The 69,095-nt window shown below is 42.8% G+C and overlaps 1 protein-coding gene across 4 annotated transcripts; it reads right to left on the bottom strand.

Moving 5' to 3' along the window:
- Positions 1 to 9,036: 9,036 nt before the first annotated feature.
- On the bottom strand, positions 9,037 to 43,909 carry Kiaa0040 (KIAA0040 ortholog). 4 transcript variants are annotated; one of them, XM_090340381.1, is made up of 3 exons: positions 43,719 to 43,909; positions 12,997 to 13,054; positions 9,037 to 10,378 (listed from the first exon to the last, which is right to left on the bottom strand). In XM_090340381.1, exon 3 carries the CDS (start codon positions 10,267 to 10,269, stop codon positions 9,964 to 9,966), a length of 306 nt encoding a protein of 101 aa, XP_090196507.1. In that variant the 5' UTR covers positions 10,270 to 10,378; positions 12,997 to 13,054; positions 43,719 to 43,909; the 3' UTR covers positions 9,037 to 9,963. The 4 variants fall into 4 exon arrangements, with proteins under 4 accessions (XP_090196507.1, XP_090196509.1, XP_090196508.1 ...); XM_090340383.1 differs by lacking the exon at positions 43,719 to 43,909 and adding an exon at positions 43,514 to 43,543; XM_090340382.1 differs by lacking the exon at positions 43,719 to 43,909 and adding an exon at positions 24,983 to 25,088.
- Positions 43,910 to 69,095: the final 25,186 nt, after the last annotated feature.

Below are 69,095 nucleotides of genomic sequence, written 5' to 3'. Positions count from 1 at the left end.
TTAGCTTTCTCCAGGCTGGACTTCCAGGTGAATGCCAATCCAGACTCTGAAAAACAATGTTTAGCACCTTTTTGAGTTCTCAGTATCCCTGATCTCTCTACCTTTTCCTTCAGCCCTCTCCTGTCCAGCACATTGAGCAAATGCTGGGGCTCAGTCTTATCAAATGAGTGATTAAAAAGAAGTAGTAGTGGCATTGGGACTAGTTATTAAAAGCCAGTTTTGTGCCTGGTTGTGCTCTAAGCACTGAAGCTAACCATTTCTTCTCCATAGTCTAGTGTTTATATTCTAGCAGTGGAAACTGACAATAAATAAACTGTGCTTTCAGTCTAGTGGAGGAAATAACATTGACAGGAGACAGCAGATACATGTATAATTTCAATTAGCAATTGATGCTGAGTGGGCAGGATAACATAGGATTAAAAAAACGGAGGCTCTCATTGGTGGGATTGGGCCTAGGAAGACCCTCTGATGGGGGAGATTTACAGAGTTCTGGTGGATTTTAAAAAATAGTTGTGCTGATTCTGAGGCTTGAACTCAGGGCTTCTTGAGTAGCTAGGATTAAAGGCATAAAGACACCAGTGCCTGGCAATCCTTGCAGCTTTGTTCAGCATTGGGGCCAGAACCCGAGCAGATTCACTCAGGTGTCTTAAAGGTTCCTCTGTGTGGCTTGTCAATTCCAAGTCATCTTCCTCTAGTTCCATCTTGCTCTGCTCTGAGCTTGTTTATGAAGGGGCCTTGCCTCTGCACTTCAGAGTCCTTGTGCTAGTATCCCAGGAAGAGGTGGTGCCAAGTGTTTTAGCCAGGATCTGCCTCCTTGGCAAACTGGCTCAGATCCAGGAATGGTGAGTGATGAATAGCAGCTGTGGCCTTGCTTTGTAACAGAGTTTCTTATTATGATTTCTATTTTCTTTTCTAGTTCTTGGGCATAAACTCAGGGCCTTGAACTTTTACTTAGTTCTTTTTTTTCTTCACTGCAGGATGGCACTCTACTACTTGAGCCATACCACACGTATGGCTTTTTTTTTGCTGGTTAATTAGACTTAAGAACCTCTTGGATATGTCTGCCTGGACTGGGTGTGAGCTGCAATCCTTAGCCTCCTGAATAAGAATAAAGACTGTGAGCCAGCTGTGATCTTGATAAATTGCATTGTGGGGCCCCCGTTCTATGGCTGGGGCCCTCTGCAGGCTAGGTGTCCTCACCTTGAGTAGCTCTGATGTACAGGTGATACTGTCTCTGCTCTGAAGGAGTCTGTGATGACATAGTTGAAGATTGCACACCTCACATTCATTTACTCCAGCATGTCTCTGATGCTCCCCTGAAAGAGACTTGTGGGGCAAAATTAGGTTGCTTCTTGCATTTTCTTGCTTGCTGGATCGATGCTGCCCCGAAGGGCAAAGATAATTCTACTGTGTACAGGTGAGGAAGTCTGGGGAACTCATTTTTCCAAGCATGTTTATCTGCTTAGAAACAAACTATTCCAACCTGGAACCTCTGTGCTTAATATCTCCAAATGAGAACACGTGTCACTTCCATTCAGGTGGCTGAACAGGTGGCCCCTGGAATGTATTTTTGGATGAATCTGTTTTTCAGAGAAGGCCAAATGCTTTTCTTCAAGCTAGGTTACAAGCTTCCAGAAAGAAATCCTTCCCATGTAGGAAAAAGCAAAGCAAACAAGAGCTCAGTGAGTTGGGTTACACGACAAGCCAGGCCCCAGAGGAGGCAGGATAGAAATCATAGACAAACGTTTGGTAAAACATTTCTTTCAGAGCATTGTGTATTCTGTGTATGACATGTGCATACTCCATGCCAGACATGAGCAAGGCAGTGCTGAGCAAAACAAACCCCTCTGTCTCACAGGACTCTGGGGAGATAGTATGGAACCAGCAGGGCTGTACTAGCCAGCATTAAGTATAGAAGGAGATTTGAAAGGGTGGGTTGGGGTTCATCAGACCTACATAGGAATCAAGGCTTCTAGGAGTAAAGACAGGATAAAGTGATGTCTTCTGTGCTTGGGGGGGGATGGTGGTTTCTGGGGGGTAAGAGAACCTGGGGAGCCTGGCTACAGGCATAGTAGGTTTTTCTTTTGTCATAACAGTTGGGAAGCTCTCAGAGTCATGTGAGCTTTGATGTGTCCCTTTGCTTGATGCTGCTTCAATGGGTCATTGGTGAGGTCTGAGCATCTGAGCTTTTCAAAGCTTCCTAGGTGATGATAACACACAACCAGGAGTGAAAGTCCCAGCCCACATGAAAGTATTTGGACAATGGAAGACTGTCAGAGGGGTTATTTTTATTTTGGTGCCCATTCTAGGGTTTGAACTCAGGACCTGAGCATTGTTACTGAGTGTTTGTGCTCAGGCTAGTTCTACTACTTGAACCATAGCTTCACTTCTACCCTTTTGGTAGTTAGTCAGAGATAGGAATCTCATGGACTTTCCTGCCCCAGCTGGCTTTGAACCACACTTCTCAGATCTCAGCCTCCTGAGTAGCTAAGATTAGAAGGAGAAACCACTGACATTCGGTTTTCCAAGGTTTTTAAAACCTGGGAATAAAATGGATCTTGGAACTAATAGTCTAGTGGTAGTATTGTGAATATATTCTAAGGACTGTCTTTCATTTTTAATTGACACATTATAATTGCATATATTTATGGGGTACAGTACACATATTATGTATATACAGTGTGTGATGATCAGAGCAGGGTAACTGGCATATCCATCACCTCAGACATTTATCACATCTTTGTGTTTGGGAACATTCAAAATCCTCTCTCCTAGCTCCTTTAAAATACACAATTAATCCTTGTCAACCATGGTTACCCTACTGAGCGACAGAACATTAGAAATTATGACTTTTATTCAGCTGTGCCCTGCACCCACTAAACTATCATTTCTGAGCAGATTGGAGTGAGTTTGGAGATGCGCAGGTCACCTTAGGTGCATTTTAATAGTCAAGGAAAGATATAATGAGTTTCTTGGCTAGTGGCAGAGATGGTGGCTCAAGGGAAGAGGACAGGATAAGAACTCTTAAGTAAGAGTCACCAGGACCTGGGAGAGATGAGCCTTGAAGGTAAAAGTTCCCATCAGTCACTGCAGAGTAGAGCTTGGCGCTGGATGGGTTCGACAACAGTTCTTCTGGGCGTGGTCCCAGAGTTTGTCTATCAAATGAGGTAAAGGGCTCTGTTTCATAGCCTAGAATTCTCAGGAATTTAAGGATCACTAGAGCTAGAAAGTACTTGAAGAGCCTGGGAGAAAGACAGACTCTAATAAATGTGATCAAAGGGGGAAAGGGATCAGGGGTGGGCTTTAAACAGAGAGTGTAGGAAAGAAGCAAATGAAGGAGCAGAATGACCAAAGGAAAGTAAAATGTAAAGGGTGAAAAGCTACTAGAAAAATTTAATCAGACCTAGAAAAGGTCCTCCATTAGAAAAACTTCCAAGTCATCACCTTAAGCCCTTCACCAGAGCAGCAGAGAGAATCAGGAGGGAGTTGATGTCAATAGTTACTGATCAATAGCAGTCGGGGCCTGCCTGCCAGGTACAAGGGGCTTGCTATCCCAGACACGGCCAGGAGATGGCAGCGTGGTCTCATCAGGATCCTCTCACTTCAGCACCACTTTACTTTCTTCCCTAAAGGGAATTTCTGGGGGATGGGTCTTCCCACTTTTCTTCCTGGGGGATGGGTTTTCTCATTTTTTTCCCTTTGTATGTAACATTGTATGGACAGCCAATTGACAATCGTCCAGATCAGCTTCCAGCCAGCCAGAGCACTTGGTAGTTTTTCAAGCAACATTGCAGCTCACCATGAATCCAGTGTGTGAATTGGTGAGCAAGCACTACCTGAAAGAGATTGCATGCTCTGTTCCCAGGCACACTGGGTTGATGGGTGAGATAGAGGCTGGAGGGTGTCACCATGGTGACAGGGGCATCCCTGGAAAGAACTTCAAGTACATGCTAATTTTCAAATTCTTCTTAAAGTCCTCCCGTTGATTGGTTACTTCTAAGGGGAAATGTTTTGAGTTCAAATTCCAATGTTGCATGGAGAAGTTCCCAGGCTAGCCCATATAAGTCCATGCTACAAAAGAGATGCACAGCATGTAATTGTAAGGATAACATTAGCAAACAATAGTGTTGTAACAGTACTTTATATCAGAGAGAGAAATGCAGTGGGAATAGATTTTTGTGTTAGCGAGTAAAGGAAATGAAGCTTAATTAGAGGAGGCTAAGGTGGCACACAGGCTTCCTGTCTACCATCTGTAGGAGACAACTGGGCACTTTACCAGCCAGGGCCAGATCCCGGGCTGCATTTAATAACTCCCCTGCTCAAAGGAGGTGCTCCTGCACAAAGGGGAAGAATTGTGTACCTTTCAGGCCTCTGTGAGATAGGCTTCATTTTCCTGGGTCTTATTTTCTTCATATGTAAAGTGGGGATCAATTGTAAAGATAAAAGCATTTCTATGTATCATAAAGCCTTCTGGATCCAGTGGCCTGGATCTTAAATCTTTATAATCTCATTCAAAATGGTTTTCTTTCGTTATTGTTAATAGAATTATCTCTAGCCAACTTTAATGTTTATTTCCTACAAATAGTCAATCGGATTACTATGGTTCACAAATGGAAGAAAGAGAAAAAGTCAAGAAAAGTTCTTGTGTCATCATGGCTATCTGCATCTTTTGGGAGAAGGGGCAGCATTTGGGTTTAAATGCAGAACCTTTTATTTCATAGGCAAGAATGATACAACTTGAGCCACACCACTAGCTCTTGCTTCTTTTGTTGTTTTCATATACAGAAATCTCAGTCTCTGATCTTCCTGTTTGTCCCTCTCATGTAGCTGGGAATGTAAATGTGTTCTACTATACCCAAATCGTTTGTTGAGATGAGATTTCACTAACTTTTGCTTAGGCTAGCCTCAAACCATGATTCTTCTGATCCCCACCTCTCCAGGAGATGGGATCGCAGGCAGGTACCACCATGTCTGGCTGTGGACACCATTTGACTCTATAAACTGTTGCTTTCTTCTGGATTCTCTTCTAATTTCTAGGACACAATACTCATGACTTTTCTTCTATTCTTATTAACAGCACCTTCCACTTATTGAGCACTTTCTATCAGCTTCCTTGCTTGGTTTTATTTAATCTCATTCCTATGAGAACAGGGACCATCATTTGCTTTACTTGAAGATAAGCCTAACAGAAAGTTTAAGTCATGGGCGTAAATTGCATAACCAGTGAGGACTGGAATTAACATTAGGATCAAGACCACCCTAGTTCTGAGCCTGCAGGCTCCAGGGAGCCTTCATGGGTTCCAATGGCCTTTGACAGGTTTTCTCCTATGTTGGTCTTTAGGGATGCACTGTCCCATCATGCAAATGAGGCCTTTCTTTCTCAGCGTCTCTCTGTGCCCACGTAATCTCCCCATTGGCGCATCCCCATTCAATCTCAGGTATCCCTCTAATGAAGCAATGATCACACTACAGTGTACTGCTCTGTTGCCCCTCAGCGGGGCTGTGAACTCCCCCCCCCCCCAATCCAGGACTTAGAATTGAAGTATCTGGAGTGCTTGGTGCTTAGACATCAAAACTGGCAGTAGAAGAAATAGCCTCCATGGGGTATGTATGTACCACTTTTTTTGAAATCAGTGTCTTGGGCTTTCTAGGCAGGTGCTCTACCACTTGAGTCATACCCTCAATCCTTTGCTTTCCATTATTTTTTGAATAGGCCCAGCCTGGACCACTCTCCAGCTTTTTGTTGTTTGGTATGTGGGGATTTCAAGAACACTTTTATCCCTCAGGATGGCCTCAAATGATGATTCTTCTCATCCTCACTTCCTCTGTAGCTAGGATTATAGGCACGAGCTACAGTATCCAGCCATTGTGCTACCATTCTTATGTAAAATGGCACATCATGCAATTGCCTACACAGATACTTGAAAACATACTTGAAATCTGTGATAGAATGAGAAAACTGGTGAGGAATCCTTTGTTTGGCCTGGTGACTTTGAATCTGGGATAATATTTAGGTTCAAGGACAAGGGCCTAGTGTAGACATGTTCTGGTGAGTGTGTGCTGGGTCTGGGAAGTGGGGATGATGACAGTTGGCTCTGGCTTTTCTCAGGTGTGCAGTACCTGCTCCCTTCCCAGGTGTTTTCTGGCCTATATCCTTCCCTGATAGAAAGTTCTGGAATATTCTAGAAGAATAGATGCCCATGTTTCCTGGTTGCCCTGAGTATATGAAAATAGGAAGCAAGTCCAGGATCAATCAGCACTATAGAAATAGCCTGCCTTAGGAGAAGAAAGGGCCAAAATGAGAACTGGTGCCATAGGCCTTCCCTTCTCATCCCTCATAAAATAGCCAGCATAGTGCCTGACGGCTTTCCTCAGAAGGCTGTAGACCTGGGCTGGCCAGAATGGGAGCCGGGAGCAACATGGGGCTGCTGAGCACTTGAAATAGGATGGGTGTAATTGTGAAATTATTTCATTTTAGTGAATTTGAGCAGCCACATGTGGCTAATAGTATTATCTTGGACTAGGTGGATAGAGAACCTTTCTGTCCTTTTGGAGCTGTAATCAGGAGAGATATCACGAGTTATCTCAATCATTTCATTTCTAAACCAAGGCAAAGCTGTATCTGACTTTACCAAAGATACACATTTATACATATGTACACACACACACACACACACACACACACACACACACACACACACACCTTAACTCTGGGATTCATATAGGTTCTCGGTGCCTTCTTTTCTAGCATCCTCTGACTCCAGAAGTCTGATTTTTCACAGGAATTTTTCTCTTCCCTGTTTTCCATAAGAAGACCTTCATTGGACTCATTGGAGAGATTACTGCAGTGGGTACCTCTAAGGATTTGGGGCTCTGAGGTTGCTTTGCCAGATGGGGTGAGAAAACCATATTCTTGACCCTGCAGTGACTGGGCAGGGTTAGGCCTTCTGTGTTTGGGAGGGATAGTTGCTGCAGCCCTCATTACCAAGTGGTGATTGAACGAGTCACATCGAATGTGACTCTAAGAACTGATTCCAGGAAAATCAGGGGGCCAGGCACAGCCTTTCATGTTCAAAATGTTTATTTAAATACATCGTTCTTGTATGTACGCTTTTGAATTTTACAGAAAAACAATGACAAATACCATACAACTTGGATCACATATATTATTCTTGAAAAAGTAACTGCTCTTTCTGTCTTTTGTTTCTCCTCCCATCAAATAAAAAAGGCAAATCCACTAAGCAATGTAGAAAACAGTTCCTCTGACTGTGTTTGAATCTGACTGAGGCTGACCAGAAATCTATGCTGGGGCAACCTCTTCTCTGAGCCTCTCTGTGCTAGGAGACCCCTTCTTTATGAATCTTCTGTAGGAGCAGACCCTGAGGTTTCCCCAGATGCCAGCGAAAGTCCTGGGACAGAAACTAGGAAAGAAAGAGAGAAAATAGAGAGGAAGAAAGGAATGGCACCAATAAGGGAGAGGATGGATTATGTACAGAATGTAAGAAGAAGATGGAATCAAGTGGTAGGGAAAGAAGGAGACACCTTTCTTAAAATCTCTAAATGTGCTCCCATTACTCAGCTATAGGGTGAGGGGACCATCCCAAGACCCTACCCCGTCATCGAGTTCCACAAAAGCTGCTCAGGAGGCTGGGCTGAAAAACCAAAGTCCCATTGCACCTAGACCTCCTGAATCCCAGGCTCTGAGAGCAACTGAAGAGCTTCTGGGGATTTTATACCTGGAGCTGGTGCAAGTCCATTCAATTAGAGGACAGTAGGAACGCTAGGCCTGAAGACAGAGGCCTTGTCATGAGGATGACAACTGATTGCTGTCTTAATGCAAGCCAGCAGTCAGTTGCCATGGAAACCATGTCACTTGAATGGTCCCTGATCTGGAGGATCCACCCTTTCAGATGGTAATTGATGTTCTATCCTGTCCTCAGCCTCTACATCTTTCCACAGCTATCCATTCTGGGGTGGGGTGGGGAGAAACTCAGAGTTGCAGATAGGAAGGGAAAGCCATCCTGGCGAGAAATCCTATGGTGCAGGGAGATGGCTGCTCATCCTGTATCATGCAAGGGACAGCCAGATGCTCCACAAGAAGCACAGCAGCATCAATGCTTCTTTCTCTGGTGAAGGGGTTCATGGGAAGAGGGCCTGAGTACCAAGTGTTTAGGGCTATGTAGGGTGAGAATGTGGCTGGTTCTAAAATACATGTTGGCCTAAATTATGACTCTTATGGTGTCTGTTAGACCTTGGTACAAAAGTCATCACTAAATACTGCCCACTTCCCAAGGCCTAGAGAATCAGATGGCTGCCTGATTGGCAAGAAAAGTACATCTTATCATGAATTTAAGATTTTTGCTACTGTAAAATAGCCTAGTTTTAGCCATGTTATTAATTAATGATTTGTCTAGAGCAGCTTCCATGGGGAAATGTTTCAAGAGAGTACCCCAGTTGATCTGAAAGCAAACTGTTAGAAACAACTCACTTTGAAGGTGGGAATTATCTACCTTTATAACATGGTCACACTATGATCAAAACATTTGACAGTTCATTATGTCAGAGGACTGTGGCCATCCTCTGCCTGGTGTGGAAAAGCTCTCCTCAGCTCAGTGCATACCTGTTTACATGGCCTCACGCACGTCAGGGAACAGGTATCAACTTGACCCTGGTCTTAATAACTAGCTTCATTCGTCACAGCAATTGGTGGGAGTCTCTTTGAAGAGAAAGGTCACTTGGGAACCGGTGAGGTATGACACATTTACCCTTAATGTTATCCTATTTCCAATAGCAACCACAGTTATAAGTACCTACTGTGCATGACACTTGCCTGAGCTTTAAAATAGCAGTAAACTTTTTTTAAAAAATATCTTTCTCCTTCTACTTAAACTATTCCTTTTGCAGCCCACCTGCAACGTACCATGCACCACTGCCACCTTATGAGAGATATTCTCCCTGTGTCTTCTTTGAGACTGCCCTGCCGATTATCTTAATTCCTGCTTTCCTGAAAAGCCTTTGATCAGGAGTAGCCTCTCCTTGCCCTTTCTGTGTCTACACTGACGAGGTATGCCACTTTACCCCACTGGAATGGATGGATGGGTTTCCATAGATATATTTTTTAACAGTCACTGTTGATTGTTCATGCCTGGAAAAGGATATCTTGTTGAGTGGTTAGGAGATAGCATCCCAGAAAGATCTCAGATCCCATTAAACACCTGTCAGTGGTAATGAGAACCCTGTCAGGAGATGCAGGCAAAGAACTGTCAGTGAATTTCCATCTATCTTATTTTAAACTTCCAGAAACAGGTAAGAGGTCAGAAACACAGGAATTTGGTGGGTTCGTATCAGTATGTGCCAGAGTAGGACTCTATGGATCTGTGGAATGTCTAAATGTATTTCCAGTAAAAGGTTATGTAGGTAGGTATAGGATCAGAAAAGCGCACATGTGCAACTGGAGTGGCATTTAATATAGATTGTGCCTAGGGGCCTGGCCTGGCTGCAGAATTGTGTTTCTGTGTCTCGATCTAGTGGCCAGGCCTTCTCATTTGTGCATGTGTGTTCAACATAGTGCTTTGCTTAAAGTATGTATTCGATGGCCACTGGATGAATCTGACATGTGCCTGTTGTGTGAATTTACAAATATGTGATGGCTAGGTGTATATACTTGGCAGTCATATAAGTTGCATAGGTCTGTGTTCTTTGTGCTTTTGTGCATGGAGTAGGCAAGAGAAAAGTGCAACACATGCCTGGATTTTAGCAGAGCATTGCTATTGGATGTGTAGCTGCCAAGACAGTGCAAGAATTGATCATGGGCTTCTCTCCATTTGAACCCTCAAGTCTGAGCTTTGTTCTTTGGGTGAGTAGTCAGTGGTGGGAGTATGTCCCTTCTGGGGTTTCTTCTCCCTAGTCTCTGTGTGGTTGGAAGGAAGCTCTGCCCTCAGAGGGAGGACTCTTCCCCCTTCATTAGACAGGCAGGGATGGCCTCTTCTCCATCTGAAGAAGCTTGGGCTGAGCAGAGATCCAGAGGTCTTCCTCATCTTTCTTCTTTTTCTTCTTCTTCTTCTTCCTCCTCTTGTTTGGCTCTAGCTGTTGACTGCTCTTGCCTGGCCGGCTCCAGCAACAGTGACAACAGATGAAGATTAGGGTGAGGATCACCAGGAGTGGCAGTGCCAGCAGCACAGCCAGGCAGATGGTGTTGAAGAGTCCCTCTTGGTGTTTGGTCAGGATGGTGTCCCAGATAGCACTGAAGAAGGAACTGATTTTCTTCATGGTGCTTGTGGGGCTAGAGGATTCTCAGCTCTTTAGCAAGTCCTATTGCCTTGGCTGCTTATAATGTCTTCCTCTTTCTGGGTTGAGTTTGGCATGCCACCGATAGCACCTGAAGAGATTAAAACAGACTTCTGAAGAGCATTGCAGAGGGACTAGTCTATAATTTTCATAACACCACACGTGTTATGCTTAGGGGAAGGGATGGAAGATTTCCACAGAGTTCACTGAAATCATATTCCAGTTCAATCAACAAAATAAATGATAAATGAACGCATTTAATCAACAAGCATTAACTAGTTCTCACTATGTACATACAAAATATTGGGTTTAGGGCATACGAATTAATATTCTTTCAGGCCTGGCACATAGTAGGTGATGATGAGTTGTTAGATAAATGAGTGCAGCATTCAGGTTAGGAATTGGTTTCCTATACCCTGTATCCCCAACCATGGTGCTTCTCAATTTTTTTTCCACTGAAGCTTACCAGATAGATTTGGACCACACATTCCCCAGGGAAGAGATATATGAACATAGTTTTTTCAAAGCTAACGAATGCGTAAGTTGAGGGCCAGGTGAAAGGTCTCTGTCTCACAGCCTATGGCAGGGGACTGAGCCTTCCTAGGTTAAAGTAAGGGATTGTCAGTTTTCATGATGTCTCACCCTCTTCGTTACTGTCCTACTGGCTTCCTTTCCTCTTCCACCTCTTCTCGCTTTGATCCCACTTCTGTGCCTAATTTACTCTGCTTTCTCCTTCTCTCTCCTCTGTTCTCCTTATCTTTAGCAAATATTCCCAGTTCTTTCCCTTTCATCTCAGGGAAAAGAACCTTGAAACTATGTGGAAACTGACATGCCTGGGAATCTGGTCTGAGCTTAGTGAGCTGCTGGGGATAGTCTGTTGTTCTGGTACTAAGTGGTTCTGTATCACCCCTTGGCCTCTCCACACGGATTCCTCCACCCAAACATTAAAGAGTCAATGCTTGGCAGGCTGAAGACTTTAGAGAGCACCCTGACCAACTCTCACTTAAAAATGATGAAGCTGAGGTCTAGAGAGTTTCAGTGAGCAACTAGATTTCTACGTAAAGGGTCCATCACTCTTCCAAAGACACTAGACAAGTGGAAGAACTAAGGGTGATAAGGATGCCGGTTTATATTGTTTTCTATTTGGTATTTTGAGAATCCTCTTCATATATTTGTCTTGTTTTTTCCTTCAAATGAGATCTCATGATATTATCCAGGGTGGGCTTGAACTCATGTTCCTCTAGCCTCAGCTTCCCAGGTATCTAGAGGAATTTCAGCCTTTCTAATAACACAACAGAATGGGGGCTAGGAGTTTGGCCTAGTGGTAAAAGTGCTTGTCTAGCATGCACAAAGACCTGGGTTCAATTCCTTGGTACCATATACATAGAAAAAGCTGGGTGGTACTGTGGCTCAAGTGATAAAGCTCCGGTCTTTATAAAGCCCAATGACTGTGCTCAAGCCCAGAGTTCAAGCCCCAGGACTGGCAAAAAAAAAAGCTCAAAACAAACAAACAACGACAACAACAACAAAAACCAGGATGGACAGAAACACTAGGCGACTCTGAGTCCAGAATTCATGTTGGTTCAGCCTTGATTGTACTTGAGCATAAAGGTGAGGCCCTTGGGATGCATGTTATGCATCTACCCCAGGGGTGGTCCTGGGAGATTTAAATCTTTGAATAATATGATATAGACATATCTTATCCATCTATCCAAGCCCTACTTGACCATCACTCTGATTGGCTGGCCTGTGACCCCACCTCCACTGGCATTTTTTTTATACATTGTACAAATGGACGTTGACTAATGTGCCCTTTGACCCATAGATGTTGAAATAATGTAAGAAGAAAGTTGTAATTTGAGCTAGCTTTCATTAAGTAGCTTTATGCCAGGCACGGTTCTAGGCACTTCAAACCTACGAACTCACTTATCGTGTATTGTGACACTATGCAGTGGGTATTGTTACCTTCCCCCCCCACCCCACAGCTAGAGTGCTGGAGGCACAGACTACATGAGTTTTGGCAGTCCTGGCTTGGCTCCTCCTGGGAAGTTTGGCTGCAGACTTTGCAGGGGTGAGCATTTTACAGGTTTGCTCCCCTTAGTCCTTAGTATGGAGTTAACCCATTTTTGGCAAGCAGCCCAGGGGTTGCTAAATATTACAATCCTTGGCTATTCCCCAGACTGACTTAAATATTTATCCCAGGCTATTGTAGAAAGGCCTGCAAAGAGATTTGTTCCCCATTGTTAGACACTTCCCAAATGGATAAAGAAGCAGAAAAGAAAATCCATGTCCTGCTTAAGTGCACGTTTATAGAAAGCATATGGCTGCTCCAACGGAAATTCAACATCCAACAAAGCAAAGTTCTTGACAGGGTTCTGCCCACACACCATGAAGCCTCTAGGCTCTTTGGAGAGCAAAGCAACCCTCAGTGGGCCTATAACCCCTTTGGAGATCCCCTCCTACTACTTGCCTTTCTTCTGGATTTTTCTTTTTCCTTTGCTATGACCTTTCTCTTAACCTCGGCCTTGTGGGGCTCAGTATTTGTGGACTTGTGTAGAATGGTTCTTTTTTTTCTGCTTTCTTGTGAGAAGACGTGGGCGATTTTCCCTGATTGGATCTCACACATAGTCTGCCTGGGACAACTGCTCCTTCCACTGTATTTCTGATTCACATTAGTGACACTACCACCACAATGAATCATAAACTTACCTTGTGTCAAGGTGAGGTTGGTCTCTGGGGGATGTGGAGGGGCGTCAGGGGACCACACCTAGAATCCGCCAGGGAGAGAAGAAAGGACATTGAGCTGTGGAGAATATTGGGCTGTTTTCATGAAGATCGAGACACTCGAGGAGGACTGTGAAAGTTAAGAAGGGTTTTGACATAAAAACAACATGTCCTTTTCTGTCCTGGCAAAGAAACTTCTGGAACATGAGCCTGGGACTCTTGATGGGCTAGGAGGAAAATGGAAAATAAGCTAGAGGGTGACTGGTGACCACAGTAGAGATGTGGTTCTTATTTACTTGGGAGTTTATAAGAAAGCATTGTGATTACTGTATTGTCTTTTAAGAAAGGATCACAAGATCTGAAAAAGCACTAGAAAAATGTTTTAGGTGAACTTTCAGACACTTCTTTAAAAACCATTTTATTACCTTACATTAGTGACACAGGGGAAAGGGATTCCATTGCATTTTACAAACATTTATTGGACACACCTACATGTGCCACACTCTGTGTGGGTTCAGCAGAGTGACCAAGTCACGGTCCCTGACATCAGGGAGCCTTGTATACCCCGAGGGAGTTATTATTGCTGAAGGATCAAGTCGTAAAAGACAAATATAGTAAGCAAATTCCACCTTAGATTGCTTAGTTGGTTGAAACAGAATCATGCATTTGAATTATGTGTTTATCTCCATGTTCCAGGCTCTCCTGCCCCTCCCACCTTTGTCTTAAACTCATCCATCCCGTGGCACCTAAAATAGCCTTTGAATAAATAGCTTTCTTTTCAAGCTAAGTCAATAACTCACTTCTGCATTCTAAAGGTGCTTATTAGAGTTGGCTCTCCACAAAGCCAAAGAGAGTATTCATTAACATTTCGGAACCCAGTCTGGGGAAAATGCGTTTGAAAGGTATTCTTTATATATATATTTTTAATCTAAGAATTCTTTCCTAGGCCCCACCCTCCAGGTGACTTGGTAAGCTTTGCAATCTATAATGTTTCATTAGTATTTATGAGCTTTGCATTATTAGCATTTCCAGGAAACAATCAAATCTCTCCTTGGTGGCATGAATTAAAAGTTAGTGCTTCCATGGGCCTTGGGTCCTCAAATATACTCTGGGAGCCCTTGTCCTTTTGTTGACTTTCAAGTGTCAGTGACACTGGTTGAAACTTAATTCATTATTCTTGTAAAACTAACAATAGGTGACAATCAACTTCCACTGCCTGACTGTGGTTGAGGGGATAAGTGAAGAGAAAAAGAGGGGGAAAGTTCTCTTCCATTCTCCATGGTATTTTGCTGGGAAAGTCACTCATTCATTGCTTTCCCCATAAGCTTCCCTCTGCCTGTGTGAGTTGCTGAAGCAGAACAGTGATGACAGAGCAGGAAGACCAGGCCTCGAGCCCTGGATCAACTTGTATGACCTTGGCAAGTTATTGAACTTTAGCTACAAAATGAAGCTTATAAGCTTTCCTTGTAATGATGTTGTGAGGATTAGAAAGGCTCCATATATTTCATGCATTTGTAAACTGTCACACACTACCCAAACAGAATCCATAACGCAATGAGTTATCTCCAAATAATGGCAGACAAATTCTAGCCTTGAACTTTGGTCTACCTACTTCTCACTTCCAATTTTATGTGTCATGGCCAAGGGACCACAGGCCTCTAACCAGGTCACTAGAAAAGGGCTTCATGACAAACACAAGAGTTTCAGGTCTGTGTTTGGATTTAGAGATTTTTTCCACTGCCCCTATCAATCTCATGGTATAGGTGGGTGGGGCTATCCTAAAATTGAAGCAGATAAGATTTCCCCTTGGAAATCTCATATACTCGCATTACATGTTCTGCTTTGCACACCCGATCTCTTGCACCTCCAGATCCCAGGCAATAGCCAGATGGACTACAGGCCAGGAAGAGTTACTCAGGAAATTAAAGTTACAAATTCCTGGGTTCTGACCCCAAGCCAGTGGATTTACGATAGGCATAGGGACTTGGGTTTGTAACAAACAGTTCGATGTTTCTGGATGACTTTCAGGTTCAAGAAATATTGTAAAAGCAAATGGAACACATGACTGTGAGCACAGGAGCCTTGGGTTGAATGAAGGACTGCATTATAGGCTGGGAAGGAGAGAGGTTTAACTTCACACACAGATTCACGATGGCCTGCTGTGGGGAGTCTCCTTTCACATTAGTTCTTTCCCTGTACAAGCAGACAACATGGACCAGCTGCTTTCTGAGCGGGCACAGTCACGATGCATTGTTGTAAACATTTGCTCAACACTCACAATATGTCTGGCCCTGTGTCTTCACCCTTCCCAGTCTAGTAAGGATGAGAAGTAAAAATAGCAATGCAGTGTTGTAGTCTAGTTCTGTGTAAGGAGCTTCAGGAGCAGAGTGGCAAAGAGGGAAACTCCTTCTGTCTGGATAGGATTGAGAGGAAGTGATGAAGAGGAAAGACAATCAAAATGTCTGTGTTTTCATTAAAAATGGTTTATGAGCATCTACTACTTGTTGGACACTGTCCTAGGAATTGACTAGGAAAAAGCAGATTGGACTCTTGTCCTGATAGTGCTCAAAGTTTAGTGTGGAAAGCAACATCCATCACTGAGCCATATGTATAGATATATAGAACACTTACGTAGGTGCTATTAATAAAATACCCATGATATCTTGAAAGAAGGTAACAGGTAACAGTGACCTGTCTGGAAGGTCAGGGAAGCTCTAAGTAGAGATGCCTGAGTTAAGATCCGAACGACAAAAGAGCAAAAACACTGTCAGAGGTCTAAAAAGTCTTGCAACAGAATATGAGCTTATTTTAAAGCATTTTCAAGTAAGGTGCTTTGCATGTTTCCCATGAATCCTCAGAAACCTTTTCAGATGAAGTGTTCCCACACGTACAGCAATGAGTTTAACTGCTAATGCACTATTAAATGTTCTCAAAAGTTTGGATATGAGAAAATAATACAGTTATTGGTGTTTTAATCAGATGAACCACTGGATCTATTGCATTTGTTGAAAAAGAACATAAAAGGACAGCGTGGCTGATCACAGCAGTGGGTAGGAAGGAGTGTGGGGTGACCTGGAGCACCCACCTGTACCCAGAGGACTTTGAAAACCTTGTTAAAGGCTGGAGTGCGCTGTAATTGCTGGGGATTAAGCAAGGAAGAGATATAGTCAGGGAACCTCAAGGAACACTGTACTGGAGTGAGAGAGGTTGGAGAGGTAAAAGGGGGAGATGAGTTCAGTTGCTTGGGGAAAACTATACTCAGGTGACACTGATGACAGGAGGGTTTGGTGAGATACGGGGAATGGGTAGAAAAACTCTCAGACAGAGGGCTCTATTATATAGATCTATAGAGATATATGATGTATACTATCTATACATAGTACATATAGATAATGTATCTATATATGTATATGATATATGATCTCTATATATACCATATATATATATTTTTTTTTGCCAGTCCTGGGCTTGAGCTCAGGGCCTGAGCACTGTCCTTGGACTTTCTCAAGGCTAGAGCTCTACCACTTGAGCCTCAGCACCACCTCCAGCTTTATTCTATGTATGTGGTTCCGAGGAATCAAACCAGAGTCTTCGTGCATGCTAGGCAAGCACTCTACCACTAGGCCAAACTCCCAACCCTATACCATATATTTTATAAGCATATTTTTTTTGTGTGGGCCATGGGGCTTGAACTCTGGGCCTGGGCGCTGTCCCTGAGCTCTTCAGCTCAAGACTACCACTCTACCATGGAGCCACAGCCCCACTTCCCATTTTTTTCTAGTGATTAATTGGAGATAAAAGTCTCATGGTCTTTAGTGCCCAGGCTGGCTTTGAACCACGATCCTCAGATCTCAGCCTCCTAAGTAGTTAGGATTATAGGCATGAGCCACCATGCCCAGCTAAGCATATTATATATAATAGATATCAATAGATATGTATAGATAGATTTAGAATATATCTATCTAGGTAGATCTCTATATATATCTATAGACATGATATATCTATAAATATGCTATAGCTATTTCTGTGTCTCCTCTCACTCCAGCTCCATCTATACCTAAAATGGATGGGCTCTCTCTCTCTCTCTTTCTCTCTCTCTCTCTCTCTCTCTATATATATATATAAGTATCATTTTTTCTCAAAATAACCCCATCAAATTGTCTCTCTCTCCATCTCTTTGACTCAAGCCATCTCCCCTGCTGTTTTATAACTTTATTCAACTCCAGGCTTCTCTACTCTGCCTATCTAAACCTTGCCTCAGCTCTCAAACTGTGTTTTCTTGCAAAAAATCCTATGGTTATGATAATATCACAGGCTTCTGTGTCTGATGGGCTCTGTCTAGGAGGGCAAAGGGCGGGACCTTCTTGGCAGCTATTAACTCTGCTGCTCTGTATATATATGTGTGTGTGTGTGTGTGTGTTTGTGTGTGTGTGTGTGTATTTGTGCTGTGTTTACTTTGCTAACATGATATGCTCAGATGCCCTCTAATCAGTGTAAGTACTGTATTGTACAAAAATTGTCAGATCATGGAAAATAATCTGCTTATAGGACATTATGTTTATTGCTTAAAGCCTGGCTCTTGGCATTCCAGAATAGGTATCTGGAGTTCCCCTAATTTAATTAATTGCTTCAAATAACTAGTCTTAATAAAGATTGGAGACTCCCATTTGGAATATGAAAATATGATATACAACTAGATATTGATTGTCAACAGAAAACAGTATTTCCTCTAAAAATCAATGATGTGATTATAGTTGCTATTTTGTGTAAAAGCACAAATAGATCATCAATAGAGAAATGGCTAAGATACCTATGGTTCTCTATTATAATGGACATTCTGGATTAGAAGATTGATGAGAACCTGGGGAGTTTTGCTGGAGGTCACTCAGCTGGAAGACAAGGCCAGAACCAAGGCCTTAAACTGTGCAGCAAATCTTCTTACCAGGATTCCCCTGTGAAACTTCTTAAAACTTAATATGTAGATAGTGCTTTGCAAGAAATAGTGCTTTGCAAGAGGCCCACAATTTCTTCTGGGCACGATCTTAGACAACCCTTCTCAGTCCTATTTCCTTGGGGCTACTAGATCAAGTGGGAGAGCTAGGTCTCTTTCAGCTTGCTCATCTGACTAGACCTGACAGATCTAGGGAAGGACTCCAAGAACTGGGAAGAGCCGAGATAAAGACAATCCCAAGTGCCATGTAGTGATGTGCTCTCTCCACCCCCTCCCCCAGCACAACCAACATTGAAATGAATGAGAAATAAGCCTTAGTCGGATGATGCCACTGAGATTTGGGGGCTTATGGTACTACCAGTTAGTCTAACCTGACCAATACCAGTGATCAAAGATGTGCATGTTGGCAATGATTGCAGTCAAGGAGGGGTGAGTTCAGCAAGTCCCTTTAGTGTGGCTTTGGCTCAAGAGTTGTTTTAACTCAGAGCTCTGGAGCTGTGGTTCTGGGATCCAATATTTTGAACTGAATGCTGGCTCTGCTACACACCCACTGTCAGGTTAATCACTTTTGTCTGGGGCTTAGTTTTCTCATTTTAAAATGGAATTGATGATAACACAGTGTTGTGAAAATTAAGTGAATCAGTAGGTAGGCTGCCTTAGTATCTAGCCTGGCAATTCCTGTGAGCTCTGATGATTTCCTCCAAACAAATACAGTGGCCCAAAAGGGATCCACTGACTCCTTAGCTAAGGATAATTTCTTTTTGTCTGTTGTGGGACTTGAACTCTGGGCCTGGGTGTTGTCCCTGAGCTCTTCATCCCTTGAGCCACAGTATCACTTCTGGATTTCTGGTGGTTAATTGGAGATAAAAGTCTCATGGACTTTAGTACCTGGGCTGGCTTTGAACCTCAATCCTCAGATCTCAGCCTCCCGATAAACTTGTGTGGAGCAACTTTTTCAAATTTAGCATAGTTCTGGAGTCATGGTTTCACTACGTAGATCTCCTTTAATAGGCATCTCTCCCCTTCTCCAGTTTTATTTCAGTAAGGAGGCCGTTTAAAAATTGTTCCATTTATCATTCTTTCTCAAAGTAGTGACTTCTGTAAGTAAAAGTAAATAGAGGCACCACACGGGCAGAAGTATAAGAGGTTAGACACATCTCTTCATCATCTTCTCCACAGACCTCATCTTATCATGTAGAATGCTGCACAAGATTCCTCTATCAGTTCTATAGCCCCCTGTCCTTGTGTCTTCTCTTCTTCCTCCTTTCCTTCTGCTAAGGTAGTCAGTGAGCATCTAGCTCATGTCAGCTCTCATCCTAGGCACTTCAGAAATAGTCATGCACATGACTGAAAGCTGCTTACTTTTTTTTTTTTTTGTCAGTCCTGGGCTTGAGCTCAGGGCCTGAGCATTGTCCTTAGACTTTCTCAAGGCTAGAGCTCTACCACTTGAGCCTCAGCACCACTTCTGGCTTTTTTTTTTCTTTTTTTTTCTATATGTGGTACCGAGGAATCGAACCCGGGTCTTCGTGGATGCTAGGCAAGCACTCTACCACTAGGCTAAACTCACAGGCCGAAAGCTGCTTACTGTCTATAGGGAGAAGACAGCAAACAAGCACACAAACACACGTGTGTCCTTACTGCTCTAAAGGAAATAATGAGAGTGGCCTGGGTGGGGGTGACTGAGGTGAGGTTTGAGGGACCATGGGATCCAGTGGTGCCAAGAGTGAAAAACAGGGCCCTCTGGTGGCAGAAACAGGAAGTGTGGAGGCTCTGTAGGGGGAAAGAAAAAGAAAGGAGGAGGCAGTGCAGCTGGACCAGGGCCAGCCTTGCAGGTGAAGGGGGGCTTAGTGCAGTGGGTGAGTTAGGGCCCTGTGGAATGAGGGTGGGAAGTGGAAAGGCAGAGAAAGAACCCTTGGATGTAGAGCTGCTCCCCTTTTCAAGGCATTGTCCAAGTCCGGATCTGTAGTCTTCCTTCCTTCAATTCATTTTTCTACGCCCTTGCTTAATCCTGTGTGTGTGTGTGTGTGTGTGTGTGTGTGTGTGTGTGTGTGTGTGTGATCACTTCCATGATAATCTAAGCTCCTTAGCAAAGAGGACAGGCACTTCTATCACCCCACACCCATTTACCCCCACCACCGCCATCCCTGTACTTCCCCAGGCCCCCTTAAACTTCCTGTTTGCTTTCACTGCCAGGCCCGAAAGTTCCATCTGCCTGGGCTGTGCCCTCGCCCTCCCCCTTCCACCCTTTCACCCAGAGGGAGGGGATCCCGAGTCACTCAGGCCTTCTTGTGAGGTCTTTGTAACTGTCAGCCTCCTGCATTCCCTCCCTAAACCAATTTCATTCTTTTCTGAGTGTCCATAGAGGCAATTAAGTACCAGAGCCCTGCTCTCATTATATTTATTTGTTTCTTTTGAAATATTAGTAGAATACAAAGAGTTATAAAGGGATATGTGTGTGTGTGTGTGTGTGTGTGTGTACATTCTCTATACTTGTTGACTTTAAAAAAAAATACTAACTACAGGTTTTGTGATGATTCTCATTCTCTGCGTGACCTGAAGGTCTAGCTTTGCACCTATCATATAATAAGTGCTGAATAATATTTAGCAAGTGAATACATTCTAACACTGAACAGACGACTGACCATATATATATCTTTGCCTCCCTCCTTTGCTAATTCCTTCTTCCTATTCCATCGGCTAGTCTCATACTCTTCTATCTCTCAAACACCTTCCATACCCAGCTACGTGTCCCTATTTCTGTGGCTAGCTCACCACCCCATTCTCTCTCCATGAACAGATCATGTTGTTCCCACCAACAGCTTATGCCCCATGCCTTCCATCACCAGAGGCGAAAAATCCAACAGTCTTATCGTGTCCTACAAGGTCCAATAATCTGTCTCGAGGTTACACCATCTGTCTCCTGCCTCCATCATCTAAACCTTGCCTCTATCGCCTGCTGCCCCCTTCCATTATCTGCCTCTATCATCTTTCCCCTGCCTTCATATTCTGCTCCCCACCTCCACTCTCTGGTCCTTATTTTTATCACCTGTCCTTTACCTCCATTATCAGTCCCCTGCCTCCATCATCTTACCTTTGGTTCCATCATCCTTTCCGCTTCCCAACCCCCTCCCCGCTTTCATTCCTAACCTTGTATTGCATGCCTTCCTTTTGGACTCACTGTCTTGGCAGCACCTACTTTTGTAGCTGTGCATTTGCTCAAAACCTTGTTCATCTCTTTGTCTGGTACATTAGTTCTCAGGTCTTGTTATGAACAGTTCACAATATTCAGGTCTTAGCTCAAATGCATTTCCATTCATAGTTCCTTCAAGGTAACTTTAACAATAGTTTTTTTTCTAACCCAGTTCACCTCTACCATGCCTTTTAGTCATGCTGTCTTAGTATTTCTTTCCATTCTGAAAATCCTCATTCACTCACAATGCCCTGTCATGGTCTCCACTGCCCTGGTCTCGACTGGAATACAAAGTCCATGAGACCATTGGGCCCCTGTTTGTCTCTTTTGTTGGGATTCCCAGAGTCTTACACACGAATGAATGAAGTTAACCTAGGGTTTCTGAAAAAAAGTGAGATCTTAAACAAATATCAGTCAGTCAATGCAGGTCACTGGGAAAGAAAGAGCAGGCGCAGTGACGGGCATAGAGAGTTGTCATTTGTCACAGCTGTGACTGGACTTCAATAATAATTGGCCACTCATTTGGCATTGTCCAGTCCAATCCTCCAGCCCCAAAAGTACTTGAGGGGGAAATAATGATGAAGAAAATCCCCTTATCACAACAGCAGTAAGGGGTTGAGGTCCATTTTATCAGGTCCTAAATAACCACCTACCTTGCCTGCTTTTACTAGGTTACAAAGAACCCATTGTAGCTGGGACTTTCCAATAACAAGGAATTCTTTCCTAATTACTGTATGCTCTATTTCAGGTTCAGCAGAAAAGAAAATTAAAAAGCTCCATTTCACTTCAGGTTTAAATGAGTCAATCTTTCAATCAATCAAGTATTAATTAAGCTATGCTAGGCATACGGGCAAAGTAAAAGATGCTCTCTTTCTTTTCACAGATGATACCAGGAAAATAGAGTGTGCTTAAAGAACAATAAGAAAACTTAATAAGTTTTCACTTTTGTTCTTTGATTTTCTATTATGGAATAACAGAAAGTCTGGAATGTCTAATTCCTTTATTTCTCTTTCCCCTTTCCCCTGCCCTCTTTCCTTCCTTTATCTCTTTCATCTTTAATTACATAGTCTCTAAAGGGTTCATGCCATAGACTCTGAGAATAATGAGGCCCTTTTTGCTTATTCTTAGGTATAATTACTAGAAAGCATGAGTCTTTGATTTCCTGAAAATTCCAGTGGTGCTAAAGAGAATAAAATACAATATCATAGGTCTGTTGGCCAGTCAGCAATCTCCTCCTATTTGTTTCTCTGAGATCTTTAAGGTCATTTTCAAATGTTTTCTTCATAGCATAAAAGACTTATAGTTAAGAATTGTGCCTTGACCACCAGTTTGGTAAGGGGCTTGAGTACATTCATGTAAGGCCTTTGCGTTCAGCTTCTCTCAACAGTAAGATTGGCATGTTGCTCAGAGGGTGGTTAGGTGTCTTATCCACATGCAGTATCATTTTACCCTTAGAATCTGACATAATGCCTGGTAGAATGGGGAATAGCAGGATTTGCCAGATGGATGGATGGATGAATGAATGTATGCATTTCTGGATGGAATGAGTGAGATGATGAAGTAAATTTCACACATAGTAGCCTTGAAAAATCTACCCATATATATTATTATGTGCTTCATATTGATATTGTGTAGCAGGGAGAGCATTCTTTTGTTGTTGAGTTATTTTGTACTAACCATGGTTTGATCCATTTTTCACTAAGCTAGTCTAAAGGGCAGGTTTCCAGCTCTTAGGGAATCAGGGCAGACACATTTGGCTCTCTCTGTCTTTTTGCTGCCTTTATTTCCATTCATCCCTAATGGCTGCTCCTGCCCTCGTTCATCCCTCCTGCCCTCCACTGTTTTATTTCTTAGGGGAGCCTTGTTTTACTCTTTGCTATCAGCTTTCTCCTCTTCATTTCAGTGAGAATGCTCAGTTGTTTTCCTTTGACTGGCCTCTTCGACTTAGATACTTCAGAAGGCCAAAGCTTCCAAACTGAGGATTGGCAAATATCTTATCACCTTTCACAGAAACAGGGAATGATGATCTGTTGAAACAAAAGCCACTGTTTGTTGAGTCTTTACTAAGGGCTCAATTCCATGTGTGGTCAAGGGCTTAGCCAACAACTAAAGGTAGGGCTTTATATCCCCAGCGTGCTGACAAGGAGGCTATCAGAATAGAAGACTGGCGAAAGCCATGGAGCCACTCAATGGCAGAAGGAGATGTGAATCCAGCCCTGAGCTCCAGGATCCTGCTCAGCTATGTAGCCACTAGTCTCAGGAGATCAAATATTTCAGTGTTCAGTCCTTCTAGGATTATGTGGCTCTCACTCAATCTCTCTTCTAGTAACTGGTGAAATCTGCTGTGTCTGCCATGCCCTGACTGTGTCTAGTGTGACCTCAAAGAGCACACCATTCTCCCCCTGCCTCCTGCCCCAGGTATGGACCTGGGTGGGGTTCAGTCCCTGAGCTTTTTTCTGCTCAAGGCTAGTTCTCTACCACCTAGAGCCACAGTGTGACTTCCAGCTTTCTGGGGGTTAATTGGAGATAAGAGTCTCATGGACTTTTCTGCCTGGCTGGCTTTGAACCATGATCCTCAGATTTTAGTCCCTTAAGTAGCTAGGATTTATAGGTGTGAGCCACCAGTGCCCAGCTGAGCTTACATTTTAATAGGACCAAGCATGACAGAAAGGTATTTGACCATCATATATGACAACAGGTGATGGCACCCAAAAGGTATGAAACTCCTTTGAGTAGACAGAGTACTCCCTGGTAGTTCAGGAGCCATAGTTAATACAAAGAAACATTATTTAATTCTTTATGTGTGTGCCAGTACTGCGGCTTGAACCCAAGGCTTGTCTCTGAGCTTTTTCACTGAAGACTGGTGCTCTAATACTTGAACTACGTGTGCACTTGTGACCTTTTTCAGTGGTTAATGGGAAATAAATCTCGTGGACTTTTCTTTTTTCTCTGTCTGGCTTCAAACTGTGATCCTCAGATCTCAGTGTCCTGAATAACTAGGATGAGAGGTGTGAGGCCAAAATGCCCAGCACATTTACTTTTTATTGACTTTCTGCCTCTGCTAATTTTTACATATAATCTTTAGTTAGTACTAGGCTTTGGCCATATTAACTTCCCTGGAGCTTTAAAGGCTCAGGTTGTCTCTGGCCCTCCTCTCCTCCTGCCTGCTTTACTCTGTCCCCTTCACCCAGCTGGCCCCGGAAGCCCTTTTGCTTTACAGCCTTGCACCTACCTTACCCATTCTCTGTGCGACCATACATGCAGGGGCAGGCCACGTAGCAGTTTGAAAAATAGAAAATGAGGACCAAAGGGAGGCCTTTTTAAAAAGCAGCTATCACCTTTAGTTTGATTGACTAGCCCTCGTCTCTGCTTCATCAGACAAATGATAAAGACGAGAGATGTTTGCATGAGGAATTAGTACAATATGGAGATATCCCCTGGCTCAGTACAAAATGCTAGCCAAGAAGTGAAGTGGAGAGAATATTAAACTTGGAATCAGAGGATCCCATTCTAGTTCCAGTTCAATTGTCCTCCAACGCTTTTGACCTTGGACAAAATCAGTTAAGCTTTCTGAGCCCTTCCCCCGTCTGAGAAATGAGGTTATTACCTATCTCGCTGTCTCTCATGATTGTTGTGAAGAACCGACAAGACATGTGAAAGGACACTAGGAAGGGAAAAATTGCAATCTAAATGCAAGCGAGTGGTATTCTCAGGAATTGCATTAAAAAGCTGAATGAAACCTAAAATTAGAACACTGAGCTTTCCCTCCTCTCCTCTCCTTCCCCATGCGGCCCTCCACCCTCCCCTCCCTCCCCTCTCTTTCCCCTTACTGTTGTATGAATTGTGGTCATCATTCATTTTATGAATCGTAGCTACATTTCCAATGTGGAGAATTTATGAGTACATACTCTGACGTCACTCAGTCTCCTGTATATGCCCAATAGAACCACATCCTAGAATTAGTGCTCATAAACACTTGTAGTCATGGTTACAGTGAAAGGCCTTGGTTACTCAACTCTCACTTTTACTCTTCCAAACTGTTTGGTCAAATGAATTTTGGAGCCAATTTTTGTGGGTGTGGTACAAACGACTAGGTGAAGCTTTATTTTTGGAAAGTGTAAGTCTCTGAAGTCATCGACTAGTTAGGAGCCAGAGGGGTGGGGCTGTGTTTTTCTGTCCCCAAAATAAAGGGAAAGTTCTACTCTGCCATGAAACCCAATGCTTTCCTCCTCCTCTAGCAGGAGAAATGGTGGTTTATGAAAGAAAGAAAAAGCAAGAGGACAACCAAATACTTGTGTGATTCAGGGTCTCCCACACAGGTAGCAATTTAAAAATCAATCTTAAAAGTTGCATAATTCTCTTTAAGACCAGGGAAGGACATTTAGAGTTCTGTAAACTTTAAAAGCAACAACGGACTGACAGACTTATTTTTCTCATTGGTGGCAGAGAATAGTTTTACCGGCTGGAATTGTTGGAAACTAATGGTGTGGCAAAAATATGCAATTATACAATGTGAAAGAAATACAGATGTTGTTCTATTTTCCCTTCCTTTTCTTACTCTTATTTAACATTAACAAAAGCTCAAGGCAATTAAGTCAAATGTTACTTTTTTGGTGGTGGTGGTGGTGGTGGTTGTGGTGGTGTGTGTGTGTGTGTGTGTGTGTGTGTGTGTGTGTGTTGGCAGTATGAGTTAAAAGCACAGGCTAAATTCTCCAGGGAGTGCGCAGAAATATTCTCATTTTCATAACAATTCATCCCTGAGGAGTGTATCATGTGATATGTGTATTTCAGAGCCATCTCTGAGGCTCTGGGACTATTACTTATCAAAATGGTTTTTATAAAAAGCCACCATGAAATGTTACAAATGCAGGCTTAAGCCTATGCAGTAAGGAGGGGAAAGTAATAGTTGATGATGCAAAGGACATATGTGAATGAGCTGATATTTATTGACCACAACCATATGCCTATCAAGCAGCACTTCAGCAACCTCTTTCCTTGATATTCATGACATTTAATCAGTCTCATCAACTGTGCCTTGTAGATGCCACGACTATCAGCCCTCAGCCTCACAGGCTTCACCCTTACCCCATCTCTTCAAATATACTGACGGTTTCCTCTGCATTACTGGAATGCCTTCTCAAGAAGACCAAAAAGGACAGGAGTCCACTCTTAACTCAGGCTTATACTTTCTGAAGTTCTAATCTTCCACCAAAAAAAAAAACCCCACTGGAAAAATCCACACATAAGCAATTTATAAGTTTTAAATTGTGCACCATCTGAGGACATTGGCCCGCTCTGTCCATCTCAGGACAGGAATCATCCCTTTCTGCAGGGTATCCACATCATATCTACTCCTTTCCTCGTACTGAGTAGCTAGCTGTCTGTCTCAGTTATTAGTTTGACTGACTGACTATGGTAATGCTTGTGTTCAGATAACCTAAATTTTAATTTAATAATAGACTCAAATAGCAGAGGTGAGGCTGACAGTTTTACTACAGTATATTTGAAAAATAACAAATTCCTTGTAATTAACTTAATGTATTATTGTAACTGTTCAACTTATTAGCCATCAAAATTTTGCTGTAACTAACTTGTATGTTGAACTTTATCATAACATATATTTGAATACATGCAAACATGTATATGTACATGTGTATACATACGTATATATAGATAGATAGAGTCAGTCACATTAGGATTTATTACTACCCAAAGTTTCAGGCATTGCCTAGAGGTTTTGGAATAAATCCTCTTCAGAATGGGAAAAATTGCTTCAGCTGGGAATTTCAGAGGAGTGCCCCATAAATAGCACATGTACACACACACACACACACACACACACACACACACACACACACACCCTTACCCTTTTTTTTGTCTCATTCCTCTCATCCCTCACCTCATCTCTCTTCATCCCTCCACCTCTACACCATCCACACCTGGAGAAACAGAGGGTTTCTAAAATGCTTTCAGGAAAGCTCTTGGGATGCCTGGGAGCTGGACAGGATAGAGAGGAGGTTGATGACTTTGTTTATGGGATCTCTATCGTGTGACCTCAGGGCATAGCTGTACATAAATTGGGCACCAATCTTCATTCTTTATCACCCCTCTGCAGCCCAGAACACATTGCTTATCAAACCAGCCATAGAGGTATCATGGTCTTGAAGGTAGAGGATGTGGGGAGGGACACCTTTGATAGAACAGCACAGCCTGCACAGCCTAACCACCCTGCTAGTTAGAAGGGCAGAAAGGGTCCTGGGGATGTGGATGGACCCCAAGCCTCCTGTTTTGGCTTTAACTTTCTCTTAATTTTATTTAGTTTCCATATGAGCCCAAATCTTGGTTAAAGGATAGTTAGTTTAAGAATAGACTGTGGTATGAACAGCAAGTATGACTTATTTTATGTATACCTGTGGAAAATCAGTCAGCTATACTGAGCCTCAGTTTCTTCATCTATGAATGAGGAGAAATCTAGAAAATGATGTCATGTGTTACTGTGTTTGGAAACATATTGTGGGCAGTACTTGAAGGGAGACTGACTTTTTCTCTGGTCCTTTGGTACCAGAGAAATAGTGCTTGATCACAGGTGCTTGCTTTCTAAAGCAAGCTAACAAGCAGGAACAGCTGGAAGAGAATCCCTCCTTGCAGGGTCCTTAGGTCAAAACAGACAATGCATATAAATGTGCACCTGAACTATTAGGAACTACATAAATATTCAGAGACATACTTGGTACCACACCAGGCAGATGGAAGAATATGGCTAAAAAATCAATCCTCACTTCCACTGAGTGGTCACAGAGACTGATATTCTTAGAAATTTTGCTCCAAAAATGGGAGTTCTTCCTGCCTTCAACCTAGAATGGACAGCAGATCTACCAGGGCAGTTCTTTCACCTGGCTGCGTGGTGAGCTGAGGCCCATCTGCTAGCTTAACAACAGTTCAATGACTTCAGGTTTTCCAGAGCTAGCCAAGCATGTCTACTTTGTTGAGCAAGTTCTGATACCCCATTCCACCCATTTCCAGGAGGCAGTGGAATTGCTCGTGTGAGCAGAGGAAGATGGACATACATTTGTGACTGCCTTCTGATTACCTCCAGGGGTCTAGGGAGAACAGTACAGAATGGGCATGAGTCCACACCTTAGGTGGTTTACTGAGTCCCTACAATAAAAAGAATGATCGTTCCTTATACTTGAAATAGCCCCCATTGCTTATAATACTCATTTCCATCAACCTGACAGGCAATTCAAATTATTTTCCCCATTATGACCCAAGTATTTAATTTCAAAAAGTGTTAAGTATTTACTATGTGATCGACATGGTCTAGTGGGTTTGTATACTAGAAGAGTCCAGAATACTGTATGCCCTGCTTTGCTCAGCCGGAGGTAAAATAAATCATGGCATTTCAGAAGCCTTGGGCTCCTTATCTCTAAGATGGGAAGGTAACAATAACGTGGACATTATTTACCATCCAATGTCATTATGAAAGTCAAACAATGATAATATACATGTGAAATCTTTGTAATCTGAAAAAACCTGCCTAGTTTAATTAAAAAAAATCAGTGGGCTGGGAGTGTGACCTACTGGTAGAGTACCTGCCTGGCATGCATGAAGCCTGGAGTTCAATTCCTTGTTTACACATACACAGAAAAAGCCAGAAGTGGTGCTGTAGCTCAAGTGGTAGAACACTAGCCTTGAGAAAGTCAAGGGACAGTACCCAGGCCCTGAGTTCAAATCCCAGGACTGGCAAAAAAAAGGTAATGACATGCTAAACTAAATACCAGCAAGTGCCAGAATGCATGCATTATTAAGAAGAGAACCAAGTGGGACTCTGGTTTTCAGGGGTCTGGCAGGAGGAGGCAGGGATGGCTGGGCCTTGTGCTGCTCATTAGTCACACATGGCAGGTAGACATGCCTGTGCGGGAAGAGGGCATTGGGGGTGATTTACAGTAGGTTAATATAGGTCAGGACAGCTGGAGGACAGGGACAAGGCCAGAGCACACACACAAGTTGAGGCTGGGCGATGATGCAAAAGCCTTTGAGGAAGAGTGGGGGCGAAGTGGTGAAGGCCAAGTAGATCACAAGGGCTTTAAAGCCTAGCCTAGCCTAGGTGTGGCACAAAGGACCCCAGGGAGACCCCAGATGTGAGCCAAGAAGGCCTCATAGCATCAGTGTTTCAGTGGCCACATGATCACATCCAATCTCACTCATAATTTCAGGGACATCTTGCCAGAATTTCAGATTAGGTAAGATTAAGCCCCTACCCCTGGGCTCACTGGCCATCTGCCCTAACCAGCTTGGCAGTGTAATTTATTACAATAAAACTCTTTTGTTAATAGCACACTTTCTCCCTTAGACAAAATATGATTATGATCTGAAATGAAATATCACCAAACCAATCAGAAAGAAACTGCTGTTTATCTCTTGATCCCTTGGGAGGCAGGGATAGAGGCAGGGGCGCATGCTGGTGAAATGAACACACTGCTGTAATGGCTTCTTCAGTCTTCCAGCTGACACCAGAACCAGCTCAGGTTTATTTATGATTGGGAAACGACCCTGCAGTTAGAACTCATCTGAATTTTCTTTTAAAAAGGCTCCTACAAATATTTCTCCTTTTCATCCACTGTAATGGATAGGGGAGGATTTTTCATTTTATTTCACAGGTGAGTAATTGAAAGAGTAAAACATTTGTTCAGAATTGTAACAATTGTGGTTAGTGGCCCTAGACAGACAGGTCCAATAGAGTGTTCCAGGTCTGTGCAATGTGCTTTCCACTGCACTAACACCTGAACAGCAGCAAACGTGAATGACAGCTAATCATTTCAACACTTTACAAACCCCCTCTTTTCTCAGTCTCTGAGCATTGCGGTTCCCCTCTTACTTGGAGATCTCACACAACCTTCTCTATATAAAATCCCCAGCTGTCCTCAACCCTCAGTGCCACCATGGGTAGCAGTATTCTGTCCTCTTCACCCTCAAAACTGTAGCTGGAATTTTGCTCCTTTGGGAAAATTTCCTTGACCTTTCTAAAGGTCAGAGAACCTGCCATGTACTCTTCATTTTCTCTATGCTCTTGCCACAACCCATTAGGTTGAACCTTGTAGTAATTTATCATTTAATCATTATTCTTCCCTCTGTCTGGAGTCTATTCCCATCAGGACATCCCCCAGCATCTGCGACATATTTTGACCCAGATTTACTTGCCATGTTAAGGAATGAGTATTTTCTTACAAGAGTCTGAAAACTCTGAAGTTAACTAAAGTTAAATAACTTGTCCAAGGTCTCACAGCTAACGTAATATAATGTGACAATTCCTCTACCTCTGAATAGCCTCCTTCTACCTAGCCACACTTGTTTCTAGATTTTACATGAAGCATTGTAGGGAGGCTCAGTAAAGAGATCTGCCAATTGGAATTCTGATACTCTTGAGTCTGCAGAACTCTTTAACTCTGGACAGCATGTTCTAATGCCTGATATTCCTGGGCATTCCAGGTAGGCACATTCTGCAGGCAAAGACTGTTGGCTCCATTGTACATCCTCCCGGGGTGCCATATTGAATATTATGATGTCATCTGTAAGACTACATTTGACTGGTCATGTTCTTGACATTTCTCTGCTCCTGACCTGATGACATTTTACATGATAATTGCCAGCAATTGAGCAGAAGAGTACACCACCACTCTCAAAACAAAAAGCTCTTTCTGATTTTTCCCAAAGAGAGAACTCCCTTTTCTGGTTTTCTCCTTTTTCTGAGTCTGGACTAGTGACACCACTGAGGCCAAGAAAACCAAGAACTACTCTTCCCTCTCCTTATACTACAGCAGCAGGTGATTCACTCCAGTTCACAATTTTCATACCTCCTAGGCACACTAAGAAATTCTAAGACTTCCAGGATAATGCTATATGGTGAGAAGTTTAAGACCTGCCTGCCAGCTATCTGGGTAAAGAACTAAAAACTGAACTATAAAACTAGGTGCTGGTGGCCCATGCCTGTAACCCTAGCTACTTAGGAGGCTGAGATCTGAGGATTGTGGTTCCAAGCCAGCATGAGCACAAAAGTCTGTGAGATTCTTATCTCCAATTAACCAGCAAAAAGCCAGAAGTGGCTATGGTTCAAGTGGTAGCTTGAAGTTTTTTTTTTTCTTCCTGTTACCATGACAACACTCAACCAGTTCCCCCCCACACTTCCTGGGCTCTTATCCAGCCAGCCGCTCTAATTGCTAGGGCATTCCAGGGGGCAGCCAGGCACATGGCAGGGATTCCTCAAGGTTGTGGCCTGAGGGGGAGAGCTGCTACTGGGAAATTTCCTCTCCCTCGTATCTCATAAGGTGTTATGACTTGAACGTCCAGGGACATGGCTGGGGTGAGCATGATTGATGACATACTAGGCCTGAGGATTTTTAGGGGATATTTTTCATGTTTGACCGAGAAGGTAGATTATTATGTTAAGGAAACCAATAAGTAGTCAGTTTTCTACTTTCTCCCCAGCCACTACTCCAACCACAATGCATCTCTGTGTCTATCCTTAAATTTGGTGGTAATCTTGATTTCAAGTCTTTCACAAGGCCCTGGGTAACCACAGATAGTTCTTTTTCAAAGTGATCTGTCTTTCACACCTCTGTCCTCAAGTTAGCTTGTTTATGTAACAACAATGGCACAAGGTTTATGCGAATCAAATGAGATTTCCTTTTTCCCTCGAGAAGGGCAAACCTCGCCAATCCGTGGATCAGGATTTGCATGTGGGCAAGCTGAGGGATGAACATGGTCAGTGATGAGATTTGTGCCACCTCCTGCTCTCCAGTTCCAACACTGAACCCTCCCTGAGCTCCCTTTTAGATAAAACAGCCTGGATCAAAGCCTGGCCCCACCAGTTCCTAGCATCTGAACACAGACCATCTTTTGACTTCAACTGAAAAAGGAGGATAAGAATAGACACTCCATTCATTGTCAAGGAAATCAGAAGAGATATGGAATTTATATCACTGAGTTAAGCAGTGCTTGGCACAGGGTAAATGTTCAGTGAATGTTAGCGTTGCCTATTGGTCTCTCTGTGGACGTGTGTGTTTGTGCTCTCTGTGGTGGTCCAGTGGTTAGTGGTGAGAAATTTAAGGATGTGGAAGGGACCACAGAGATGAAGTCCATGTCTGTCATGGGAAACTGTCTCTCATTATCAGAGCCAGTGAGGAATATAAACCTATAGCATAGATTGACCCTTACACAGTTTCCGTGAGACAGGAGTGAGAGAAAAGAACTGATAGCTTGTTCTTCTCCCCCTCCCCTGAAATTATGTGTTATACAGAGATCATTCTGGCCCAAACTCTCTTTCCTTTTCTACCTCCTCACCTCCCTGACAATGTGTATTTTCTGATAATATGGATGCTGTTTGTGTCTGCTTTCCCACTAGACCCTAAGCTATTTGAGAGCTTTTCTTCTAGATATCTCCATGTCTAACTTGGTGTTGACACACACTATAAGCTAGTAAGTGCATGCTGGTTGATGGATTGACTGGTTATGGTCTTGAGGGATGCAGTAGAAATGCAGTTAAAAGTCTATAAGAACTGAGTGTTGTCTCCCCAGAGCAAGGGCACCCATAGTCACCATCTTTGGTGCCTCAAGCTCTCCTATCTGTTCACAACTTTACAAGCGTCGGCAGGGCTAGACCAGAGTGAGAAAGCAAAGGACAAGTATGGCTAGATAAGGGAATGGGACTGGGGCCTGGATAGAATAGGAAGACCTTGAAAACAGTGGGGTTTGCTCAATAAGCGTGGCCACCCAGAGTAGCAGCAGCTTACAGCACAAGTAAATGAGCAGACATGTAGAGAGCCAGCCAAGCAGGGGTAGAACAGATGCCATGAATTCCAAAGCGGCAAAGTCCTGAGCCTGGTGGTGGGTAAAGAGATGGGGGCACAAGGAGCAGAGATCACACACGGCTCTTGCTAGGAAAGACTGCTTCTTCAAGTTCTGAGAGGTGGGTGGGACCTAGGTTCTTGGAGGCTCCTGGGCAGTGGTAGATTACTGAGGGTAGAGACTGTGTGTGCTTTTTGTTTTGTTTTCTTTTGTTTAAAAAAATCCCCACAGAACCACAGACTGTAGCATAGTATCAAGCACACTAGGAAGTATTTAAGAAATGTATGTGTTAAAAATGCAACCTCAATCATGCTGGGGCAGCCACAACGATCGGAAGCAAGGCCACCAGGCATCCTAAGAGTTCCTACAATTCTCCCTTCAAGAGGAGCTGAGGACCACTAATTGAGTGTGATTGACATGTAGTGTACTCCCTTAATTCCAGTCACAAGGGACGTGGAGGCCAAATGGCTTGCAAGTTCTAAACCAGACATGTATTGTGACAAGACATGCAAAGTTAGGGGACCTTATCTCAAAAAGCAAACAAACAAACAACAACAACACCAAAACATAACTTCACAGTTATGATTAAAAGGCAGCTAAGTTGAAATGTGTTTATTTCTGTATTCCAAACCTTTTATTTCTGAACACATACAATTTTTAATGTAATGTAAATTGCTAATATACTGAGGTGCCCTAGGCATACCCCTTCCTTAAAAAAAATAGCAAAAAGGAAAACCAGAAACAAAATACAGAGTGATAGGGCTGGGAGTTCAAGTGGTCAGTACTTGACCAGCATACATGAGGCCCTGAGTTAAAAAAAAATGAATGATATGCCCAGATCTCACTGACCCTGGAAAATAGAGGTGAGAGTTGCCATTTGGGGAGTCTGGACTCTCCTGTGAAGCCAGTGCCCCTTATCCCTGCTGGCTGAGGTGAATTGCATTAGGTCCTGGGTAGTTAAAACAAATCTTTGAAGCAATCATAAGACCTTGAGATGAAATAGAGAAATGATGGTTTTGCAATGAGACTTTACCAGGTCATTTCTTGCTTAGGATCCCATGTGACTGTACAGTCTCCTCTCTGGGAGAAGGAAACCTGCATGATGCCACTTGAAAACACCTCCCCCCTCTCTCCTGATCCTCTTCTCTCTTGCCTTTTCTTCTCCCATATACAGAGCCTTTCAGAGGCAGGAAGAATAACAAAGGCCATTTTCAGTCAGTTCTTGTTTTTTTCTTCTTCTAATCTCTGGGCCACATCTGTTTTGTAAAAAGCTCTTGAGTTAAAATCTAGGTCCCAATACATAGAACCTATATACGATGGGGACTAGAAAGAAGTGCTGTAGTGCTGCTATAGCCAGCATTAGAAAAGGACACGTGTTTATTCATTTGCATTTAGTGGGTAGCTGCTTGTGCCAGATTTTGCACCCTGGGAATTCAATAATTATGGTGGAAATTTAGGCTTTACCAAGAAGCCCAAAGCTTATGAAGAAAATGATAGAGTCTGGGAAATCTGTTGCCAAGTGTTAGGCAAACACTTCTTCTTCTGCCTTGACATCTGTCACAGCATTAGTAACCTTGTATTATAATTGTCTCTTTTACCTGTCTGGATGTTTCTGACAAATAGAACAGTTTCTTCTTTATCACTGGTGGTGAGTGCAGGGCTCCTCTGTGGGAGAATTTCTTGGTAGGAGACTGGGAGAACACAGGGCTTGCTCAAACTGAGCTCTCTGTAGAAAGTTCAGTTTTCTCATTTGTAAACAAGGGGCACACTAGTCCCTCTTTCACTGAGTTGTCAAGAGGGTCATATGAGAGGAAGTAGGTATGCTCAGTTCTGCGTACAGCACACAACCATAACGGCTGCTGTTGTGGGCTGTTGTTGCTTTCTCAGTTATACTAAGAAATATTTTTAACCATCAAAAAGTTAGAGGTGGCAGCGTGGCTGAAGTGGTAGAGTGCCAGTCTTGAACAAAAAGAGCTCTGGGACAATCCCCAGGCCCTGAGATCAAGCCCTGAGGATGCAGGTACACACACATACCCGCACACCCCGCCTCCACCCCACAAACAGATTTTTAATCTACTTCAAAGGCTTTTTTGTCTCAAATGTCCAAACAAGTTCCATTTCTAGGGCAGTGGATTTAATATCTCTATGTCACAAGATAATATCCCTTATTAAAATATAAGATCAAAAGCATTGCCCTTCATGAAAAATAAAAACTTATAAGTAGGTTGATCAGACAAACATGGTGAAAAGGAAAGCAGCTGAAAACATTGTAGATTTCTTAAAAAAATAAAAGGTAGGCTTATAATACGATTTGGCAATTTTACCCCTAGATATCTGTCTACACAGAAGGACCGAAAATAGGTACACAAATCCTTACTTACACTGTTTGCAGAAGCACTATTTACAACAGCCTAAAGTTGGACATCCATCAATAAATGAATAAATGGTCATGTGTGCACACAATGTAATATCATTTAGCCATGCCACAACCTGTATGAATCTTAAAAACAAGATGCCAAGTGAACATCTTTCACAAATTGTCACAAACTGTCTAATTCCTTTGAGATGAAATACCTAGAATCAGTATGTTGATAGCAGTTGAATGCAGAGGCCAGGGAGGGAAAGCAGTAGGAAGAAACTTCTTAATGCATTTTATTCTGGGGCACTGAAAATGTTTTAGCACTAGATAAAGGTGGTGGTGGTTGCATAACACTGCCAACATACTAAAAGACACTGAACTGTTTGCTTTAAAATGATTAATTCTGCGTAATGTGAATTTCACCTCTATAAAATAGTATGGGAGATAATGTAAACTTCCTTGAAATCTACTAGACAGTACATCAGACAGAATGCAACACTGCTCATTATTGATCACATGAGAAGTACAAAATGTTGCTGTGTTTATCCCACTTCTTTACCAAATGGATGGCTGCATGCCTAGTCCCTTACTATTTTCTTTCTTTTTTTCTTTTCTGTTTCACTCAGGCCCCACTTTGAAGCAATGATGCTTTTTACATCCTTAAGATCTCATTCCTGGAAAATGTCAGTCGGAAACACCTGACATTCTTCCTTCTGTGGCACATGTGCTATGTGACTGGGCTTCTCCTTTGACCCAGACAGTCTGGAAGTGAAGTTTGTTTTTTCCATGGCTGTTATTGGAAAGATGTGCCAGCAAGCCACTGAAATAAGACAAACTCAGCTTCCTCAGAGAGGTCAATAATGTCCTCCTGCAAAACGGGGAAGCACACAGTCATTTTGAAATCAGCAAGTATCGTCCGGCGCCCTGCAGAGCTCTGCTCTTTCTTCCTGACCCAGTGAAGCCTTTGTTCCAAACACCCTGTAGAGCAGGATCTGAGTTTCTAATTTGGAAACTAGGAAGGCTCAGAATAGGCTGTGTCTAGGTGGCATGGTGGGTAAATATGCCTCCCTCTCCCAGTGAAAGTTTCATTATGGGATGGTGTGGGTCACCTGCACAATGAGCCTGGAGGTTTTCATCTAGGCCACCACAGCACCGTGCTGGCAGCTGCTACTCAGCAGACTGTGGGTCTTGGGGCAGGAGGGGATGTTCCAGGTGAGGAGTGGGAGATACAGGGAGAGAGAGGGAGGGTGGAAGCCACCAGTCAATTGCAAGAAAAGGGTTTGTCAGGGTGAGGCTGCAAGGTTATATCTTCAGAGTGGTATATTTTCTGATTATTTTTATTTTTTTGAGGTCATGGGGCTTGACATCAGGGCTTGGGTACTGTCCCTGAGCTCTTCTGTTCAGAGCTAGTTCTCTACCATGTTGAACCACAGCTCTACTACCGACTTTTGAGAAGTTAATTGGAGATGAGGATCTCATAGGGCCTTTTCAACCTGCACTAGCTTCAAATCACATCTCAGCCTCCTGAATAGCTAGGATTCCAGGCATGAGCCACCGGTGTGAGCCACCTGGCCTTGGCTCTCTGATGGTTTTGAAATTTCTGCCTGTCATAATGGTGAAGAATTGATATTGTATTGTACTCTTGTAAGACAAACTGGCGGTGGATGAGGGGACAGCCATGGCCACCACCTCTGTATGCCTCAAATTCTTTGCAGCATGGTTAGATAAATGGCTATTGGGAACATAGCATGCACACTGAAGATTGATGGAGCCCAGAAAGTTTGATGACATTTATTTTCTAATCATTGAGAAGGTTACTTTGACCCCACTTGGTTGCAGAGTGGTTTCAGGTCAATGTGAATGAGTGGCTGTCTGGAGCAGGTAGGCAATGACTGGGGCTATGGGTATCTGGGGATCACTGGCTGGGAAAGCCTGTGGTTTGTCCTACTGGTGGAGAAAAAAAAAGACTAGGATTGTGCTGGGTGCTAGTGGGTCACACTCACGAGACTGAGAACTGACGGTAGAGATTCAAGGCAGGAAAGTTGGGGAGACTCTTATCTCCAATTAATCACTAGAAAACAGGAAGTGGTACTAAGGCTCAGTGTTAGAGTGCTAGCAAAAGAGTGCAGGGACAGGGCCTAGACCCTGAGTTTAAGCCCCAGGACATAACAAAAAAGACAAAGGAAAAGCTAAGATTAGAAAGCACAGGTGAAAGGGACAGCTCTAGTATCTTCTTTGAGTCTGGGAGAAAATAAGCATACTCGGGATTGAGAGCCCAGCATTCTCTTATTCAATTGTCACTGTCACTATCATTTAGGTTAATACACAGCATATCCATTCTGCTCTCCTAATACTAAAGCTAGTGGAACTCCCAGTTCATAATGCTTCTCTCCCTGCCCCCAGCCATAGCCTGTCCACTCCTCTCCACACCCATGACCCCCAAGTCTTTTTCATCTCAAAACAATCTATAGACTGAAACATTCTATAACATGCCACTGTCTTATTGCTACTATTCATATATTTTATTCTTTCTCTTCTGCCAATTTTCTTTTATGACTTGCCTAGAAACCTAAAAGAAATTGCTGATAGTCTTTCCTTAAGCCTATTCATCTTGAAATGAGGGTTGTATTTGAAAAGAAGAAAAATCAAAGAACAAGATCTCGAAAAACACCCCATGGGTACTGAGGAAGAAGTAATAGGCAGTTAAGAGCACAGGCAGATTTGTGCGTAAGAGCAACTCTTTTGTTCTGATTTGGCCAAGAGTTGTTAACAATGGATAGATGTTCTTCCATTTCTTTTTTTGGCCAGTCCTGGGCTTGAGCTCAGGACATGAACCCTGTCCTTGGACTTTCTCAAGGCTAGCATTCTACACTTGAGCCTCAGCACCACTTCCAGCTTTTTGCTATGTATGTGGGGTACCGAGGAATTGAACCCGGGTCTTCATGCATGGTAGGCAAGCACTCTACCACTAGGCCAAACTCCGGGCCGTCTTCCATTTCTTAAAGGGAGCTTGCTTACATTGTGGGTGCAAGTCTCTTCCTAGGGGTGGAGATTGGGTCTGGTCCATGCCATGGTCCCTTGGGAGTTACTCCTGGGAAAGAGACTCCTGTGTTTGTGTGACATCCATTTCAGCCCCTTACCATCGTCTTCCGGTACGGCTGCACTTATGTCTACTCTGCTCCCCAGTTGATGCCTGTTCAGATGGAGGTGGGGGAATTGCTGGTCTGCAGCCCTGGGGAAGTTTTCCTCCAAGGAAATTGCTGTCAATTTTCTCTTTGGTGTTTGAAGAGGAGAAAGGTCTATTTTGCCACTGTCCTTATCTTTCTTATTGCACTGTTCTTATCTTTCTTATGAGTTCCAGTGGTTCACCTGGACCCTTTCACATCGAACAGTGGCTTACATATTGTGTTGGTGTAAGGCTGACATGTATGCTAGTTTCTAGTACATTTTTCTTTTCTTTCTTCTTCTTTTTTTTTTTGTGCCAGTCCTGGGCTTAAGATCAGGGCCTAAACACTGTCCTTGGATTTTCTCAAGGCTAGAATTCCACCACTTGAGCCTCAGCACCACTTCTGGCTTTTCTTTCCATGTATGTGGTACAGAGGAATTAAACCGAGTCTTCGAGCATGCTAGGCAAGCACTCTACCACTGGGCCAAACTCCCAGTCCTTCAGTACATTATTAATCTCTGAGGCCAACAGGTTTTTTTGGTTTCTTCTGCTTTGTTTGGAGACGGGGTCCTGTTATGAACCTCCAAACAGCCTTGAACTTAGAGCTGTGTGCCCATCAGGCTTCATAACAAATTTGACAACACATCGAAAGAGTTTTAGGTAATTAAGGCACCAAATGTGGTCTACATACCTGAGTGGGTCTTTGGATCTCCTGAGAAAAGTATGAGGATTGAACTGCCAAAAAAAAAGAAGTAACTGGGGCTTAAGTGGAGATTGTCCTAAGGAGGAGCTCTGCCTACACCCCCTCAGGACCACTGTGCTCCTGAAGTTTGTGGGGGGAGGCAGGTTGCAGGAGAAGAAGGAGGGAGATTCAATCTTTGAGTGAGAGCCTTTCATTTTCTCCCTGCCAACATTTGAGAGCTCTCTTGTGTTGTGTGCACAGGAAGTTCAGATATTAGGGACTGAGATAACATTGAATATTCCTGAACAGAAAGAGAAGGAGCTGGGAGAATGGTCTGTCTGTTAGCCAGCTGTGTGCTCGAGGTACTTGTGTACCTTCTCTGAACTTTCCTTTGCTTGTCTGCGAAGTAAAGGGTGGAGTTGACTAATCTCAAAGGTATTTTTCCATTTGAAGTCTCTGAATCTGTGCTTACTTCCTCTTCACCAAAAGTCACACTTGACTAGAATTCTGTTCACTTAAACATTTTGGTGCTGTCACAAAACTCAAATTCTACTATGGTGGAATCTGTCATATCAAACATAGACCTGAGTGACCGTCTGATGCTCAGATTCTGTGTCACTATTGCCTTAACCAGCTCCTTGGAGAGGAGTAGGAAAAAAGAGTCTCCTAAGTTAACTCCACTGCAAGTGGAGCACCAGAGCTGAGCAGGTGGAGTCCAGCTGCTTCCCATCCCCATATCTCCCCAGAGTCCTTGTGTGGTGAACAACGTGGTACATGGATGTGTATTAGTAGGGTTGTTCATTTCTGTGAGATCTGACCACTTTAGCAAAGGAGTGGAAAAGGATGTGGCTACAATTGATGTGCATCAGTGGTATGACAAAAGGAGGCTTTCATCATCATTATCCTCTTAAAAATACTTCAGGCAATTAAAACATTGCAAATCGGGGCCTATGATGCTACCTAGATCCTGTGCTTACTCAGACCATCTAATTCGGGTAGCTTTAAGAGGTAAAATTAGTAATAAGAGTATTTTTAACAAAACATTCATTCTATAGAATCTTACAATTTATATAGTATATTAAATTTTCTTTCTTTTTCAATTTGAAGTTTGATTCTAACCATTGCCCTGGTGAGTAATAATTATCCTCATTTCAAACAGGAGGGAAATGAAACTGAGTAATTCAAAGTCTTGTTCAAGGGCAGCTCATAAGTGACAAGTCAGGACTCGAACCAACTTTTGTCTAGGGCCAGATTCAAGGTTGTTTTCTTCCCAGCATTATATTATGATCTGAACTTGGCCTTGGCATCAAGACCTAAAGAACAACCCAGTAACAAGCCATCCTCTTTTATGCAGGTGTGCTGACTAAAGATATGAGTATGCATTCTGAGGGACGTTTTGCAGATCTCATAATTGAATTGAAATATTCATCTTTCATATGAAAGAGTGACACCCAGAGATTAGCTCATTTAGAAAAATTTATCTGTAACACATGTGTATACCATTATCTCAGAAATCTCCCCAGCAATTTAGGAGTTATCATGCCATACAGCTTGGGAAGGCCTTAAGTCTGGGGAAGAGGCATCTCTCCAGACGATAAGAAACTAATGGCCACAGGCCACCACCACTGACAGAGTCAAAGCCTTTCACCCCCAATGTGAAGGTGGCATCCTCACCCAAGGTGCCACGCAGGCCTCTTCAACCATATTCTGAAGTATACCTTATGAGATGGCTGAATTGAAACAACCTTGATCCCTGCATGACTCCTCGACCTGTTTATCCAACTATAAACTTCTCAAATCCACCAGGGCCTAGCCAACTTAAATATGTCTAGTGTGCACATTGCCACCTTCTTTCCACAGCCTACTTTCCAGGCTAACCTCTCTTAACTTCTATGATTTCCATGAATGGGACCATGGCATGCTTGCCTATCCTTCTGTTCAACACCTTATAATCAACCTCTGCCCTATTCATGCTTCCCTTACCACATTCTCTTGCTCACTCAGTGCTTTCCATTCTACTTTCCTGACCTCAACCCTCCTTTGCTCAGCATCTACTGCCACTATCTTTGTAGAGATCCTGTGATCACCACTCCTCCAAACACAAATCTCACTGTTTCCTTTCCTCACTTAAAAACCCAGATGCCTTCCCACGGCTGCAGGAGCAAGTTATCCTTGGTGATAAAGCAGTCTAATCCCCCTACATGCTGTTTCCCCAATCTGTCACCCACTTCGTGTATGATTTTTTTTTCTTTGTCTAAATGTCTCCCTTCCCTTGGAACCCCTAATCATTTTCAAGGCCTTTCCAATGCTTCACTTCTGAAGCATGATCTGCTGGTTGTTCCTGGGGGAGGAGTCTTCTGCTCCCTCATTTGCCTGCGTTCACTGCTCTTAACTTTATGTAGTTTGTTTCTGTAGCATCTCTTTTCCAGACTGGGACTTTCTCCAAAAGCAGAAAATATCTCATTCATTCTCTTGAATACCAAGAGGCATAACCTTTTCAGCATACAATAGGTGAAAGTAGTACTGAAGGAAATGTCTGGGGGTAGATATGCTCTTTCTTTGGAAAAAAATCAATATATTTGCTTTTCTTGTGGTCCTAAGGTTTGAACTCAGGGCCTTACATTTGCTAGGCAGGTATCTTTCTACTTGAGCCATACCTCCAGGCTTGCACGCTTTAGTTGTTCTTTGGAAGGGAGAGTGACTGTGGCCTTCCACAGTACCTTGGATCATAGACCACTTAGACATGTATCACCCTAAAGTGATGGTACCCATTGTGGAGATGGGGTAGCATTAGCTTTTTGCCAGGGTGGACCTTAAGCCTCAGCCTTCACAATCTCTGTCTAAATTTCCTGTTCAGTATTTGTTATCCTCTTGAGTTTAGTCTTGAGGGAGAAGGGCATGAGTTAACCAATCTTTTCTTCAGTCCAGAAGCTGAAAATTAACACTATGGGGGGGGAGCTGGAGAAAGATTTGCTTTGCAATATGTCTCTTTCTCAAAATTTAGCTAGGGTAGAGATGGAAAGAAAGAATTTCAGATAAAAGGCGGGTCAGATTTTCCTTTCCAATCACCTTACCAGTCCATTACTGAACAAGGGGCAGGTACATTACACTAAGTGGTTGATGGAACTGAGTCATAATAAAGGCCAGTGAGACCTGTAGAACTTGCAGACCACAGGCTAGAGGGTGAAGAATAAGAACCAATGCTATTTTTGGTCCTGCTCAGTGTAATCAAGGCTTTTCCATTAACCAATAGGATTTCAGTCCGAGGGGGTCCTTACATTAAGCTTCAGGTTGTCAATGAGCTTTAGATGAGTGAACTCCTACAAGTTCTCTGGCAGTCAGGTGCTTCCGAGATGGTTAAGTTTATTCCTCTTTTAGCAGAAAGAGGTCCACTCGCTGGGCTTTCCTTACTATTGTTGTTAAATTAGGACAAGTACAGGTCTCTGCTCTGGTTTTCCTTTGAGTGAGGCAGGGCTGATGTTCACACTAGCTAACAACGTTTTACCTAACGCTGCTATCCCAGAGCTTTTACAAGGAAGGAAGGAAGGAAGGAAGAAAGAAAGAAAGAAAGAAATCCACAGCCACGGTATTTCCACAAAAGCTCTCCAAAATACAAGGGAAACTGATCTTGTTCCGTTGCGAGGGGGAGGGAGGGTAGAGGGAAGGAGCCTGAGTGTAGGACCATTTAGCCAGCCCCTCCCCATCAAAAAAAAAAAAAAAAAAGTCCAGAAAGCATCTGTGTCCCAGCAAATTCCTTGGTGCCTGAGAATGGTGGACCTGTCCCACTCCGCCCTTGGCTCTAGCTCACAGTTTTTACTTTGGCTGGTGTCTTACTCCATTGAATATTTGGCTTCCTATACAATGATTAAGAGACATCATAGCCCAGGCTGCTTTTTTGGAAAGCCTGGGGCCTTGACACACACCCCCCCACTCCCCCTCGGTAGGAGACAGAATATCCATCTGTCCCTTGCAAACTGCCCTTAGTGCCAGCTGTTGTCCGCTGGATTCGAGAGCTCCACCCCAAACTCTGGAGGAGAGGAGCTCATGTGGGCTCAGCCTAGAAGCCTAGGACCTGCAGGGAACCCGGCTTCAGGTGTGTGTGAGGAGGGGGTGAGACTCAACTACAACTGAAGTTACACCGCACCTAGAGTCTACTTAGCAGCCACTGCGGAATCTCCCTTCTCTCTGGGACGGATCTCATACGGAAAGGGGAGGGAAGTCTCCCAGTTAAGAGAAGGCAGCTTGAAATGTTATGGGGGGGGGGCGGGTCAAGAAAAACGACAGTAACAGCAGAAAGAGCCGAGACTCACCTTCGGGCTGGAGGGCTTCCTGCAGGCGTGGCCTACCCACCCCCCCACCCCATCTGCCGGGTGCCGCCCGGAGTGAGTGCGCCCCGGGTGCCCGGGCCGCGTCTGGACTCCGCCGGCTCGCGCCTCCCTCCCGCGGCGGCCGGGCTCTGCGCGCGCGCGCGCGTGGACGGCGGGGTCACGGCGCGCCCAGCCCCGTGGCGCCTACCTGCGGCTCCGGTCAGTGCTTTCCGCCTTCCCTGCCCGCGGCCGGGCGGCGCGGCGCAGAGCCGAGGTCTCCCCGCAGCCGGGTCCTTCTCCTCCTGATGTCACAGACAGGACTTCCTGGATCTCCACTCGTGGGCCCCGGCCCGAGCTGTGCGCCCGCAGCCAGCCCACCACCCGTGGACTTGCCGCACACGCCCCGGGCGCCTCCCTCCGCGTCTTCTCCTGCCCCTCCCGCCATGACGTGTCCTCACCCCTCCGGGCCGTCCCGTCCAGCCCCAGCCCGCCCCGCGCGCCGCCTTCAGGACGCAACGCCACCTAGGCGCTTTCCAGATGCTTCAGAGTTGCTGGGACAGTCGCAGAGCAGCCAGTGCATCCTGGTGTAACACTTTTGCCGGCTTGGGAAGTAGGGGTGCCAGGGCCAGCTTGGTTGGATAAAGGCCCCACTGTCTCAGCTGGACCGAGGAACACGCTGAGCCCTTCTGTGCCCTGCAAGTGTGCTGCAAGGGATGCATGCCACACACCCATGAAAAGGAAAAATCAAGAAGTCCATCACCCCCAGGAGCTGTCAGAGAGGGAGGGCCAGGCAGGGGTAGGGGGGAATCCAACTTCAAGTTCTCAGCGCTTAATCCCCTCTCAGACCCAGTTGCTCTCCATCTACTTTTCTTTCTTCTTCCTTTGGTCTGTGTGTGTGTGTGGGGGGGGGTAGGTTGTGAGGATTGAACTCAGGGCCTAGGCACTGTTCCTGAGCCTCTTTATGCTCAAGGCTAGCGCTCTACCACTTTGAGCCACAGTTCCACTTTCATGGTTTTGAGTGGATAATTGGAGATCAGAGTCTCCGGGGGAATTTTCTTCCTCGGCTGGCTTTGATCCTCAGATCTCAGCCTCCCTAAGTAGCTAGGATTACAGGTGTGAGCCACCAGAGCCTAGCTTTGGATGTACTTTTAAATAATCTTCACATCTCTTGGTTCTAGTTCTGAGCAACTGGACCACTGGCATATGGGAAGGCCTGTTCCAATGTTGCATGCAGCACTCACAGGACAGGAAGCTCAAATGGTCCTGGCTAGGGTCTATGTGACCCCTCCATGGCTTCTTGGGTGGGGTAAGCAGTGATGGCAAGACTGGCTTCCAATACCTAGGAGCCTCTTCCGTGTCATCTTGGGAGGTCCCGTTATGACAAGGATGTGGATTCTATCTCCTAGACTGTAATTAGCAGTGCATGCCAGGTGTTGGGCTGAGACTTGCTCTCCACTGATTGTGCCTAAGCCCTGGTGTTCTTTACCCATTGTAGGTGAGCATTAAAATGACTGGTGCAACAAAGACCTTCATCTGAGAAACAAAAGATCCTCACCTGTTTACTGTGGAGAAACTAACTGGTTCTGAGTCCGAAGGCCAAATTAAAAAGTCGGTGCTCTGTGGGCTGGGAATTTAGCCTAGTGGTAGAGTGCTTGCCTAGCATGCATGAAGACCCAGGATCGATAACTCAGTACCACATACATAGGAAAAAGCCAGAAGTGATGCTGTGGCTCTAGCCTTGAGAAGCCCAAGGACAGTGCTCAGGCCCTGGGTTCAAGCCCCAGGACTGGCAGAATCAACAACAACAACAAAGCCAGTCCACCAGCCAGAAATGCCAAGAATAATAACGGAAAGGTGTGTGGGGGGGGGTGTCGTGAGCAGGCGAAGTAATCCACCAATAGGCAGATAATATGATGCAAGATAGCTTATTGATTTAACATAGCTTAGCAGAGTTGACAGCACTATATTCTAGTTCCATCTTCTAGTCTTAACTTGCCTAATCCTAATCTGCCTATGTAGCACACCTGCTGGACTCATCTCTCTGACATCTCTTAGTCCCAAAGTTGAACTGCGTCAGATGTTAGACGCAGTTTTCAGTCGTGCTGCGGTGTGAGCTCTTGGTCCTTGCCGGTGTAGCTTCTGCAGACCAAAGATCCTCGAACTGCAGACTCGGTTAAGGCCAGCAGAAGTGCTGCTCCTTGTTCTGATTCCTTGGATTATATTGGTTCTTGGCCTGATCCTCTCCAGCCCCAACTCCTTTGTGTTTGATTTGCATTGGTTATGCCTTGGTCCTTGCTTGGTGTGGATTGGTTACATCTTTTGGTCAATGGTGCCCAGAGATGTGCTGGTGGCTTGCTCTATCTATTCTGCCCAGGTGTCTGGGCTCCTATGATACTTCATCTTGTAAGCCAGGCTCCTGACCGTTCCTATGGTTATAGTCATCCGTGTCTGTACATCATACTTTATCTTCCATGTCCATAAGCCTTTAGGTAGAAGTTTGTATTGGCAATATATTTCTTAGTTTCATTTCATTACTGTATTTCATTCAATTACTTTACTCTTCTCATATCAGTATTTTATATCATATTCATTTAGCATTCCACAATATATTCATCATATACCATTTTCATATTATATTTATTATATCCATCATGCTAATATGTTCACCCTATTAAATGCTCACAACAGGAGGGGACCAAAGTTCTTTCAAAGGAATATTGAATGGGCTCTTCTCAGAAAGAACCAAGACTGAATTTAGATTTAAAAAGGGGACAAAGGAGTCCCATAAATACATAGCTAGTGAGTAGTCAGTTAGGTCAGTGGAGGCGTTGGAGGTCTGGCTCTGAGTGGAGATGGAGAATTCTTGGGAAGAGAAGAGTGTTTCCACCGAGCTGAGAAAAATAGTCCATAAGGACAGTTTTGTTACCACCTTGTATGGGGACGGCTCCTCCCAAATTCTGGATCTTAAGCCAGAGCAGAGCAAGACAGGTATGAAGGGAGATCAGGAAGCCTTGAATGTAGTCCAGGAGCTTTGGGATTCCGGTCTCTTCCCACCTGTAGTTTTAGGCACAATGTATCTCACTCAGCATTACATCACGCACTGCTGAGGTGTCATATGATCCTCCTTTGGCAGATGAGGAAACTGAGGTTATGGGGAAGATGAGCAACTTCCTCAAGGTCACAGCTTATAATGGAGCCCAGATCAGGGAGTGACACCAGATGACTTTGCTTAACAATATCAGAGACTGGTTCTGGTAGATGGGACCGGTGTGTAGCTACTTTTAAGGGAAAGCAGGAAGAAGCTAAATGAGCTTCAGAGCTTCATAATTATGGTTATGAGATAGCAGGAAAAAGGAACTAGAGAGTTATCTCCAGGGTAATAGCTCTGCTAGCTCAGTTCATAAGGAGAAAAGGTTAGTTAGTACTAAAAGCCAGTAGCTTCTATAGCAGAGAATCCAGGAACTTCTAAGCAGGCAGGATGGTGGATTTACTATTGCTAAATTGCCAAGGCTCAGGTACTGACCATGCTAGGATGCAGTAGACAGAAGCAAAGAGCGGCATCTGGCCAGGATGTTCTCATTCTGCAAGGCTGATGCATCTCTTATAAAAACACAGGTCAGAGCAACCACCTACCATTTTATTCCCTTGGCAGTGAAAGCCCATCTTCTGTGAACTCATGAACGGCCCCAGGCAGCCACGCCACACTTACATTTTTCTCCATCCTCATCATTGTTCTTGTTTTCAGTGAGGTCATTTGAAAGGTAGTCAAGAGGTTAGTGGACTCTATACGGAATGAAACAGAGCATTAACATTTAATTAAGAAGAGAAAAGCCCCAAATAGCAAATTCATGAACTAAGACTGGAAATTTAAACTCCTGTTGTGTGGGTGAATGCCCTCCACTAACTAACACCTGACGAGCTCTGGTTTCATACCATTAGGTTTGGTCAAAAGGTGTTGCCTCCCACTCTATGAAAAATCAATGACATATGAAATATTGAACTTTAAGGCTGCTGTGAAGACCAAGATTGACTATACTTGCTGTCCTTTTTTGGTGAAGCTCAGTTTCAGAAGGTCCTGCTTGACTTGACCTGTGTGAACTACACATGGGAGACATATGTTTACAAACTCATCTAGAAGCCACGATATATATATATATGTATATATATGTATATATATATATATATATAGTGGTTGCACCCAGAAGAGTAGAGAAATATTAGATTGAGAATATTATCTTTCTCCCTTCTGGAGCTAAGGCGTTTTCTTAGTTGGAATGTTGTGTGAAAGTCTGGAAGGTGAAAGGAAGCTTAGATAAAGTCCCAGAGGAGAAACCTCTATAGCTAGAAGGAAGCAGGCTGCTGATAAGAAAGGTGTCTGTCTGGAGGAAATGAAGTGGCTGTAAGTAGGGATGATGAGCACAGACTTGCTCCTTGGATCTGGAAATACAGTAATGTCTGAGAGACGTAAATGAGGCAAGTTCAGGACAAGTCTGTGGAAACGCTACTGCACGTAGCAGGTGATACATTTATGAAGTGGATTATCTCCCAGAGGTGGCCAAAGCTGGCAATACAAATGGATTCCAGAAGAGTTGGGAGAACCATGTGAATAACAGAGAAGTGCCGGAAGCTGAGAAATACTCAACATTCAACGTAGTTGGGACTTCAGTGTAAACCTTGAGTTTTCTTTGGCCCAAAGAATACTGATCTCTACAGAGTTTGGGACGTGAGCCATGATTACCAGCAACACTACCTCTGTAATTTTTTATTCTCTGTAGTCATTGCTTTACATGAGCAGCAGAACTGTTGTTTTTACCTAAGCCTTACTTTGTTTTGGCTTTCAGCTTCCACACAGATTTTGAATGTTTGCTGTCATATTATTGTATGTATATGAGCATGTGTGTGTGTGTGTGTGTGTGTGTGTGTGTGTGTGTGTGTGTTGCAGTTAGACTTCCCTCCTAAACTATCTAATTCTGGCATAAATTATTCCAATTTTGAAAGGGCCTCTACAAAAAGACACTAACAATATGCTTTTCTTGGAAGTTTTTTTTTTCTTTTTCCAGTGTAACATCTAAAATGCCTTGAATGCTGCACTGAAGACTCCCAGGATGTTGTTGTTTTTATGGCCACAGGTCCAAAATGGCATTGTGCGAATTAAGGAAACTTGGATGCCTCCTCTCATAATTCTCCTGTCTCCTTTTGCCATTCCCACCCACCTTGCCTTTCTTGCCCATGTACTCTGTGCATTCTTTAGTGTCCCTATAAATTCTGAAGATTCCAGACTAGCTTGTGGACATGAGAGTGTATGGCCTCATGGAAGGCCCTTTTCTATCTCTGAGGCTCTACGGAGCTCAGGTGTCATTTTCTGTTTGTGGCTTACAGTTCCCCCTCCTACTCAGGGCTGTGTCTTTAAAGCTATTTTTAGAGCACTAGTTCTGGCTGTTGTAAACTGGCTGCAGGACTCTTCAGGGCCATTGTGGGGACTTAGCATCAGCTTTGCTGAACTGTAAACAATAGGATTCTGGATTCCATTTCTGTGGCCAGAGTCTCAGGGCGGGAGGAAAGCTCCACAGAGTTCTCCTTTGGACACTCTTCGTGGTTTCTCTTGTCATCTGTTCTTCTCTTGACAAATTTACTTATTAATGTATTGAGTGAGTCCATTGTGTGGGTTTCCCATGGCATTCACATGGCCCAGGTAAAACATTTCTTATCACTTTGTCCGAGATTCTCTTGGGAAACCCCAGTTTACCCTTCCTAGCACTTTGATGCTGGCAGAATTTTTTGTGAAGGTTGAAATTGTTCTAGCATTTGCCTCGAGGGCCTACTAAATAAATGCAGCTTTGAAATTTGCTTCCTTAACTACTTCAGTGACTCAGAACATCAGTGCTGCCATAAACTTCCTATCCCTAGGCTGACTCTTTCATAACAGGTAAAAGGAAGGACAAAGACATCATAAAACAACAAGTAGCCTTCATTAGTCAGATTTTAGAGTGTATACACACACTATTGTTTTATTTTCTCTATATGTCAGGTACTGTGCACCTATATGAATATACATATATGTATATATATATCACACATATAAATACAATGAAGTATTTCCCATGGCTATCTAATAGATATGGAAATAGACACAAAAAATGAAAAAAATTGTCCAAGGGCAGTGAGCTGACTCCAGATTCAACAGAAAAGTTTCCAAGTTCAAAGCTCTCCTACTATACACTTCCATCATCTGGAGAGGTTTGAGGTATTTGTGGGACTGAAATGATCCAATTTTGGGGAGGGTGAAACAACACTAAAAATATTCAAAGCTTTGCAAATTTTCTTACAAAGCTGCTTCACACTTCTATTTTACTTTACTTGCATAGCCACAGCTAGGGGCTAGAGTAAATCAACAGCTTGGGCTTGGGCTTGTAGAGGCTGGTTGTCCATAGTGGTTGCATAGCTGGACTGGAATGTAGGTGTTCTGGCTCCTAGACTTGCAGTTTCTACTTACGTTATACAATGGTGCATTCAAAACACATGTTTTGGTGGGCAACTGGAATAGTCATCTGAAAGTATCTAGAAGCAAAAACTAGACTGAAGAGCTCAAGTGGAATATCAGTGTTGGCCTTGGAAGGAATTTCTACATTTAGGAAGGCTTGGGAAGCCGGGCACTGGTGGCTCATGGCTGTCATCATAGCTACATGGAAGGCTGAGATCTGAGGATAGAGGTTCAAAGTCAGCCCACGCAGGAAAGTCTGTGAGACTTTTATTTCCAATTAACCACCAGCTTAGTTGTAGAGCTTTTTACCCAGCAAGCAGTGAAACTCTGAGTTCAAATTTTTACTGCAAGACAAACAAAAATCCCTAAACCCCAAACCCCAAACAAACAAAAGCACCAAAACAAAAACAAAAACAAAAAAAACCAAAATCCCCCCTTACACTAAAGGTGAGGAAAAAGAATAAAAGATCTCTGTGCCTGATAAAAACAAAGATGTGGAGGAGAAATAACCCTGGTAGAATGTCTTTTAAAATAACATGATCTCCCTCATTCACTTACTCATTTACTCTTTTACTCACTACTCACTCTCTTTCTCTTTCTCTTCTGAAAACCAGGAAGGAGGAAACAAAATATCTTTACAATCCTGTTAACTGAAGATAACCAGTGTACCACTATGGTATGGGTAATTGTAGACTTAGGAAATTAGAATTTGTATGTAGTTCATTGTGGTGACAGCTGAGTTCAGATACTGAACTGGCCACTCTCAAAGACAGTAAATGTAGTGACTTTTGGTAACATGTATTTATGTGAAGAAAGACTGGAGGACTGGGATTAGACCTCCTACTAGTAGAAAGGCATTATATACTCCAGCTCTAGCCTTCACACAGGAACAATGAGCACTAAAACATAGTTTGATAAGTGGCAAGATACCTATCACAGAATCCGTTGCAGAAGGCACTGTAGCACCAATAAACATCTCTAGAAAGACAATTTAGAATCTCCCTCTTCCGTTAGCTTACATGACCTCCTCCCACATTCTGGTGGTGATTCATAGAGATTATTACAATCTCTTAAGATTTGATTGCCATTGGTTTGCTTAGTCCATATTGTTGGGCAATATGGCAAGTGTTATTAATCTTTTTTTTTTTTGCCAGTCCTGGTCCTTGAACTCAGTGCCTGAGCACTGTCTATGGGCTTTCTCAAGGCTAAAGTTCTACCACTTGAGCCATAACATCACTTCCGGCTTTTTTTTTTTCTATGTATGTGGTGCTGAGGAATCAAACCCAGGTCTTTGTGCATGCTAGGCAAGCACTCTACCACTAGGCCAAACTCCTGGCCCCTAGAGACAACTATCTTTTAAGTGCCAGGGCTAGGTTTTATTTTCATGTACATAATATTATATATTGTATATATAATATATAAGACATATGATATATGCTATATAACAAATGATACATAATATATAAAATAATATAAAATATATATTTATATTATATTTGTTTCATTTGTATCTATTTTATTTAACCTATGCATATGTATGTGCTAAACACATGTAATTATATATATTCATATATATCCTACCTATGTTTTTTAAAAGCTGTCCTTACATGAGGATCATTTGAGGAGAAACACACACCTATCCAGTCTCTTGTCTTACTGACTCTTAACTCAGCGATGGTCCCTACTGACAAACTCTTCTTGACTCCTACCAACTGGCGTAGAAGCAGATCCTTTACATTCGTATGGGACTCTGTGCTTGCCCAATGTAGAACCTGTCATACAACAATGAAACTACCTGTATCTCTGTCTCCATGCTCTGTAGGCAGAGGCAGCTTTTGGCAGACAACCAGTTGCTTGATATAAATGTTTGTAATTGGATGGAGACAAAACTAGGAGGCCAGATCTGGGAAGCTTTAGAATCTTCTCTGAGCATGAATGAGCCAGTGTGACGCCTTCCTTATGTGCTTAGTTCCTTGTAAACACCCAAAACATGTAATTATTTCCTTCCTCAGTATTGTCTTAGAGCCTGCCACTCTGTGTCTCTAGGAAGGACTGTAATATAGTCCATGGACTGTTCATGGAAAGTATATGAGTAGGAAAATGGAAATAGTGAAAGGTGGCTTTGGGGCCAGGCTCTTCTGAGAACTGTTCAGTTCAAGGCTATGTTTTTCCTAGGCCACAGCATGTTTTTAAGAAAGCACCTTTTGGCCCTCCTTAGTGGGTCTTACAGCATGTAGTTCTGTTCCTGGAAAGCGGGAGGGGATCATAGCTCCTTATTCAACATTACATTGACCTTTCTCAGACTCTGATGCTGTCAGCTGTCAGAGAGGGCTGGGACAGCAAAAAAAGAAAAAAAAAGCCACAAGTTTATTCTGCGTAGGGTGACAAGCTGTGCTGAATTGTTCTTCCTGTGAGACCAGGAGCACTGTGTCTGACTGGGTCTGAGCAGAGCCTAAGTGTTCATCCTCCACTCCTCCAATGGAGTCACTAAGTAACTCAGTGTTCAATGGCTGTTGGGGAAAGATGGATTATTTCTATATATGGCCAGAAAATAGTCCAATCACAGGGCTGGCTTCCTGGTGGACATGCTCCAGATTTTCTAGACCTGCAGACTCCAGAGACCAACAGCCTGGACATGGGCTTTTGTGGTCTGCATGTAATTAGGTCCAGCAACAGAAAATTTGGCTCCCAGTTTGCTGGCCCCTATGTCTCCCTCTCTCCAACCCTTCCACTCTGGTCTCTGCTCCATTGGAATGCTGCAGTGAAAAAGCAAAGAATGAAGCTCTCACAGCTGCAGCCTTGCTAAAAATAGAAAGTTTGTTTATTTTCATGTTCGTGAAGCCCTTTTCCTGCTGTTGCTGTTATTATGAGTGGAGCTACCAGGCAGGAAGGGGAAAGACCGACTGCCCTGGTCACTGGCCAACTAAATTCTAGTGTGTGTGTGTGTGTGTGTGTGTGTGTGTGTGTGTGTGTGTGTGTGTGTGTGTAGGGGGAGGAGGGCACAGATTCGTCCCAGGAGGAAACAAAGGGTCCTGTGATCTGTTTTCCTTTTGAGCTTCTCCTTTCTTAGCTGACACCTGCTCTCTAGCATCAGTGTGTGTGGGGGGGGGAAGGGGTGTTTCTTGTTTTTTTGGTCCATCTGCTTGAATGAACTTCCTTTTCAGATAGAGCCTTTCCTTTGCTATGACCCTTATAGCAGAGGTGTGGTCAGGGGAAAGGCCATTGAGTTGAAAAGCAGTAGACTTCTTCTGCTATCTCATTTTGTGGCCCTGAGCAAATCACCTCCCCATCCCCTCAAACAGCCTCTTCCTCATCTATGTGGTAGATAGACTGATAGATATACAAGACTTGTTTGAAATTACTGAGAATGAAACAACTTGAAAAAGTGAAAGATACCTGCAAATGGATTTTACATTTTGGCTTCTCAAGTACATCGAGTAGATCAATGTTTGCTTTCTCCTAAAGGAGCTCTTGAATGTTTTTCTTCTTAAAAGAAGGGCAGACAGGAGTACTTGCTGGGGAGAGGTTTACTTTCCTCCAAATTCTTGTTCAGTGGTCTAGGCTAGAATTTAGAATAATGAATCAGGCTTTGGGTAGTTGAGGAAGGGAAATATTTACTATTTGGTTAGTTTGCTGTGGGCTACGGAACAAAAGGGATATTGCCATACATATTATCTCCCACTAATAAAGTCCTTTTATTAGTAATAGCTGATTTCCCCGGCTGGTATAGATCTTCATTTCCTTAGTTATGTACCTCACGAAGTTCATACCACACACAGAGGTGATGTGATTTCCATTGGGCATCCTCCATTGTCACTGTTGATATTTTCTCCCCTAAGATCCTGATGTCTTGAAATTATGTTGGATATATATTTGACTTAGCTAGACCACTGAGATGATAAGGTTTACTCCAGTTTTGTTTTTTTTTTTGGTTTGAGAACTATAGCTAGCCCTGGTACCTGGCTCACATTAAGTACCTGTATCTGATGGGGTTCTGGGTGGTTGATTACAAACTTAGTTTTGGCTGGTATAACAGAAAAATAATTTATTTAAATAAGGGTTCTTGACTGGCTTTTTCCTATTTAAACTGTTGTGGCTTTGTGTGGATGCTATTCTTCCCCCAATAGTCTTTTACTATATTTTACATTTCCTGTAACTGCATAGCTGTGATTTGAAAAGTCTTTGGAAATTAAAGCTACTTCTGAGACAGACTGTTCTTTTCCTCAGATCCACAGGGCTCATGAGCACTGTCCTTATATACCTGTGTGCTGCTCGAAGACCTCAAGTATTTATTTAGGCCGTCAGGATTAAAAATAGATGAGTAGTGTTGTGATCACATCACTGACTTTTATCCTAATAACACTGACTCTTCTTGGTTGTTGCTTTTCATAGTGTTGTGTACTTGCTGGGCTTAGACAATTATTTTACTTCTATTACCTCTGCTTGCTACTTTCCTCCGCTCCCAAGTCCATACAATTAGAAACCAAGGAATAGATGATTTCTTATTTCTTAACCTCCCCCCAAACTTCAACTTGGGGTAATAACCTCACAACTGCTGGATATGACATCTGTTCTCTGAGGTCAGACAGCCCGGACCTCCTAATGGTTGTGTGACAAATTCTGTAAACCATGCCTTCAGCACTGGACACATGGTTTTTGGAAAGCTGGTAGCACTGATTGTTCAATTTAGCCCCAGGGGGTTGGCCAACTTGGTTGTATTGACTTTACTCAGATCTGTAATTGTATCATTGTGGCAGGCACTAACTGCATTTAATTGCTTGGGTGCCTCTAGGCTCGGGTACCTCTAGCTTTGGGTGATTCTAGCCTCTGCTGCAATTGAATCTAGCTTATGCTCCAGGCCGCTGGAGGAATGCCTCAGATCTCAACTTTGATTTTGGATTACAGCTCAGAGTGCCAACCCAGTACTCTCCACTGGTGTCCACCTAGTCATGTAGTCAAAACCTAACAGTCATGGCTAATGTTCACTTTGGGTGGAAAAGGCGCCTGTTACATAGATGTTCACCTACGTATTTCCTCTTAATAGAGGAGGACCTCTAACTTCATTGTATGGCAGCTGTTTGAGTTAGGCAAAACTCTAAAAGACTCATTTCTCCAACTCCCCATCAGGTTTGGGACACGTCTGGGCTATCTATTCCTTTGTGGTAACCCATCAGTTATTTCTCTTTGAGGGGACCACCAGTTCCACCTTCTCTATTCCCTCCCAAGTGGAAGCCTACTTGGGCGTTGGGAATGCAATTTCAGGGTGATGCACTATTAGCAGGCAAGAACCGAGGGGAATGGGTGTGAATAACATTAACATCCCCACCATGATTTAACCCGAGGCAAGATCTAAGTGGACGATCAAGTTAATTCATGCAGGAATAGGGTAAGTGGCTTAACCTCAATATGTCTGGATATCACTTGTCTGGCTCAGAAGACTGGAGAAGCCATCACTGATCTCGCTGAGTCTTTAGACTCACTTGCCAGGATGGCTCTGATAACCATCTAGCTTTAGACTCCTTTTTTAGCGGCACAGGAAGGAGTTTGTGTACTTACCAATACCTCCTGCTGCATTCAGATTAAAAACACGGGATAAGTGGAAGTAAACATCAAGGCCATATATGACCAAGTAAATTGGCTATGTGGATACCTTTATCTGGGATGCCTTGAGGTCTTCCCTAGTCCTCCATAACTTTGTTTCTTCCTTTCTTGAGTCCACTAGTAGTTATTGCACTGCTATTATTATTTATCTCTAGTCCTTTTGTAAAACTTTTGGGAAAATTATGTCTTCTAAGTCACAGCAGTCCTCATTCAGTCAACATTAATGGTTATTAGTTGTTTCTAACTTTTCTCTTCAGGGGAATCTATAGGTCTTAAAAACATCCATTGAGATTTGTGTGCCTCCAAGAAACAGTTCAATGTTCCTGATGTAGTTACAGAAGTCTCTGATGTAGTAGGATGTAGTCACAAAAAGTGGAGACCTCTGCCCATGATTTCTTTTTTTTTTCATTTTTTATTGTAATGTATAGAGGGGTTACAGTTATATTTTCAAGATAGCAGGCATATTTCTTCTCACACATTGATACTCCTCATGTTTTTTTCATATATTTTTTATTGTAATTAATAGAAGGGTTACATATATTCACCAGATAGAAGGTGCATTACTTCACAAACATTGATACCCTTTCTCATGTCTTGGTCCCCATTTCCTTCCCCCGACCCCCGTCCCTCATCTTGTTTCCCCCTTCCCTATCCTATTTCAAATAACCAAATAAGCATATATAAAAATGTATCAGATAACAAGGTGAAATACTGTAACAATATGAGATAACCAAGGGACAGCAAAAGAGATGAGAGATAACATAGTACATTGAGAACAACAATCTATCATATGGCTTTTGTTTCTATATCCAGGAGGTCCTATCATGTAGTGTTATACTATATGGCCTTATGTATCTAGGTTTTGCTCTATTGTAAATCTCTGCTAGGAGAGCCCAAGGTTTCTACTGATTATGACAAATGAGGGAAACCATTGAGCCTATGTTCCTTTGAGTCTGGCTTACTTCACTTAAAATGATTTTTTTCTAAGTCTTTCCATTTCCTTACAAATGGGCGATGTTGTTCTTTCTGACAGTAGCATAGTATTCCATTGTGTATAAATACCACATCTTGTTGATCCACTCATCAACTGAGGGGCATCTGGGTTGGTTCCACATCTTTGCTATGGTAAATAGTGCTCTTCCCATGATTTCTAAAGAGGATAAAATTTCCTAGGGCAGGGATATGAGTCAGAATACAGGGGACCATGATTCCATCTCCAAGGTTTTATACTATGATATAAGCTGTTTCCACAGGATGTATCCATGAGTAACTTGGTCCAAGAACTACTGGTTTCTCCAAAAGTTTGCACAGAGACTTCCCTGCAATCCCCATTTACAGAGAATGTCTGACTCTGACCACTCTGTGATTCCTTTGCCATTTTTCCATGAGTTTAGTGTCAAAGGACTGAACACACATATGCAGAATGCAGAACTTGCAGTTGAGAGCAAAGGTCAGATCAGAAACTCCTGGGCTATGTGCCATAACCATCAGTGTGCCAGTGTAGGGACTGTTAGTCTGTGTCTGGCATCTTACAGAGCCAATCCAAGAACCCTTTGCTGTGTACTGTCTGCTTTATGTTCAAGCATAAGCCCAATAAAGTTTTGGTTGGCCGATGCTTGCCTCATTGTGTTTTCTATTTGGAGTTGAGCAAAAGAATCCTTGGCCAAGTGATACCATATCAAAATTACATTTCAGTTGTTGTAGACATTCCAAATAGCGTTTATATACTCATTACTACCTCTGAATAACAAAAGTTATTAGTTCTACATCAGATTTACTTAATGTACTCATTCAAGAATACACACATTATGTTATCACATATTTAAAAAATAAACCACTTTTTAGGGCCGGGAGTTTGGCCTAGTGGTAGAGTACTTGCCTAGCATGCAAGAAGACCCGGGTTCGATTCCTTGGTACCACATACTTAGAAAAAGCCAGAAAGTGGTGCTGAGGCTCAAGTGATAGAGTTCTAGCCTTGAGAAAAATCCAAGGACAGTGCTCAGGCCCTGAGCTTAAGCCTAGGACTGGCAAAAAAAAAAAACCCAAAACAAAAAAAACCCCACTTTTTATAAAATCTGTTCCCTATGTAGCTTATTTTTGTGTATTTAATTTTTTTCTCCCAGGCTTAAGAAGATCACCAAAGTCCTCATACATATATATATACATACATATATATATGTATATGTGTGTGTATGTATGTATGTATGTATGTATCTATCTATCTATCTATCTATCTATCTATCTATCTATCTATCTATCTATCTATCTGACCTCCTTTACCTAAAACACATTAGCTAGTTCACAGCAGAACAGGCTACTCAATTTTCACAACTGAAGAAAAGTGGACATGTGACAAGTCTGCTTCACAATGTCCAAGAAGTGCAAGGTGACAACAGTATAGTATTAAGCCAAGTGCAAGGCCCCTCTGAATGTGGGGCCCTGGGGTCATGCCTGTGAAGCCCATCCTAAATCATAGAATTCCCAGAAAGGTCAAAGGGTTGCACAGCTAGGAATGATCTACAAATTGTGCAGAAGAGTTGGGATGATGACCTGGAAGAAGAGCTGGTGACACTCATGCTGGGCACAGATGCCCCTGTGTGTCTCCATGCCTTGCTGACAGTGAATGCTGAAAACTACCCTCGAATCAGATGTTACCAGTCTATCAGTAAGCTGCATGCTGCTTTTGCCACTGCCAGATGGATTTGGGGTGACTGCGGCTTTTAAAAAAAGAATTGGTTTTTAATTTAAAGTCTAGGTCAGGCTGGGTACAGCTGGCTTGATACCTGTGATCTTAGCAACTCAGGAGGCTGAGATCCTAGGACTGAGATTCAAAGCCAGGCTGGGCAAGAAAGTCCCTGTGACTCTTACCTTTAATTGACTACCCAAAAGCCAGAAATAGAGCTATGGCTCAAGTGGTACAGTGCCAGTCTCGAGGAAAAAAAAGAAAAAGCAGCTTAGGAACAGTGCCCAGACCCTGAGTTCAAGATCCAGTACTAACATCAAATAAATAAGTAAATTCATTCATTCATTTATTAATTTGGGTCCACAACCTGCCCATCAGTTTCAAGGGAGGCTGTTGAAGCACTGGTGTATTGTGAGCTTCTGTAGAAGGAAATCAGTTTTGCCTCTTGGGGAGAGGGAGTCTTGACCTTTACGAAGAAGGTTCAGATGCTAAACCAAAAAGTATGACAAATTCGCCTACCCAATAGGTACTCAACCACTTCTGAAGAAAAACAGTGAGCCAACACAGAAAATGTTTTCAACTTTGGGTAGACAAAGCTATCTGGGAGAGAATATATTACGTACACTGAAATGATTTCTGATTTCTTGGACATTTGGAATGATCTCTCGGAATAATAAGGCAGAACATTCAAGTGCCTATGGAAGTAGGCACTTTCCACCAAAAAGAAACAAGTAAACACAAGCTAAGTGTTTCTGTCTCCTTCAATCAACAGAGTGATGAATGGGGTATTCTTTAAAAGGGGTACAAGGATGGGGATGGCAGAGTTTGGCAGGAAGCCAAGAAGCCAGCAGAATGAACACTGCCCTTTTAGAAGTAGGATGGAGAAACCACTGCTCACGATCCAGTGGCTCAGCTACCCATGGAGAAAAGCTCAAGAGTCCAGGAACACAGGGGCCCTGCCTGACAGGACAGAGAGCAGCTGCTGAGGCTGTCTGTGAGAGCTTCTGATGGGGTTCATGGAGCTGCTTCAGCGGATGTCCTGAGAAGGACCAACGGAAAATACCACGTCTCTAGTTCCTGACACAAACTGAGGTCTCTACTTCACAGTTTTCTTTCTTCTTCCACAGTAAGGCTTGAGAAATATCAATGTTGAAAGTTTTATAGATTGACCCGTCTTATTCCTCACTCTCTTTACCTTCCTAACCTATTGGGCAGGTAAGGGGGAAAGAAGTTGACAGCCATCTTTGGCTGGCCTTCTAGTAAAAGGCTAGACTTTACACTTTTAATACTTTTCACAGGGGAGAGAAAATAACAATCCTCACTCCCACCTAGCACATAAAACTTTTTCAGCAAAATGAAAACAATCCCCTCTAAATCTTGATAGGTACATAACACTATTAACTAAGCTGAATTCTTTTTGGATTTCACCCATTTATCCACTAATGATCTTTGCTTCATGATTCCATTAAGGACATCATATTGCTTTGGGAAAACCTTTAATTTTGAGAGAGCTTTTGTATTGCCAATGGAAGGTTTGAATTAGAATTCAAAATTTTAATTTTTTTTGGAGTAAAGATATTGCTAAGATGCAAAGTATTATTGATTAGAAATCTGGAATATCCAGGTCTATTTCTTCACCTTAAATTCTAAGTTTTTAAAAATGGGATACTTTGCACACATACTTTTGCCTCCCATCTTTCTGTGGAGCCATGAAAGTTTGGGCTTGGTGATTTTCTCTGAGATGAGAGCAGAAGAGAATAAAAGATTTGGTCTTGTGTGAAGTCAATTGTGTGAGGACTGGTTTCTCAAGCCAATAGGCTTTATATTAGCTTCTATTTACTGATTGGGCCTCTTTGCTAATACAGCTTTTTTTTTCAAATGGAACTAAAACTGGAATTTAAGTTAGATATTCTTTAGCTAGTGACAAATCACTTTTGATAGATAGCTACAGACCTGGATTTCTGGTACTTTGCGGAGTCTGTAAAATTTCAGGAGCAGGGATGCTGAGAACTCTACAGGGAACTCTGTCATAAAAAACTGAAATATCATGGAATAATTTAATATGAGTCTTAAATGAGGCTTCATGTCAAGGTACATTGTAATCATACATACTTGACTGATAATTAGGTTCCCATCCCTAATCTTCATCCCCTACAAAAATGCGTGTATATTATAGACTCATATGTACAACTTATCCATCTGCCCTTTGAACAAATTAGAACTTACTTTTAGAAGTGATGATTGCTAATATCTACTGAACATTTTCTGTGTCTACTGTCTTTTTTTGATGGCACTGGGGTTTGAACCCAGGGCTTTGTACTTTCTAGAGTCTTTCTACCACTGAACTGGGTCATTTCTCCAGCCCATCTGCTATCGTAGGGCTTTTCTTTTTCTGTATACCGGTATTGAGACTTAAATTCAGGGTCTTACACTCTTATGTGACTTTTTTGTTCAAGGTTGATGCTCTACCGTTTGAGCCACATTTCCACCTTGGGTTTCCTTCCAGTTAATTGGAAATAAAATCTCATGGACTTTTTTGCCTTGGCTGGCTTTGAACTGTGATACTCAGGTCTCAGCCTCCTGAATAGCTAGGATCACAGGTGAGAGCCTTTAGGGCCCAGCTCTCTTCTGGCACATTTTATTCTATGTAAATTTTCATACCTTTTGTAGTGGTATAGTGGGAGCCATTGTTATGTTTATGATTTCAATAAGACAAATTAAATAAAAAGTTTCATTTCGTTCATGATCACATAACTAGGAAATAGTAAAACCATTTGAATTTCAAATCATATATATATGTATATATATACATATATATATATATATATATATATATATATATATGATTTAAACTACTTTGCCACTATGGGCTAGAATACATGGATAGATGTAAGTTTACATACACTTTTCCAGGCAGTAATTCTTTATGTTCCCTTTAAGTAAAGTTTCTAGTTCATAAAATAAATGGTCTATACCATTTATTGAGTTTTTCCTATATAATGTACCCTAAACTTGATATTAAAAAGAAGAGAGATCATCTCTGTCCCCTAAATCAACAAAGTACTGGAATGTAAAATGCCTAATAGACCTAGAATTTCATCCCAGCTTCCTCACAGTCTGATTTGGCCATATCATGCAACCTCTGTGGGCTGCATAGGATTTATTTGAGAAGATGGGATTAGATGAGCTCAGGCAATCTTGCCATTACTTTGAGTCTATGATCCCAGGAGTTGTGTCAGATACAGCAGTCAATGCTAGACTCATCCTGCCCTCAAGGGTCATGGAACAAAGCCTTCAAATGCATGAAACAATTAGGGAATAGGAAAGTGGAAACCGGTCAATCTTAGGCTATAAGCAATCAGTGGGCAAGTACCTACATGAGCCTCTATATACTTTGCAGTTTTAAAGATAACATCATAATTTCTGAATTCTAGTAAGTATAAAAATGAGTTGGGAAAACAAGACATGAGGAATTGGAACAATGACTCCTAATAATGACTGGATAATTAAGTGTTGAATAGTATCCTGTAGTCATTTTGTAGCGATGGTAAATTGAGAGCATTTAATACTCACTGAGTTCTTAGGAGAATGCATGAAATTTAAGTGGAACAAAACCCTTTTCAGTAATCAAACTAAGTCTTTGTTGAGATAGGATGTCTGTAGATAGTCTAGGATAACCTTGAATTGAGTTTGGAATTAAAGACTTGCACCACAATGAACAGTCCAATATAAACTGCATTTTATTTTATTGGTGTAAAATCCATGTGTTTATTGTAAAGGGTTGCAGTTAGACAAGTCAATTATTCTGTATATTTGTCTTTGAACAGTGTTACCCCTCTCTCGTTTTCTCCCAGTTTAACAGTGCTGAGTGTTGTATCCAAGGCCTCACTTATGCCAGACAAACATTCTATCACTGGACTACCACACCAGCCCTACTATAATATATTCAAAGGTAAAAAATTAATACAGACAGTTCCTAATGAGCAAGATATAAGTAAATATAAGTAAATGCCGAATCATTATTACAGGTAATTACAACAGGTATCCTTTGGTGTCAGGCTCCAGTAAGTCTTACCACAGCACGAGGTGCCAGACACGAATACCTTATCACTTACATTGTCTAACTTAGTCTTCATGATTATTTTTTTTCACATCCCAGCCTTTTATTGCTATTGTACAAGCATTGCAATAAATAGTATCTTTTTTTTGTTTTTGCTAGTTGTGGGGCTTGAACTCAGGGCCTGAGCACTGTCCTTGGGCTTTTCTCAAGGCTAGCACTCTGCCACGTGAGCCACAGCACCACTTCTGGCTTTTTCTATGTATGTGGTACTGAGGAATTGAACTCGGGTCTTCATGCATGCTAGGCAAGCACTCTTACCACTAGGCCAAACTCCTGGTTCCAATAAATAGTATTTTTTTGACCTATAGGTTGCCTAGTCATGCAATTACTTCCCTGGAATAGAGCCATAGAAAAAAAATGTGTGTGGTGGAGGCAGACAGAGGGAGAGAGGAAGGTTTAAGAGGATGTATTCAAATACATATGTGAAAATAGAACCCATAAATAGAAGGGATATCGGGAGAGATGAGGGAGGGTGATGAAAGGGTGACAGTAAGATGCATTACACACACACACTGATATGCGGAATCGAACAAATACATAAAAATACATAAAGGAAATAAAAAGCATGTCAATCAAAACACTCAGCGTTTTAAGATAAATGCCTCTATTCAACCTAGTTGATTCTATTAGTAGTGATATTTTATGGATGATAAAGCTGAGGTGCTCTGTGGGCTGAAATCCAGGCTGTAGGCTTTATAATTCACACCTTTGTGGTTGTGGGACTTGAACTCTGGGCCTGGGTGCTGTCTCTGAGCTCTTCATCTCAAGGCTAATCTTTGAGCCACAGTGCCACTTCCAGTTTTCTGGTGGTTAATTGGAGGTAAGAGTCTCACAGACTTTTTAGTGCCTGTGCTGGCTTTGAACTGTGATCCTCAGATCTCAGCCTACTGAGTAGCTAGGACTACTAATTCACACTTTTGAACACTGTCAGATAATCCCTTATACACACAGACACACACACACAGAGACACACACACACACAGAGTTCACTGCTCCAGAAGGTCATGCTTCAGTGCTGCTGAGGTGGGGATTGGGCACTGCCCAGGAGAGCCCCCTGTTCCTTCTGGAGGGCATTTGTGCCGCTGTGCCCCCTTGCACCTGTTGTTTACTGACTGAAACACTCAAGGGTCTCCTTTCTCCTCAACCCACAGAGGCTGAACCCACGACTGTGTGCCCCACCTAGCAACTCCAGGGCGCTCTTCACATTCCCCGGTACACTCCAGAGTTATTCATCCAGAAGTGGGATGCCAAGGTTGAGTCCATTCCAACTGTGCTTTCTGCCTAACTCCCCAACAAGAAGAGGCTCTCTGGTGTTGACCCATCTCTCTCAGCAGATGGAAACATGCTGAATGCAGGACTTATCTTAGAAATATTTTGCATTTTAGGCTCTATCTGCAACCTAGAGTTCTGTTTCCGGACAGGAAGTGAAACCACAGAAACCAAGTGAGATCTCGACATTCAAATGACTACTTTGGGGCAGAAGTCTTGGTCTTGGCACCTGTGTATCCGGCACACATTTGCCTGAAATTGGAGGCAAAGATGCTGATGAGCTGGGGTTACTGGGCTCTTCATCGGACCAGTGGTGTTTGGGCCAGCAATCTACTCTTGGGCCTTGTGAGACTAGCCATTTTTAGCCTAATATGATTCGTTCTTAGGATAAAGACTGGAGATTAGTAGGTGTAGAGTAAAAAAAGGAAAGACATAAATATTAACTGTCAAATGAGAGCTGACTTTGGAGGTTATCTGGTCTATTTCTTCATCTTCTAGAAAAGGGATTAGAAACCCAGAGAAATTATATGACCTGAGGATAGACATGTAATCACTTTGTGACAGGCACAGGACTAGAAACTGAGTGGATGACACTGTAAAACTGTAATTTTAAATCGGCCACAGAGTCATTTCAAGGATGTTTAAAAAGCATTATTTTACATTTTTGTGTGTGTGTGTATGTCAGTCCTGAGGCTTGAACTCAGAGTCTGGTGACTGTTTCTTAGCCTTTTTTTTTCTCTTATAAGGCTTGTGCTCTACCTCTTGAATCACACCTCCACCTCCAAGAGAAAAGCTTTCATGGACTTTCCTGCTTGGGCTGGCTTTGAATGGTGATCTTCAGATCTCAGCTTCTTAAGCTGCTAGGATTCTAGCTGTGAGCCACTGATGCGTAGCTCAAAGAATTATTTTTAAAGAGGCCATCTGGGTACCCACTCTGAATCTATTGTTTGGTTTTGAATATCCACTTCTCCCACCTTTCGCTGGCGATACATCCTGAGATCACTACAGAGGCTGCATGCAGCACCTTGGCTATTTTTGTGGTGCAAGTAAGGCATCTACTTTGGCACACAGCCCTACGCGTTGGAGGTCTCTCCACTAATTGCCACCTTTTTTTGTTTGTTTGTTTGTAAGTTTGGAAATTCTCCAATTTTATAATATGAAAGAGAAAAGCTATATTAAAAGCCTCTTTCTTCTCTTTTTGTGATTATCTTTAAGTCTTGGTACAAAGGAGTACATAGCTGATTCCCCTGTAACCCACGTGATTTACTGTTTTCTGACCATCACAATGTATTTATTCTTTTAGATGTTGGGTTATTTTGCCTAGGTACTGAGATGCTCCTGCTGGAAAGTTGTGTCCCTCTTCTGTTCTTCTCATTTACCCTTCAGGATATTTGAAAGGTAGACTTGTGTCACAAAAATTTATGAGGAGCAAGACATTGATGACTGCAAGCTATTTAGCCCCCTTAACTGCTCACAAAGTCAGAAGAGTCAGATAAATTTGCCGAATAAGATGTAAAGATTTAAGTACATTCATCAACCAGATGGGGATGATTATATGCTGCCAATTTATACAAGGATACTATGAGACATTTATATTGTGCAAACATATACCATAGACACACACCATATCCTTTGTAAGTGTACAAATTCTTAGAAACTACCCACAATTCTCTGATTTCACTCCCTCATTTGAGCCTTTATTTTAAAGCATTTCGGGCTACATGAATTGCCAGTCTGTTACTTTTTAAGGGCTAGCTCAGTTGTTACTACTACTAGGAAAGATTTCCTTAATCTTTTAGGCCAAGAAGACACACCTTTGCATCATGTATTGTTAGGTATTTGCATTTCTCCAACTTGGCAAGTCTATATTCTGTTTACCTATCTGTAGGAGCACAGGGCTTTGATGTGCCAGTCATGGCATCTCTGAGTTTAGTGTGGTTTCCTGAACCTGGACAGATATTTGTGAGATGAGCTTTGTCTTAAGGGTGACATTTTTTCTAGTACACTTGTAGGCTCTTAGGTTGTGTGTGCATGGTGAGGTTGGCTTTCTTGCTATTTATTTGGAAGGAAATGATTGCAGATGTCCTGAGTACACATAGCTTTTCCCTTTAGCCTAGCAAATTTGCTGGAACTTTCCAGCGTTTGGGACACTGTGGTGCTGGGACCACTGAACTTCAGCGTTGGGATACTGAACTTGCACTTGTAAGAGAAACTTGACTGTTCAGAAATGATTTCCAATTCTGTGGTTTTAATTTTTTAATAAAATACTTGTTGACGTATAATCATTATCCTGTGTGGATTCCAAACTCCCTTTTTATGTTGTTATCACTTTCAATCTATGTGATTTTTAATGCTCTAACAACACATTTATCAGTCTACAAGTATTTATTGAGAGCCTTGCAGGGTATCCCACATAATACATTTTATATATATTATTCTTTCCTTGAGTATTCTTCTGGAGTTATAACTCTGGCTGCCAAGAAAATTTTAGAGAGAAAAATCCTCACATGAAAGTGTTTTGAAGCTTAGCATCGTTCATTGTTTGACTATCATGAGTATAGGGACAGTTACAATTTATTGGCCTACTATGTGCCAATCAGTATACTCTGCAATTGGCATGCATTATCTTATTTAATTTCCACATCCACCTCACTGGTTGATGATGTGTTATCACACATTACAGATCAGGAATTAGGTTCAGAGGCTGGTAGCATCCATAGCCACAAAGGTTCAAGCCACTCACAGCTTAAGCCCAACCTCTTTTCTGGATAGTATCTTTTTTCTAAAATATTTTTTATTGTAATTAATAGAAGGGTTACATATATTCACGTTAGAAGGTGTATTACTTCACATACATTGATACCCTTTCTCAGGTCTTGATTCCCGTTTCCCTCCCCCCACCCCCGCCCCTCATCTTGTTTTCCTTCCTTCCCTATCCTATTTCAAATAACCAAATAAGCATATATACAATATATTAGATAACAAGGTGAAGTACTGTAACAATATGAGCCAAGGGACAGCAAAAGAGATGAGAGATAACATAGTACATTAAGGACAACAATCACTCATTACATGGCTTTTGTTTCTATTTCCTGGAGGTTCTTTCATTTAGCCTCATCCTATATGGCCTTATGTATCTAGGTTTTGTTCTATTGTAAATCTCTGCTTGGAGAGCCCAAGGTTTCTACTGATTATGACAAATGAGGGAAACCATTGAGCCTACGTTCCTTTGAGTCTGGCTTACTTCACTTAATATGTTTTTTTCCCCAGTCTTTCCATTTTCTTACAAATGGGACAATGTCTTTCTTTCTGACAGCAGCATAGAATTCCATTGTGTACAAATACCACATCTTGTTGATCCGCTCATCAACTGAGGGACATCTGGGTTGTTTCCATATCTTTGCTATGGTAAATATTGTTGCAATGAACAAATCAAAACAACTCTAAGATTCCACCTCACTCCAGTTAGAACGGCCTTGGTCAAGAAATCTAAGAACAACAGATGCTGGAGGGGATGTGGCCAGAAGGGATCACTACTACACTGTTGGTGGGAGTGCAAACTCGTTCAATCACTATGGAAAGCAGTATGGCAGTTCCTCAAAAGACTAAACATAGAGCTCCCCTATGACCCAGCAATTGCACTACTTCGCATTTACCCAATCGTCCAGAAACAAGGACATACTAAATCCACTAGCACAATGATGTTCAAAAATCCAGTGACTTTTTAGGATCCTTAATTGGTAGCATGGTCTGCTGAAACAGAAAATCCTTGGTGCTGGGTCAGTGTTGGAGCAGCAACTGAGGGCGATTCATCAGTGAGGCCGGACGTGGGCTGTGGTTCTGCCATGGCTGCAGTGCAGAGTCAGGAGCCACATTATGGCTAGGAAGGGGAAGATGGGATGTCAGCCCCTTCATATCACACCCGGATGGGCTGGAACGCTCCACGGTAAGGTGGATATCGGCAGATGCACGCTTTTGTTAATAGGTGTGGGTGGATCCCTGCGCCTCCCTCCTCGTCCCCCCCCCCAACTTAGTGGTAGCACTTGCAATGACAGAGCTGATGGCCCAAAAGCTGCCACCATGCTAGACCCTGAGCACTGATGGATGCCAAGCCTGGAGCAGGTCTCAGAGGAGCGCACAGTCTCCAACACAGGGAAAAGAGAAGCAGCTCCTGCAGGCTGTGGCTGTGGAACTGAAGGCCCCGGGATCCCTGCCCCACGGTGGGCTGTGTGTTCCTTAGGGAGAGGAGCGGTCCTGAGCATTTCTGCTTGGTCCCGCTGCCTGCCAGGTGAGTGTCTCCTTGCAGTCTGGATAGTATCTTTTTATCCTGTTAAACTACCTAACTTTTACTAAAGGCAAGCATTTGCAATGAATAAAATTTGTTATACGATAGAAACCTCAGAGCTGAGGCTCTGCATAAGAAATGTGTCATTTGATGATCCCAGTGCATCTTTGTGTTCTTGTTTTTCTGTATATGTAAAAAAATAGGACTCACACTGGGATTCTTCCCTAGGCAGCTGGAAAAGATGTGGAGATTTCACACCCTCACTCTTTCCATCAGTCACAAAGAACAATTTGCAGGACCTAACCCAGTGCCAAAAGCTACATAAACAACTGTATTCATGATTCCAACCACAATACTTATTTTTTGTTTATGCTCCGGATGCATAGGGCTTTTCTTTGTGAATTATGCTTTCTCTCTGTCTCTGTCTCTATCTCGCTCTCAAAAGACTTAGAGAAAGGTAAAAAATAACACATTATTAGTATTATATAAGGTATAGCATGGTCATTTGTTCTTTCAATTTTGAGTTATTTTTGGTATGTTGATTCATAAAAACCATTTGTCTTCCAACTGTTTTACAAAGGAGTTTCAATTTAACATTTCTAAAGAGTGTCTGAAAATATGTACACTGCCCACTCTAGAGGAACTCTTAGACAAGAACACACACAGCTGACTGCAAGATGACATCTTTATTTCTGTGATATTAATCCTGTGACCAAAGTCTAAGGGACTTCAAGAGAATGAGTAATATTAAATATCTGAGAGGAAGACACCAAGACCACTGTGAGAGTCACCATGCAACAAATGAATCAAGGCCAGTTGTGTTTGAGCTCTCTCTTCAAGGAGGAACAGGCAAAAACTTTGCAAGAAGATGGATCTTGACTGAGAAGGATTGGCCCTGAAAAGACTGGTGTTTGGTGGGTACTGAGTAAAATATTTTCTGTCTTTCTACATTGCTCTTTTCCATGTCCTTTGGCTAGAGTGATTGAAGCTGTTGTTGAGATAATTTTTTTATCTAAGCTCATTGGTGTTTCTGGGTTGTTGGTTGTTTAGCTGTACACATCTAGGATACATGGGCATAAAGAAAACCAGGAAACATACCACTCTGCCATTTCTTGGGTTTTGAGGTTGCAAATAAGTCTGCATTCT

This window comes from Megascapheus bottae, chromosome 10 (genome assembly GCF_031878675.1).
Source record: "Megascapheus bottae isolate mThoBot1 chromosome 10, mThoBot2.hap1, whole genome shotgun sequence".
In the NCBI taxonomy this organism is placed as follows: Eukaryota; Metazoa; Chordata; class Mammalia; order Rodentia; family Geomyidae; genus Megascapheus; species Megascapheus bottae.
Note: the sequence above shows the minus strand (reverse complement) of the source record. Positions and strands in the feature narration are given on the sequence as shown.

What these genes read in the sequence shown, in the direction of transcription:
- Kiaa0040 (XM_090340381.1), bottom strand. Translation starts at nt 10,269, where the DNA reads ATGAAGAAAATCAGTTCCTTCTTCAGTGCTATCTGGGACACCATCCTG.